Source organism: Lynx rufus, unplaced genomic scaffold, assembly GCF_022079265.1.
Source record: "Lynx rufus isolate CCGP_SWC_20201006 ecotype Redwood Valley unplaced genomic scaffold, mLynRuf1.p SCAF_14, whole genome shotgun sequence".
Taxonomy (NCBI): domain Eukaryota; kingdom Metazoa; phylum Chordata; class Mammalia; order Carnivora; family Felidae; genus Lynx; species Lynx rufus.
The window spans coordinates 29,986,244-30,058,332 of NW_025814828.1; the positions used below are offsets into that span (position 1 = coordinate 29,986,244).

At 37.4% G+C, this 72,089-nt stretch overlaps 1 protein-coding gene across 1 annotated transcript; it reads right to left on the reverse strand.

Moving 5' to 3' along the window:
- Window positions 1-5,309: 5,309 nt before the first annotated feature.
- TMEM47 (transmembrane protein 47) lies at window positions 5,310-35,850 on the reverse strand. The gene is made up of 3 exons (XM_047076058.1): window positions 35,449-35,850; window positions 19,358-19,498; window positions 5,310-8,685 (listed from the first exon to the last, which is right to left on the reverse strand). Exons 1-3 carry the CDS (start codon window positions 35,672-35,674, stop codon window positions 8,507-8,509), a joined length of 546 nt encoding a protein of 181 aa, XP_046932014.1. The 5' UTR covers window positions 35,675-35,850; the 3' UTR covers window positions 5,310-8,506.
- Window positions 35,851-72,089: the final 36,239 nt, after the last annotated feature.

Genomic DNA, 72,089 nt, shown 5'->3' on the forward strand with positions numbered 1-72,089 from the left:
ATTTCATCAGTGGATTTTCATGAACAAGAATATTCTTCTTCTTAAAATACACACACAGAGACAGGGATTTGCATTTAGGAGGACACAATAGCAAGAATGAGGGAGGTTTTACTCTCCATCCCTTGTTTAATCCTAGGTTGAGTTGGGAACACCAATGTGAGAGAGACTAGTCTTTGACCTTGGGTTTAGTTGTCTGTGTTTGTATATAACTACTTTTTCATGTGTGGAACCACTTTGTAGCCAAAGGGTGATCCAAGAATAACTGTAACCATTAAGATGACTTGCTTACGCAGCAATTAATGGGTTTGCTGCAACATGCTTGATTCTACTTGAGCTTGATTTACCTGAGCCCACAGCAGCACTATAGTGAAGGTAATGGAAACCTTGGTTGATGTTATTGTGTGTGCGGTATTACTCTGAAATCCTCAAGATAAGCCATAAGTGCAAAGAAATAGGCAAAGTCAGCAAGACTGACATTCATGGAGAACACATGTGAATCTGGAGTTGTGAGGTGCAACAGCCCTTATGGGCTAATGGTGATTACCAATGCATTCTGGATGTAAGATGGAGGAGAAATTACCATGAGTGGCTTCAGAGATTCCAGGGCAGCTTTCATGCCATCTGATAATTATCGGTCTTTCGCTCTCAGCATATGACTTTGATCCTGGAAAAAAAATATATACTGAGAAGAGAGAGTTCACATTAAAATATTTTTCCTGAGCTACATTGTACTGTGAATGAGACAACTGGAAGCAAATTTTGACAGGGAAATAGAGTGTTGGGCACCCTGGGTTGGGATGGGAAGTGTGTAAAGAAATCTTCATGTACTTCCCAATTCTTCTTTGGACATTTAGCACAACTCGAATATTGAACCCTCTAATAAAGGGTGCTTTGTCTAATAGAAGTTCTATTGTTTCCAACTAAAACTGATTTAATCAAAACAGGAAATTATTGGAAGGGCACAGGAGTATTTCATGGAACACAAGTCAGCTTGATCTCACTAGGAACTGGTACTCCTTCATATCTCTGTGTCTTACATGGTCCTTTTTGACTGTTTCTCTCTGAGTATCTACTTCGTTCCTTTATTCTCTGTAGTTTTTCTTTGCATCCCTGCACACACCCCAAAACCCCATGGTTTATGCATTTTATTACTAGCTACATGCAGAGACCAATTCCAAATTAATGGGCAAGAGAAACAGAGGAGTCTAGCTTAAGGCAGGAACCATCTCTGCTGTAATTACCTCTGACCAGGGGGGCAGGGTCATGTGGTGCAAATATGGCCGCCTCCCAAGTCCACTATTGTTCTCAGAAAAATCATTATGGGTGGAGCATAGATTCCAAAGCTAATCAATTACACCAACCTGTCAGGCTTCTACTCTCATATCTACACAGACTTATACCACACAGTTATGACTAAATGGTAAAACTTGGAAGATCAAACTGTTTGATCTCCTTTTCTTATAGATAATTTTCCCCAATACTTACTCTGACTATAACTTTGTATTTCCATTAAATTGTAAATCTAAAAATGTACCACTTCCCAAATAGATAATATGCAAACCATCCTAAGCATCTAAATGCATGAAATTTGTACATGTTTATACTAAGAAATCAAAACCAGGCTTAGTTTAGGAAAACAGCATGTTTTCCTAACATGTTACACATGTTTTCACCATCCAAATAGCACAATAGTCAAAGAAATCTGAGGCCAAACAGTGCTTTTGGTTTGAATGGGCATGAGAAGTCTTAATTGTTGCCTCAACTTCTAGAGCATTTCTAATTCAAAAATGTTATGCAATCACTGGCAGCAAGAGGTTGCTGTGTTTAGGATCATACTTGAGCTTCCTAAAGCTCAAATACCTGGCTAACTATATGCTAATGACTTTTGATACACATAGGGGAAAAAATAATTTTATACATGCCTGAAAAAAATGGGAGAAAGTAACTCACAGTATTCCATATCTTGAAAATTGGCTAGAAGGATATGTGCTAAATATTAAGGTTTGCACAGAAATATTCTGAGAATAGATTTCCCGAAATTCTGCTTCATTAAGCAGCATTTAAAAATATCAAGGTCTTCAGAAAATTTAACTGGAAATTTTATGTGAAATACATAAGGATTTCTATATTATGTCAAATTTATGCCAAAGTTGTTCCAACAGTGAACAGCATTCACAGTTGAATGAGAAACATAATTTTCATGATCATGAATGTTAAAAGTTTTATCATTTAGGGAAGCAAAATTTCCCACCCCAAAATGTGTCTTTTGGCATGTGGATTACTTTAGGCTCATTGTTTTTAAGAAATAGAACACTCAAGTTGTTTTCTTCTTTGACTCCCCCATAACTGCCTAAAAGGATTTAGAGGATATGCTTCAGGAGAGAGCTGTCCCCATACATAACTACAGTATAATATGAACTAGGGGTGGTGGACAGGGAGGAACCATAGCAAGTCCTGTTTGATCAGACTGTCCCATTGTTTCTGGATGGCTCAGCAAATATTTGTTTACCAAACATTTACTTTCTCATCTTCCTGTGAACTTCCTTCCTTCCCTTTGTATCCCCAGACCCCTACCCACTTTTCCTTAGCTCTCGAGGGCATATAAGCCTCAATTGCCTGACTGCCTCTGGTGTCATAGTCTTTTAGAGTCCCCATATGTACGTAATGAAATTTGATTTTCTCCTGTTTATCTGTCTCATGTCAATTTAATTCTTAAGACCAGGCGGGGCGGGGGACAAACCTTGAATGGTAGAGGAAAATTTTCCTTCCCAACAATTGCAATTTCTCACTTTGCTTCTTTCAGACACATCACTATGCAAATACTTAACATACTTGTAATAGCTAGATAATGTTTAAGAAGAATCACCTAAATATTAAAAACTGGAAAACTTGTTCTTGATGTCAGGAGTTGCCACACTACCAGTGAGCAGTGATATGGCCACAAAGGGGGACTTACTTTCCAAAAACACTTTGATATAGAAGTTTGTCTAGGAGAGGTTGCCAAGCATGAGCGCATTATGTCTTTTCAGTTAACATATGGTACCAAAGACCAGCAAAGTAGTGTTTCTTCTCCATTTAACCCTTAAAAATTTAACTCCCCATTGATAATAATCTTAAGTCTGTTCAGACTTGAAACAATATATTTGAACTCTTCTTGTGAACCACATTTTCATAAAAAAAATTAAATAGGCTGTGTGATATTTCTTATTTTACCTTTATAATGATAAATTCAAAGCAACCAAGGGGCACTCTTAAGTACCATCATCACATCTATGTAATGTGTAATTATATACGATATATAATTAGTATATATATGTTTAGATACTATTTTCTTCATTAATTCTTGCCACATGCAGAAATGGAAGTATTCAAGGTTTTTGCTGGTTTGATGACATGATTTTCCACGTACCTGTTCCAAGTTTCTTTTATAATCATTACTCCTATGAAGTCATTCAACTTGGAAATCATTGCTTGCCAAAACTGAGTTTCTCTGGTGAACCACTCAACACGGCTTTAGTTTTATAAAGAACACCATTCTTTGTGTGCTGTTAATCTTGGCTTAGAAACACCACATATTATTCTTCCCACTTGAACAGTTCAGCTCCTGTTCTCTTAGTTATACTTTGGAGCCATTAGACTTACTGCTGGAATATAAATGTATGAGTCACCCAGCTGGTGACTCTTTGAAAACAGATTTTCCAAGTATAGATATATGGACTCTCTCTTCATAGCAACATTCAGTTGTTCAAAATCTGAGGACTTCCCAGTCTGAAGACCTAACTCATGCAAGAAAAATTGTTGGCATTTTGTTACTTAGTGTGATTTTAACTTTGGCATTAAGTAGCTATGATACCATGTTCCAATAGTTGACATAGATGTTATTCAATAAGTTAGAGCTTCCTGTGAAAATGCTAAGCACATAATTCTAATTTTTATTTGCTCTTTTAATCTCATTTACGAATGCACTCCTGAAAAGCTGTTAGCAGAAGGTCATGAGAATTTGGTAAACCAGAAATCCAGGTATTTGGTGGATCATTCTACAGAATAGAAAGTAATTTCACTACCAATTTATTTTCTAACCTGAATGACTTGAAAACCTTCAAAATGGGACACCGTGTTGACATAGGATGGGCCTGATTTAATAAAAGAAACTGCTAACAGGCTGTATGGCCATTATGGCAAAGCAAATTGAAATTACTTTCCTGTTTCATGTACACAATGAAATCCCTGAAGGCAAAGGATATTCCCTTGTCAAATAAGAATGAAGTTATGTCTCCATGTCTTCCAAATTCAGAGAAAGTGGGTCATGGATAATTACCAGGCAGGACATGTTTGTAAACATGTTTTGCTCAGGAGAATTCTGTATACAAATGAAAATAATTTATATTGAAATTTTAACCCATCAAATGAATGATGCTACTCCATCAAATTAGAATAAGGCCATTGAAATGCAAATTTCCAAGATGATAGAAAATTTGTGAAAATGTTAGAATTTATAGTTGTTAAATATGTGTAGTTTTGGAAGTTTGATATTAAATATAGCATAGGCTCGCAGATGATTTACAATATTTTTTGGCAGGAAAAAATACTGAGAACCTTTCAAAATTTAAGGGTTCATATGACACATGAAAGGATATCCTAACAAATATATGTAATTCATGTTCAAACTGATTTTATCAACACAAGAAAGTTTATTCAATTATATGTGGTTCTATTTCTATCCTCAAGAAAAATTTCTGGCAATCATACAAGTGAATTTTATCACTTAATTTAAATTTCTTTCCAAGCACACTCACCATTTATATATAAAGCTGATGCAAAATTTTGACTTTATGAACTCCTTCACATACACATGAGCATGTGCACTGAAAATTCAAAGTGCTTCTCTAATTAAAAATTAGAAATAGTGCAGGAAAGGCTGTTTTAACATACATTGCAAATGCTGAAAATGAAACAAAACCCAAAATAGAATTATCAACCCCTTGCTACTCCTGTTTCTAACTGTGTCAGTAGAGGCGGAAAAAGGATAGCCTACTCTGTTATCTCCTCCCAGTGCATTTCAAAACAAAGTTTCAAGTCAACATTCTTTCTTTTATTGTTCATATAACTCACCTGCAGAGGACAGAAAAGAATCTTGGGAGAGAATATGAAAACAACTAGTTTTAAAAAGTCTTACATAAATAAACATGTCATATTATGTTCTGTTTTTGAAAAAGTATATATTATAAAGGAAAATGTGAACTGAAGACATGTAATTTAGGAACCTGTTAATGGGTCTACACAGTAGAGAAGACACAGGTCACACCACATCAGTGAAACCACTTTTATTTTTATTTTTTCCACATAGATAACTTCATGTCAGCTACAAAAACCATGAAATGAAGAACCATTCGTGAAACTGCAAACTCAAAACCACTGGAGTGATAAACAGGTTTCCCCCAGAGGACTGTTAGAAAAAATAACCAGAATACCATGGATTCATATTTAAGTAGTAAACATGTCATATATTTAAAAATAATAAATATAGAACAGCGGTAGAGAAACTATAGCATCAACAGCATGAAGTATAATTTTATTAAGACAGATGAAATTTCTAGGCACAGTTTTAGGCATTAAAGAGGACACAGAGGCATAGGTTAGTGTGCGCTGCTCTGTACAAAAATACAGTCTGAATAAATTACATTGCTAGCCATACAATTAGACGTCACTTACCAGTCAGTTCATTGCATGTTTAATAATATACAGGTACATGCTAATCCATATATATCATTTATATTTCAAACACATAGGTCTCTCTATATTTGTCTTTTAAAATTTACATGTTGAACTTACAAAAAGCTAAATAGTTGTGCAAGAAATCCAAATAACTAGCCCTGCTGAGTACTTTATGCTCTATGTGTGTATGTGTATATATCTAAGATAAACAATGGATTTGTAGTTAACAGTTTTGCTTGTAAGAAAACATCAAACAAACCTAAAGCTGCAACGACATAATGTAGGTGAAAATTCACTTGTGTTTATTCTGATAGACAAAACAGTATTTTGGATGATCAACACCTCTCATGTTGTACTGAGCCTGTTAGCAATGAAATACTTTTAAATATTAGTGACAGTAGAAATATACCATAGGGCTCTTCACTGGGAAGGGGGAAAAAGTCATATAAGAAATCTACTTTTCAGTGAACTGCAAATACGTGTGCCTTAAGCCTATAACGTATTCTGTCATTTTCCAGCCTGTCATATTGACAGACAATGAAAACTTGCTAAGACTGGAGATGTGATATTGGTCTAACAGCACACTGCATCCTCTACTAGAACCAAGAAAAGTGCCTCATTGATGTCAGCACCAAAGTACTGTTCTTCCATTATTCAGGAATAAAGAGACTCTCTCACAATAGAGAGGGTGTAGGAGATGAAATCCCCATTCGACAAATACCGTATTTCTCATGCTGCCCTGACAATACGCAATTAACTGCAAGACTGGCCCAGATTTTATTATTTCTCAAGAAAATTGCTTCAAAAGATTCTATAATACTAATATCTTTCTGCAAAATTTCTACCCATAGTTTCTCATGATTCTATAGAGAATCATATACTTTAATAAAGGTTTCTCTCTAGGATACATTTAATTCCTTTTGTCTGTCATTGCTAAAATAAGATTAAGCCTGGTTCTTGATATTTACTTTGTGATTCTATAGAAAAGTCACAAGATAAGGTTTTTTTTTAAGCATTTGAATAATAAAATAGTTTTTTTTTCTGTTGTTTTCGCAACAGTTCTTAAGACAAACTGAAGGCAGAACTCTGCTTTGGGAGGTAAAGCAAATTATTAAATACTATTGATGTGGTCCTGCTCTTAACGGATTTTGCAATACAATAGAACATAAGTACGTTTTAAATGATTTTTCCAATGCTTCCTTCTGCAAAAGGGCCAAAACCAGAACATACTGTTTTAGTGTTTTTGTTAACAAAAATAACTATTTATAACTTTCATATTAGAACTGTATATTTGATATAAAAATATGTTTATAATTAAACTATCCAAATTTGTATATTCAACAGGATTAACACAAGTTTGCAGGGTGAGATTAGTTGCAAACTCATTCCCTATTACTGATATTTCCTTCCATTTGAACAGCCAACAAATGATTCCTTTGACATAAATCCATCATAATTGTGTACACAAATCAGTTAGCCCATTAGTTAACTCCAGAGGACCAGGTGATAACCAGATGAATTCTACTCCTCTACTGAGACAGTTAGACATTTATAGAAATCTATCGCTATTCTTTTATTTTTTTAATAAAGACATTTAAAGTACTTGAAAAAAGCAGCCTTCTATTTTACTGAATTTTTAACAAACGATCATTCTAATTGCTACTCTCTTTTGAACTACAGTGCTTACAGAAGAATCATGAATTTTCAGAGTAACACCATTTCAGTTTTTCTTCTTATACAATTCTATTAAAACTTTCCAGTGAAACAGTAGAGAACATAGAGCAAAAGCTTTAAGGTATATGTACTTTTGTACAGTAAGTAAGTGTGAATACCAATCTAAGCCTCTTAACGTGTACAAGGTTAGTGTTCAAATCACTTCACTAGAGCAAATATTACTTTTACGTGTAATAGGCAAATGCATGTATAGGGCCAGGGAACAACTTATTACCATTTATACTAATGGTTCACCTTTATAAAAATATTTAAGCTTGTTACATACGCACAATTATTTGCTGTCATGTTTGGTAAATGACATAAAGGGTACTTAGGACAAAAGCAACTCATGCATATTTCTTTCTAGTTGCCCCAGGGAAAGTAAAGACTCCCAATTTTCCTCATTCTAGATATGGATGAGGCACAATTTCTAACCACATAATGAAAAGCACGTGTCTCCAAGTCTTGACTCCCTTCACAGGGAGCTGCTGATTGCCAAAGCATTGCCTCGCATTAAAATAGAGTATTCTTAAAGGTGGAAGTTGTACCATTAACCAATTACATTCAGAACTCCCATTAAGTGCTGAAGGGCAGTTCACTTTTCAAAAGCTCATTCAAGCAAATAACCAATGGCCAATGTAGTCATTGGGCGGGGTAAGCAGGTGATAAAGGACTCCAACAGAGGAATCCTTGTCAGAGCAAAGGAACTTCTAAATGTTGCTTATGCCAGCTGTTCCCCTGCAGGCAATAGGAGATTCAGGCATTTCTCATTCCAACTAGCTTCTCACAATGGTTGCTGTCATACAGACCCTTCACTTGTCAAGAAAAATGACATGAACATATTGCAAGTTTGCAGCATTTGCCTATGTCTAATCAGCTCTCTTAATTTGTGCAGGTCCCTAAAATGAATGTAAAAGCTGGTTACAGTGTTGATAGCCAAAAGGCAAAAGATATTAAATCAAATGAGCAAACTGTTTGATGCTCCACAAGTGTTTTAGAAAACAGTGAGTTAGAAAAGATACAGACGTAATCCTTTTGTTGGATAGTTGGTTGTTTTGAAAATCTGAGACTGCTGGTTCTAGTAGTAGTCTTCATAGTTCTTAGGGTTCAGGCAATAAAGGATGGCACCCCCAAACGAAAATATAGTTGCACCCCATGCCAGGCCATAACCCCAATTGAACTCATGGTAAATTTTCAAGCTCACAGTTTCAATGAACTTGATTGGGTAAAGGACCAGGCTGCAAACCTGTAAAACAACTGAAAGGAAAGCAAATCAAAATTAGAAAAATGTTATTTGTAGAAAATAAAATGATATAACATATAAATATATATATGAGAATTACTTTCTAATCAAACATAAAAGCCAAAAAATTTGAAACACTGCTTATTTCCAGATGGCACACCTCAAAACATTAACAATTTTTTAACACTCTTTCACAATATAGTAGCAATTACTCTTAATAATTAGTACCTCAGTATAATAGTATTTGATGAAATAATTAGTGCAATATAATTATTTGAGCATACAAAGTAGTGATTCGCACTTTACAAACATACATGTATAATTATCACTGTTATGGCATACAGTAGTCCCATACACTAAACTGTTCCACTATACAAAACCTGTAAATAGCTCCCCAAGAACAGTGACCCCAAATGCCAGCTAAAATGCCTGTGATTTATTTAAGCTCTTGAGGAGTTGAGGAATTTGAACTCATTTGTACGATGAAACTGGTCAACCTGTGATTCAAGACATGCTATTTCTTGCTGCTGATTCTCAATACCATGTAACTCAGCTGACCATTCCAGCAACTCCTACTGTGGATGTCTTTACTTATATTCCTCTGTTCAAAAACTATTTCCATCCTTTTCCTCTCATCTTTAAAAAGGGGCTCAAAAGTCATCTTTTTTCAAGAAGTGACATTTAATAATACCTTTGCATGAGATGTAACAGATGACATCTATATATTCATTCTTCACCTACTTTCAAAACAGAATGAAATCAATGAAGGCCTGGGAGATGATGGTACTGAAAACATAAACTAATGATGGCTACTACAGTAGAGCACAAAACTTAGCTCTTAGTTCTTAGCTAAATCTTAATTTAGTTGGCTGTCAGTCAAACTGACTAAAGAGAAACTGTGATGAGTCATACCTAATAAAATAAAACAAACCAAATAATCCGGAAAGGCAAGGGTGTTTTTTAATATATCTAAAATTAAAGTGATATTTATCCTGTGGCTATTTCTATATGGGAGACATGGGATTACACAAGAGATGATGTCTTCCACTCAAAATCATAACTTCATGTGGGATCAAAGATTATATAATTTCTATTGTATTTATTTTTTTTAATTTTTTTTCAACGTTTTTTATTTATTTTGGGACAGAGAGAGACAGAGCATGAACGGGGGAGGGGCAGAGAGACAGGGAGACACAGAATCGGAAACAGGCTCCAGGCTCCGAGCCATCAGCCCAGAGCCCGACGCGGGGCTCGAACTCACGGACCGCGAGATCGTGACCTGGCTGAAGTCGGACGCTTAACCGACTGCGCCACCCAGGCGCCCCAATTTCTATTGTATTTAAATCAACTTAACTATCATTTATGGGATGTGTCTGCCTCATTCTCTACCATATGACAGCTTCCACCCTCAAGTTACAATCTTTAAAAATATCTGGGGTACTATGTAATATGTGACAGGGCTTGGCAAACTACCAAATCTGGTTTGCTGTTTCTGAAAAAAACTTTTACCGGAACACAGCCAGGCTCATTCATTTATGTATTGTCCGCACTACAATAGCAGAGTTGAGTGGCTGCAATAGAAACCATGTGGCTCACAAAGCCCAAAGTACTTACTATCTTGCCCTTTATAAAACAAAGTTTGCCACCCTGCTACATAAAATAAATGTTTGGTTAAAATGATTATTATTTAAGTCACCTTAAAGATGCTGTAAATTCCAAAAGTACAACAAAAATGTGAACAACTGAGACAAGAATAAAATTTGATATAGTAAAAAAGATACACTATTAAATTTTTTAAAAAGCAATAGGATGGATAGTGTGTTTAATTAAGTTGGACTTTTGCGTTTTAAAGTCTATGCTCATCAATTCTCAGAACCTATAAAAGATCTTTATTACCAATATGATTAATGTTCCTAGCAAGTCTACATTAATGGTCCTCTATTTCTAGTATAAAGCTGATGAACTCCAGAAAACCCCTGAGAGCATCATTCCACACAATCATTACTTTCTCTAAGGCTCTGACTAGGGGGTCAAGTAACCTTTCTGGAGCTGGGTATAAGAATTTGAAACATTTTTGCCATGTAACTCAACACTGCTCCAGATCGGCAGTGGCCTACCACACTTCCACACCATGGAGAGTGGATGGACAAGTAGGTCCGTATAAAAGGAGAATCTCTTGACATCCAAAATGGAAACCACACCTTGTTTATAGTTTAAAAATCTCAGAAAAGATTTTAAGTCCATGTTAGGACAACTGACAACCCATTATATAACCCACACTTCCTCTACTTACAGCCAGTAAGTGCTAAATATGTGTAAATATGTGCTAATTTTAAAAAATTCAGCAGGCTCTGTGTCTTTGTGAGGGAAAGAGTGCTTTCATGTTTTAAATGTCTTAAAAAGAACAAGAAGTCAATTCCTATCAACCATGAACTACAGAAAACAAATTCCAAAGTTACTAAGTTTTTTAAAAAAGGCATTTCTCCTCAGGTTTCTCTACTCTGGTTGCTAGTCAAAGGATGCCTGATCCTGCCAGGATGTGACTGAAATATAAGTGAATTAGGAATAGTAATTCATTTACTCATTCAACAAATTCATTCATTCAATAAGAATGTTTGAATGTTTCTAAAGTGATTCAGTTTAAGGCACTTAAAACAAAAGTTGCTACCCCCATTAGTTAAATAAGTACAGGATATGGGAGACATGATAATACAAGAAAGCAAAAAAACAAGATCGAGGGATACAGGCTGCTCTTTCAGATCAAAAGCTGAAGAAAGCCTCTTTAGGGAGGAGTCATTTGAACACAGTCCTGAATGAAGTTAGGGGTGCAGGCCACTATAGTGAGGAGTGAGCAATCCGGGTAGATGGCACAGGTAGCGTAAAACCTGTGACGCAGGTGCATGCTGGTTGCAGTGGAGCATCAGTAAGGATGCTGTGGTCACAGGACAGAGAACACGGTGGCGACTGGTAGGAGAGGAGACAGAAAAGAGAGCCAGAGGCCCATTCAGGAATGGCCCTGTGAACTGTGGGCAGGGGTCTAGATTTTATTCTAAGTGTGATGGACAGCTGCTAAAGGAGTTTGAACACAGAAGCAATAACTGATCTGAATTCTATTCTAGAAGGGCTCTATGGGTTCTTTTGTGAGACAGCCAGTCTCTAGGGTGAGTTGTTTACCTAGACTGCTTTTAATATTCATTTCAATGTGTTTTATTTAGCAAGTATTTGGCCTCCATGGTATAATACAATGATATAATTTCCCTCCAGTGGAAAAGTGGAAATACAACTGCATTAGGCTCCACTGGCATATTCTCCTGAGCAGCTTTCTTAGAGATAAAACTTTATTGTGTTGTAGCCAGATGAAAATTACCCTAAAATGTTTTATGCCTCTGAATTATTTTTCTCTCTTTAGAATCACTGAAATGCATGTAATAGCAAAACTGAGGGAAAAAAACCATACATAAGCCTGCATTTGTAAATAACTTTCTCCATCTAATAAAAATACACATACACAGGTAAAAATGCCTCCTTGCCTTCTGTAGATGCTGTGGAAAAAAAAAAAAGAATACAAAAACAAAAAACAAACCTGAAGAGTTCAGGACTCAAGAAAATATCATCATACTGATATTTCTACTTTACCACCAATCAATGAAACATAATAGGCATTGTATGTGGTATTCTCTATGCTCTATGTCAGACGCAACATGAGTGAAGTTGTGGAGCATTTCAGAATTTGAAGGGAATGTGAAGTTCATTTTATACCTCTCTCCACTTGTTTGAAAAGAGGCAACAAAATTACTAAGCATGAAATTGGTGGCTAGAAGCATGACAAGAACTTAGAGGTACTAATTTTGTCTTATGTCTAGTTTTCTTTAAGGGGATATTTTTTAGTGTTTCAATATTGAAACAGAAAACATTCCGTATTGAAATATTCAACATTTTCTTTTAATGGGATATTTCAACAAACATTTATTGGATGTTCACTGTGTAGTAGGTGAAAGGGGTAAGACAGATAGAACATGGCCCTTGACCAGTCATATTTCATGCTCTATGGTGGAAACAGACACACAGGTAATTACAAACGAATGTATTCAACACTAATAGTAGAGGCATGTTCACTTATCCATTCATTCCACGTTTACTGAACTCAATATTCCAGACACCATTTTTGCCTGGAGAAAGAAGGGAAAGCTTCTGAGAGGAAGCACCATTTGAACTGGATGGGACTTGGTCAGCAGACAAAGATGAAAAGACCTCTAGGAAAAAGCAGCAGCTTGTAAAAAGCTTAGCAGTATAAGAGGATGTACCTATAGAAACGTCACAGGGTTGGAATAAAGGCTACATTCACATAGAAATGTTTGGTTCAGACTCTAAAAGGCTTAGTGTGTCATAAAAATAACAGATTGGATTCTATAGGGAGACATCTCAGAGATTATTTTTATTTTTTTCTAGTAAAGTATTTTTAAATTTTTTTTCAATGTTTATTTTTGAGAGAGAGAGAGAGAGAGAGAGCGAGCATGAGTGGGGGAGGGGCAGAGAGAGAGAGGGAGACACAGAATGGGAAACAGGCTCCAGAATGAACTGTCAGCACAGAGCCTGATGTGGGGCTCGAACTCACGAACTGTGAGATCATGACCTGGGCTGAAGTCGGATGCTTAACCAACTGAGCCACCCAGGCACCCCTCTAATAAAGTATTTTTTAAATGTTTGTTTATTTCTGAGAAAGAGAGTAGGGGAGGGGCAGAGTGGGAAGAGGACAACAGAGAGCCCATGACAGGCTTGAACTCAAGAACCATGAGATCCTGACCTAAGCCTAAGTCATACACTTAAATGACTGAGCCATCCAGGCGCCCCTCAGAGGTTAATTGTAGATGCTGTCAGCACCCTACCCATAGACTTTCATCTTCATCACCCGGGTGCATGTCAGCCCGACTTCCAGCTGTGAGCACCACCTGCCCTTCTTGGCCTCACTTTTCCTCTGGCCACTAAAGCTACTTTGCCTGATTGTAGCCTGATGCTCTGAGAAATTAACACTGCTGTCTCCCCAGCATCACCTTAGCCCTTACCAATGACTCTCAGAATTTGGTTTCTAAATACCCCAGTTCCCTAGTCCTTCCAATGAAATAACTCTGAGGTGTCTGTTGTAAAATTGGTTTCCAGAATTTTTCCAAGAGAAGCTCCAGCTGTGTACAGCAACAACTGGTTTGATAATGTACTCTTTACTGGCTCCCTTCCCTTCGCTGTCTCACCTTCTGTTCCCTTCTTTTACCTCCCAGATTAAGTGTTTGCACTGTCTTCTTGTCTTAGGTTCTGCCTCTGGGGAAGCCAAAGGGAGAAGCGACAAGGCCAGATTTGTATTTGAGAACTACACCTCATGCGTTTGTGTGCAAGATAGACTATAAACTGAAGAAGACTGGAGAAGGAAGGCACTTAGGAGGCTGGTCAATGCATGGACACAGGTCAGAGAATGGGAAGAAAAGACGATAAAAGATAAACTCAATAACTGGATTCTAGGAAAGGGAAATGAAGGAAAGTCATGTACACATTTTAAGTCGGATATTAAAATTTGAAAAATAGGGGCGCCTGGGTGGCGCAGTCGGTTAAGCGTCCGACTTCAGCCAGGTCACGATCTCGCGGTCCGTGAGTTCGAGCCCCGCGTCGGGCTCTGGGCTGATGGCTCAGAGCCTGGAGCCTGTTTCCGATTCTGTGTCTCCCTCTCTCTCTGCCCCTCGCCCGTTCATGCTCTGTCTCTCTCTGTCCCAAAAATAAATAAACGTTAAAAAAAATAAATAAAAAAAAATAAAATTTGAAAAATAAAGTAGGGTAAGTTCAAATTTGGGAACTGAGATGTTCTACATGAGGAAGAGTTATACCCTCAACTAAGGCAGCAATTGTGGTACATAAAAGAAACTATAGAATTAGAAGATAATTTAGAGACAGAATTGATAGGACTTACCAGCCAAGTCCCTAAATACCGAACTTACAAAAAGAAAATGGCATTTTGGAGAATGAAACATTTGCCCATTAAGGGTTAATATGAAGTCGTCTCCTTTTCCTTTTGAAATTTCATCTGTAACTACTGAGAGTTGTAGTACATATGAAATTAATTACTGCACTGATACTATAAAATGTTCTAGCCAGAGAGTAGTTTCATACTGATAAAGATCTGTGAGTAGAATTCGTTTTTAGTTTGAAATATAAACTGGACACTGATTTTTCTGCCAAAATCTAGACTGAAAATACTTTCAGCCACCTCATACGTGTGACAGGATGGTGAGGAGGGCTGCAAAACACAAGCCTCTCATCAGATATAGCTCAGAGGTGGAAAGCAGTTACAGGACTCTGGGGAGGGGGGAAATCACTATTCTGTATAAACACTTAATTGCAGAAGGCTTTTTGCACATAAAACAGAAAGGAAATATCATTAATAAAATTAGTGGGGATTCCGTTATTTAAAATCTGAATTATAAGACTGAGAATTCTCAATTTGTACTAAAGGCCTTTGAAAAATGGAAACAATCTGGGGAATAAAAAAGATCTGCAAAACCAGACAATAAAAGAGGAGGACTCAGAATGATGCAACTCCTTTAATTTCACTAAATGTTTAGTGAGAACTAGATGCCAGTTATCATAATCCCATCATATCTCACTGATCATTGTCAGTTACACAATAAGAAGCGGCTACAGTCATCTGTATTGGAAACTTGCACACTTTCATGATGTGCTCTGATTGAGTCATGTTGCACTGATCAAGTTGTGGACTTTATGACATCTCCCATTGCTTACTCCCTTGGGTGTTGCCCCCCAAGAGATGGAGTAACAGGAATAACAGGATGGACTCCAACTGCAGTGCACAGTTGGCAGCTGCATTCAAAATTCAAGGCTGATTCTGCACTTCTTTTTCTATGTGTTATATGTAACCAAGTAAAGACGACTTGTGAACCCCCATGTGGACTTTCAACTGAGATAGATGCCCTGAACTGAAACCCTGGCTCTGCAACTTACCTATTGGATAACTCTGGGGAATTACTTGACCTTTCTGAACGTATTTCTTCATTGATAATATGGGGAAAAGAAATACCTCATCTTATAAGAGAGATAGTATATACTGAATGTCTAGCAGTGCAACACATGGTAGGTGCTCAATTCATTAGTATTGCCAGCATTGTTATTACAGATATCTTATTCTGAAGTCTAGACTTCTAGGACCAGTGAGGGAGTTGTGGAACATGGGACAACGTTTTATTTTATTTTTTAATGTTTATTTATTTTGAGAGCAGGGTGGAGGGGCAGAGAGAGAAAGAGAGGGAGAGAAATAATGCCAAGCAGGCTCTGAGAAGTCAGCACAGAGCCTGACAATGAGATCATGACCTGAGCAGAAATCAAGAGTCGGACACTTAACCAACTGAGCTACCCAGGCACCCCGGGACACTGTTTGAGATGGGCTCAGTGATGACTATCTCTCAGCAATTCTAGCAACTATTCAGGCAGGTAACAAGCCCACCCTAAATTAAGGACTTCAGAGAAAAAGGGAAGATGAAAAACCTTTATGAGATTTAATCATCAGCTTTTAGTAAATACCCTTGGAGTACATAATCTAACACGAAAGTAGTACAGTTACATACTATAGGTGCTCAACATATATTTATTAAATAAATGAATGAAAACATGAATAAAAGAAAAAATAATTTTTATAACTATTACTTTTTCGACCTCTTTTTGGTCTGAGCTTTGTGCTCACATGAATTTTACTGCTTCATAAACTGCAGAGAGAGAAATGGTTTAAGAAAAATTGGATTATAGTTAGCTTGTTTACATGCCTGTTTTCCCTGTCAAATTATAAGCCACACGCCTTAGTCATCTTTCCATCATTGATTCAACTATCTATTAACCACCTCGTTGTACCAGGCAGAGCACACAGTACTGAATGAATTATATACTCCTGTGTAGAAATGTTTCCAAGTGGTAGTGCTATGCTTGTTTTGACTTTATGTATTGCATGTTTCAGCAGAAGCAAAGATTATTTCTTTGCTGAGACAGATAACAAGATCTGTGTGTGGACACCAAGATAAGGCTTGGTATTATTTGGGGAAAAAAAAAACATTTTGAGAAAAGAGGAGAAACACAGACCATTTTCAAGCAAACCAAGATGAGCAAAAAGGTAAAAGGGCCCCAAATAAATATTTACAAAGAATCACTAAACGCAATTACAAGTGAGACAAGCCAACCAATAGAGTAAGTATGTTTACTATGAGGCAAGCAAAATCAACAGCCATGATTTTAACTAGCATTGTTTCAAGTAGTCAGAGTTCCCAAATTTGTTAATCTTCTACCCAAATCAATAATGGATTATTATGTGTAATGAGTATCTTTTCCAAAATCAGCTACTGGCAACTCTTTAATGGTTTCTCAGACAGCAGAGAGAAACCTTTTGTGACATGTTTCAAATCACCAGTAAGTTTTACCTTGCTTATGTCCAAAGTGAACACAAAACTAATGGTTATTTCAAAAAAGCTTCCATAAGCACAGTGTCAAAAGAGAATGAGTAAAATTATATCTTAGCACATGTACATTTTTAAAATGTAGCAGTATGATGCTCACTTGAGCTCTCAGTGGGTAGAATATGAATATATGAATATTGCTGTAGGGATTCCTTTCATTATTTTATAATTTACTACTACTTATAGTAGCTAGAGCTAAATAAAAATCTTTATTTTGACCAGGCCCAGTACCTAATAACTTATATTCATCTATAGTATACTTTCTGTTAAAACCAGTACTTATTTTCACATTTTCATAAATTTTGCTATACTTGGGAAACATACAGAGCTTCTTTAGAAAGAACTAGGAGGAAAAAGAAAGAAATAACTAGAAACTCCTAATTATTTTTCTAAGCATGTTTATAATAGGTGCTATAAACAACTGGATTTCTATGTAGATTCTGCATATGCTAGTAGGTGGTAACTTAAAGTCTAAATGAGACAGTAACTAGGTAGCACAATAATATTCCATATTTATAAGAGAATGTCTAAAGTACCTCTATACCTTCCTAAAATCAGAAATATCTGAGTATTCTAAGAATTATTCAAAACATAATTCCAGTTTTAAAGAATGGTATATCATTTCAGAACAATTTATCAAGAAATTCTATTATGATTAATTATCTAATCACTATGTTAATAAATCCTAGCTGCAAAGACAAACTTATACTAAAATTAAAATATCTAAAGTTATTTCATTCTAAAAATAGAAATAGCCACGAGAAATCCATGAACCAAGAAATAAACTAAAGAATAGTGATGGAATCTGAGAATTTTCAGGTTTACCAAATGATTCACAATACAGTTCTTTATTACACAGGAGATCAACAAAATAATCATAGTATGGTTACTGCCTATGACTTCAGAATATTTTTTTCAGAATATTTTTTGTAATAGTGTTTTCTACTCTTATTAGAAAGTATCTGTGGTGATACTTAGCTAGTTTTATGGGTCTCTTAATACAGTGTACACTCTGTAATAGTTACCTAATAAACAGGTGAATGAACAAATCATTAGCCAATGAGCCATGTCTAAAATTCAGTAGCCTCCCAGCCCCAGCTCTGCTGGTAACTACTATGTAATCTTGAGCAAGTCACTTAAGAGATTTGAATTAGCAGTTCTTCCAGATTGCTTTAGGCCTTTGGACCTTCATTTTTATGACACCTACATTATGATCGGTCTTTGTGGGTATAAAAAATGAACACAAACAGCAGGGGGCAGCAGAATACTTCTGATCTTACATTTTTAGATCAAACTACCCTTCAAATACTGAAATTTCATCTGTTCCCATCTTTAAACAGACTTAAAAAAAAAAAATCCATCTAATAGCCTAGATGGTTCTGTCAGTGTCTTCATTATTGACAGTCACGGGGGCTTATTTTGCAGTCTTCAAATCAGATGTGACTGACAGGGTAAACTGAAGGCACCACAGGAATATTTCAGTTTGAATCGAACAGAACAATATATTCAAAGTGATTCTTACAAATGAAAATTAAAACACATAATAATGTGCTGGACTTTTAATCTTGTAAACCTCCTTTCTAAATAGTTCCTTGATTTCAGCAAAACTTCCATCTTACCTTGGTTGATATTTTTATCCAAGCTGTGCTTCACAGAATGATGGTTGTTAAGTTAATGAATATGGCATTGACCTCATACAACTGAATTATCTGATGGTTCAAGTTCTACATTATCATTTTTCATTACAGCCATGTTTATTTCCAAACAGATTTATACCTTTAAGGCTATCCATATTGGAATGTTTTTCAGTTTCATGTCAGAAAACAATAATGTTGCCTTAAGATCACCAAGGGGGCAGTAAAAGGAGTGGAAAAAAAATGAATGTGAAGACTGTTCGTAAACACATCTGCTGCAATTCGTAAGGCAACAGCCCTGTCAAGAACTATTACTTATTCATGTTTTAGTTAGAAGTTTAGAAATTGCCACTATGCTCTGTGAAATGCTTATTTAACACACTGAAAACTAATAATATGATAAACCCTTAGCCAATTTACCTTAAAATATAACAAATGTCTCTCAATTTGTATGTAATGCAGCAACCACATACTGCTTTTGCATGAGAAGACAGGATGGTAGAAAGGTTCATGAAACTTTAATATTAGTTTGAAAGTAATAAATATATATTTACCTGCTGCAAAAAGCATGACAGCAACAGGTCTGTAGAAGCGCCTTCGAGATCCCACGCAGATAGAAATCAAACCCACCAGGAATGCAATAAGAATGATGGCAGCACCGCCTAAGAGTAAAGCCAGGGTAGCAATCTGCCAATCTGGAAAGAAAAGAAGAAAGATACTGCTTTTAAGCAGTCAGTCCTCAAAGAATCAACACAACTATGTTCACCTTGCTGCATCTAAATACATGTGATCTTACTGTGTGCTAAGCGTCCTTTGGGAATTGAAATTTTTTACAACAAAAATTATAAATGTCCTTCTTCAGAAAAGTCTATTATGCTAAGCTCAGCAGTGTTTTTAGAGCAGGGGTTTGCCATGCTTTCCAAGGACTCTATTAAGCCTTCATGGTAAATTTGGTATCCTTTCCATAACCTATTTTGATTACTGTTGTTTTCTATTGAGCTAAAGTTCACAAATCTTAAATATGAAAGTAGAGAATATGATGAAATTTTAGATATATTCATATACCCATATAACCACCATCCAGATTAAGGTCTAGAACATTTCCATCACCGTGGTTCCTTCATGCCTTTCCCTCCTCCCCACTCAGTATCACCCTCCCACCGAGGCTAGTAATGGACATCTATACCTCGGATTTATCTGTGCCTATTATGTAAACGGCATGAACTCTTTTGTGTCTGGCTTTTAAGTGTGTGATGCTTATTTTTTTAATGTTCATTTATTTATTTTGAGAGATAGCTGTGCTAGGGGCACAAGCGGGAGAGGGGCAGAGAGAAAGGGGGAGAGAATGAGAGAGAGAGAGAGAGAGAGAGAGAGAGAGAGAGAGAGAATCCCAAGCAGGCTCTGTGCTGTTAGCGGGGGAGCTAACCTCTGTAGGGCTCGATCTCAGGAACCATGCATGAGATCATGACCTGAACCGAAATCAAGAGTTGGATGCTCAACTGAATGAGCCACGCAAGTGTCCCTGGGATATTTATTTTGTTTCTGGCTTACATGTCTCTGATATCCACCCATGTTGTAATACATTCTTTCACTCTTTTTTTTCTGTCCTTTTTTGTAAAGCCTGCCCTTTCGGTACAAAAACAACAAAAAACAAAAACAAAAAACAAACAAAAATCCACACACACACCAAGTTTATATTTGCCTTCTCTTCCTCCCTTTCTCTAAAACAACTCCCCCAGCAAATTGGCAGCAGGAGAATTTGTCGGCTGTTTTTTTCTGCCTCTCTTTCATTTCATTCTAATCTTACTGTGGTATTTACTGCAAGAATGGTTTGTGAAATTAAGTATTCCCAGGGAGCCAGAAGGTACTCTAAATAGCTGACATGCCCTCTTCTTCACTCATGCATGGAAACAGCAAGCATATATTGACCACTTACTACGTACAGGTCTCTGTACATGGATACTTTGTCTCCCATGTGCTGAGTGAAAAGTAAACCTTACTTAAATGCATGTGTCATTGCTTATAAAGATGTAAAAATAGCCTGACAGAAAATTGGCCCATTTCCCCTTCCACAGAAGAGTAGAATGTTCTCTAAGAAGAAGCAAAGTGAATATATGAAAGCACTACCCAGCTTAGGAAGCATCACAAAAAAATGATACTGTCCATAACATTCTTCAGCAGGGGTCCTTTGGAAGTCCCAGGCTGCCTCTTCTGGCCTTCACTTTAATATATGTGCAGAAAATGAAAACAAACTTTAATCCATAGTTAAGTTGCAATGTAGTCTATCTAAAGTCAAGAATTCATGACATTTTGATGCTGCACTCTGAAATTATCCCTCAAGAAAGCTTCCAAAGTGCACACTTTACCACTGTAGGATAAGGGACGAGTGGAGGAACCTACAGTTCCCTAGGATTTTCTCCTTTTATTTATACTTGTATTTCTCCACCTCAAGAGTCCTCTTCCACATCCTTTCCTTTTAATAAATTTTGGATTTATAACCAGCACTGAACTAGAACTCACAATGTATTCAGGAAACAAACAAACAAGGGGAAAAGAGAAAAAAAATCCACATTAAAATATAAAGGTGAATCACAAGAAACTGGAGAGTATTTTTCAGCCATCTACTTGTAACAAAGGCATATAACTTCAAACAAAAGTATATCTGGCTTTCAACTAGAGTTTAAAAGGATAGCCATACTATGGCTTTTTTGTTCCATAACAGCATGTAGCTTTGAATTTAAAAAGCCAAAAGAATAAAAATTTTTTTTAAAAAAATTAAAAAGCCAAAAGAATAATCCTTACATTTGGAAGTCTCTAAATTTCTTTGAAAAAGTTTATACATAGGACAATTATTTTACACTTTAGCATAATAGAAATTGTTCTGAAAACGTTTAAGTTGAAACTTCTGAAAAAGTAAAATTTTCATTATATCAAAGTGTTTGGGGCACAAAAAAAAATCCATCTGTTCATCCATCAGATTCTTTAAAAGGGCCTATGCTGAATATTTTCTAGTTGGACCATTATTTTCATAAAATGATCATTACTTTTAGCAACTTTCTCCAAATTAAGAACTTTTAAAGAGTTAATTTTAAGTCAAGATACAACTATTCACTCATTTAAAAAGTACCTTAAAAGATTGCTTTTTTCTGATAAGCTCTTTCACACAGCCCAATACATATGTATAAAATACCATCCATTTGACTGCTTCCACTTTTCACTCAAGATAAAAAAGGAATTGATCTTGATCACTTTTCTCTACTTTAAATATCCTCAAAGAATAGCTAAAATACAGGCATTTGCATTTTGTGAAAACAAACTAAGACAGAAAAAAATAGGCAAACTTTCCCTATAAAGGGCCAGACAGTATTTTCAGCTTTGCAGGTCAGGGTCTCTTACAACTGTTCAACCTCTGCTGCGTGGTGTGAAAACAGCCAAAGATGATATGTAAATGGATGAGCATGGCTGTGTCCCAATAAAACTTTATCTACAAAAACAGGTGGTGGGCTTGCTTTGACCCTTCAGCTAAATTTTGCAGACCCGTGGTCTGTACTTGACATATCATTTATAAATGTTGAAGGTTTTTCTAGGTAAAGGTCTTTCAGACAATAATAATTTCATTATGAAGTCAATTTGATAAGTGACTAATACAGGAGTGCAAAGTGATGCCTATGCAATTTAGCAAGAGAAAAGTACAAAAAAATCCTAGTCACAAAATGTCGAATATCCTGAAAATGGTAATACTTTATTTCATATGGGAAACCAATAAAATGCACCAGAAGCCACCAAGAGAATAACACTTATTAAAAGGGACTAGGACCTAATTAGGAAGGGGGGTTCTTATAGCACAGGAAATAGTTCTAAAAAGTAAGTAAATACAACCAGTTCTGATTTTCCTCTATGTCCTATATTTATTTTTAGTACTGACATTTGTGGCTAATGAGGAAGTCATCCTAGACATAAAGTCAAAAAGGCATATTACCAATATCACACTGTAATATTGCTACCCTTCCCTTTGGCCCATAACCACAGATAATGCCTGTTCAAACAGAGAGGCCATTTTATTTTACAAAAGACTAGAATTGGGCCATGTCTGCCACCGCCCTGGCCAGAAAGCTGGGGCTTACACTGAAGTACTGAGGCTATATCTCTGGTACACAGTGCCAACTTTTGAGATTGTTGTCATTATATCCATTTGGAATGCTTCACTCAGGCAGGTTGCCCAGGACCAAAGCTTTAACTCGATGATCAGTTGAACATCAATCAGGAAGCTGAAAAATTGATTCAATATGGCTACCATAGTCAGTAAGACCTAGGGCACTTTTCACAGTTCATCACTAGGTACCCTGGAGCTGAGAACACTGTCTCTTTCCATCAACAGCTAGAATCCATTGTCCACATATTAGGACCGGCCTGCTTTACGGGTGAGCTATAGTCAGGGACTATGTAGATCGGCCTGATACCATTTCTTCTTTGTTGCTGAATAATACTAGAATATAGGGGATTATAAAAAACTGAAAAATAGTTTTAGAGATACCTACTAATGGCCATTAAAATAATATACGTTGGGCTTCATGTATACACATATATTTACTTATTTACCAAATGTAGATTTAACAAGATATATACTACAGAACTTGAACAATTTTATGGTAACAGTATAATAAGTGACCAGAAAACTTGTCTCTACACTAATGGTTTACCCATTAGAAGGTGTGCAGGACACAAATACTTGCTATCCCATATACAGTGTTTGCAAAACAAATTAAAATGTCATAAAATTGTCAATTTTCAGCCCCATTTCTTTAAAAAAATCATCTATTTTAAGTTCTCATAATTGGTTAATTTCTATATCAATCTTAGTTCCACAATTTTATAGCCCTCACAGCATTTAGTCAGGTGATGTGTTGAGACTACTTAGAGATTTCTTACTCTGCAATAGTTTTACACACTTTTATAAATGATGAACTGACACTGTCGTGGAGCAGTGAACACAAACCAGCTCCACAGAACCTCAATGGCCGTGGTGATATTTTACAAATTGCAGTGCTGTGCACAATTAAAACTGGTCATTGTTCACTGTCACGCCAGTTGATTTGAAATGTGAGTTTGGTTTCCAAGATCTCTGAGAACAAGTGGTAATGAGTTTTGATGACAAAATGTACCTCCTTGGTCTAGGAACCAGTGAGGACTCAAATGGGCTGAGATGTATCGAATCAAACCTAAAATGAGGCTGCCATGGTATACGGGGAGTATAGTAGTCCCCCTCATCTGCAGTTCTGCTTTCCATGGTTTCAGTTACCCCGGGGTCAAAGGCAGTCCAGTCTGGAAGCAGAGGCTCCTCCTCCTAAGGGATCATCAGAAGGTCAAAAGTAGCCTAAGGCTATGTTACAGTGCCTGTATCATTCACCTCACTTCATTTCATCATGTAGGCATTTTATCATCTCATATCATCACAAGGATGAGTACAGCACAATACAATATTCTGAGAGAGAGCTTGCATTTACGTAACTTTTATTATAGTATATTGTTATAACTCTTCAGTTTTATAATCTTAGTTATTGTTGCTAATCTCTTACTGTGTCTAACTTAAAAATTGAACTTTATCACAGGTATATGTAAATAAGAAAAAACATAGTATATCTAGGGTTCAGTACTACCCACAGTTTCAGGCATTCACTGGGGGTCTTGGAACATATCCCACACAGGTAAGGGTGGTGGGGAACTACTATATTTTGGCCAAACTGACACAATGACACACAGAAGGTATTGGAAGTGCACCTATGAAAGCCAATGCTCAAGATAAGCATGTGCTTCTCTACTAGTGCTTTTTCCACCAGAAAAAAAAAAGGAAAAATATAATAGGAATGAATATATATAATGTTATACTTTCCCCTACAGTTACAGAATAAAAACTGGGCAGTCCTTATGTCATAACATCAAGTCCAGCATTAATATGCAACTCAGGAACTAAATTCAAGTCCTCTTTCAAGGTATTTTTATTAGCTGGCACCAGAGTTTCCAATGTCTATAAATGCTTTAGTATTCTGCAGAATTGTGCTGACTTACTTTACAGTCTAATACAGGAGACTGGTCTGAAATTGCTGCTGCATTATGAAAATTCTGTGGGCCACATCATAATTGCCAAATTGGAGAATTCACATCCCTTTAGGGAATTTGTGGTCAAATCTACTTCCATTTTTCAGTAAAGGCAAAATCTTTTTTTTTTTTTAAATTTTTTTTTTCAACGTTTATTTATTTTTGGGACAGAGAGAGACAGAGCATGAACGGGGGAGGGGCAGAGAGAGAGGGAGACACAGAATCGGAAACAGGCTCCAGGCTCTGAGCCATCAGCCCAGAGCCTGACGCGGGGCTCGAACTCACGGACCGCGAGATCGTGACCTGGCTGAAGTCGGACGCTTAACCGACTGCGCCACCCAGGCGCCCCTATAAAGGCAAAATCTTAATGACAATACACCTTCCATACTTTTGAACCAAGGTCAAAGGCACTACACCAGTGCCTAAAGCTTTCCTCCACCCACCTTATTTCAAAACCTTTAACTTGTCAAACACTGACTAATTTATTTACCTCTGCAGGTATTTCTTATACGCTGAAATTAGTTCTACCTTCTGTAAATCCCTGAGCACACAATTGTCACTTCTTCTAGGAAATTAGGTAAAATTTAAAAAGCAACGAAGAAACAGATTTTTAACCTTATAAATTCAACTCCCACTGTTCCCGTGGGTAGTATTTTCCTAAATGTATTTTAATGTTTTAATATAGGGGTATCACTATTCAACAGTTCTCATCCCAAATTAAAATACTGATTGTTAAAAAAAATAACTTTTATAATCACATTCAAATTCGCCAGTCACTTTTATTTTCACCTTTGAGTTTTCCAAAAAGAGTTACATTAATCAAAATGATATCCATTCGTACAATCAAAATCATTACCGTTCAACCTCAAAGAGAGAATGATCTTTCCCTATCATCTTGATACCACCTCACAGCTCATCCCTAAATCCTCCCTAATTCACCCACATTAGCTGTATTATTCAACTCAAACCTTTGGTTCATCCAGATAGTTTTTATTCACTTGTAGGACATATTTATAGCCAAACATTTAAAGTTCTTTTCATTACATTGGTGAGAGCTCAGAAAGCAAACTCACTATTGCCAATTCCATTTTATTATCAGGAACTGGAAATAATGGGATGGTTTATACTTATTTAAGAGGAAAAAAAGCTCCCATTACAGAATAACATGTCAAAGCCAAATTCTCCAACATCTCCATTTCTTCACAGAAGGCCGTGTCTTTTTCCCGAATAGCTCATCTCATTAGAAATTATGGCATTTAATTATTTCCATCAATTGTACTTTAAGAATTTATTTTGAGATTAATGCTATATACTTCCGAGTTGGACAATAAGTCCATATCCTCATATATGAAAAATTGAATTGAAATGGTGCTGTTATTTTGTGGAAAAGGAAAATAACTATTGACTTAACAGCCAAAATATTTCCAGAAGTATCAAATGATATACTTGAGTTTTTTAGTCTGCATGTGGCAAATGAAGTGGAAAACCAAAACCATTACTGAGGGAGTTGAAACTTTGTTTTCTTGGCTAAATTGCATTCTGACCTAAATCCATCAGTGTTGCATTAATTTCCCGCTACTCCATGAGACGTAGACACAAACAAAGGCCGGAAAAGAAGAATTCCGATTCTCATTTCAATAATTAAAATGACAATGTCTCTTCAAGTAAGTAATAGCAAATCTAACATTCTTCACGTGCAAACAGAGGTTTAAAGCAAACAACTATGTGTCTTTTACAAAATGACAGTATAGACACTGCCATGTGCTGTGCAAAGTGAAATGGAATTTTAGAAAAGGACCTACTTGAGGTACAGTGTCAATCAAGTTGCAATGATACAAATTAGAGTCCTACTCTTCAGGACAATTTATAAATTAAAAAATGTGTCAAACTGCAGGGCGAACCTGATTTTAAGCACATAAATGACCCTGGGTAACTGCGCAAATAAGTGATGCAACAACTTTAATGACCAAAGTGCAGGTCAGTTTTGCCAAAATTCTGGAAAACTCTGGTTGTCCAAAAATGCCAGACAAGTTACAAATTTTCAATTTATGACAGCTTCGTTCAAGTCTCTTGAATTATTTTGTGTTGATGTTAGAAAAATACACATCTCCTTTTCTTTAACAAATAAAGGGTCGTTTTAGCTGCTTCACAGAATTCTCTTAGAAAATTTGGTGAAAATGCAATTTATCATCTAAATACCATAACATATGGGGTCTTTTCCCCAAAATAAGACCATTATATACAGTGCTTAGCAAAAAGCCCTTCTTTTAAAGCATGTTTCAGAATTTAGATAAAAAAGAAAACAAAAAACAAAACTACACCATCACCACTAAGGACTGTTGTTTCTTACCATGTTAGAAAGCTTTCATTAACATTTGATGGTAACTAATATTATCTAACAGGTACTGGTATTTCTCAATAGTAATTCCTAATCATGGTATTTCCAGAGTTGTGATGAGCCTTCCCTACTCTTAGGAAAAAACCTACGAAGGTTGCAATTTTGCGATTTAGAAAACTTGGATAATTATATGGAAAAGCAGGAAGACCCGCACACGGACGAGGACACGCAGGAAGAGAGAGAGGAGAGAGAAAGGGAGAGCGAGAGAGAGAAAGAAGGAGAGCGAGAGAAAGAGAGAGAAAGAGAGAGAGAGAGAAAGAGAGAGACTCTCTCTCTCTCTTTCTCTCTCTCTCTCTTTCCCTCCCCCACCCCCTCCCCAACTCAAACTCCTGAACTGTGAGATCATGACCTGCGCTGCAGTGGGACAGTAAATTGCTCGCTGCCCGCCAATCAGTACTCGATCTTCCTCTAAGCAACTAAAAATCTTCTGTGATGGGTTTAGAGTAGCTATTAATAGTCAAAAGGTAGATGGAAGACAACTAGACAGTCACCCATGATCAGTATTAAGATACCTTCTTAGTAAATATGGGAGAGATAAAACTAGTAAGTTAGTGGTTTCCTGTTACCAAACTTCTTTAGAGGAGATCTCTTCTATCCCTCTGCAGAAGTTGAACTTATATTTCCTCCTTTACATTAGTTTGTACATTTATATGATTTTGTTAATTTGTTTGAAGGAAAGTGTTTCATTCATCACTTTACCATTACCACCTGGTACAGCGCTAGCTAACTGGCTAACTGTACCAGGATAATGCCTACTCCCTGCTATTAAGTCAATGACTATATTTTAACAAAGTTAACTTTGGGTACGTGTGAGACGTTAGGAAAGAGGAAAGATCATTTCTCTCCTTAAGTCACCTAATGGTGCTAGGAACAGACACCAGGTTGTATTCACAAAGTATTATGGCAACATTGATCAACTTTTGGTTTAGGGACCTTAAAACATGAGAGCAATAAAACACCTTTTGATGGAAATTTGAGTTGTTTGTGGGTGTGCTTTTATACACATTTAAGGATATGTCATGTCACTCAGGGACCCCAACTTCTGTGTTTAAACATCTTCTTGCTAATAAACATATATTTTGAAAACAGAATTGATAGGTGACATGTTGAAACATGCCTCATTAAACTATCATTTAAAATCTCCCAGTTAATAAGCTAGCAGAGACAAAAATAATCTCCTAGGTATTTTTTCTTGGTGCTCTGGGAGCCATGGAGGCCTCATTTTTATAGGTTTTCTGTTTTGTTTTCTTTTTTAATGGGAGTCTTTGGTGCCAAAAGAACGAAGACTACAACAGAATAGAAAAGTGATGGTGTACTAGTGTCTTAAAATCCCATACAAATATAGAAGCCAAAAAGGGTAAGGAATGGTGTCCTTGTCTAATTTTCAAGGGAGATGATCCAATACTTTGAAAAGACCGGTAAGATTTAGCTGTCAGTGCCTTTCACATATAAGGATGAAATTCTAAGGAAAAATCCATCTCTTTTGATAAGTAAATGTATCTTTTTAAAAATAAGGTCAGAATGCAGTAAAAACTTGATCTAGTGAAATTTATATTCATTTAATCAATTTAAGAAACTTACATGACTGCCTTCCACATATTTTTCAATTGTGATTCAAAGTAGAATTAAACAGATGTTTTAAAGTATTCTATCACAGGGGCGCCTGGGTGGCTCAGTTGGTTGAGCATCTGACCTCAGCTCAGGTCATGATCTCACAGTGGTGAATTCAAGCCCCATGTCAGGCTCTGTGCTGACAGTTCAGAGCCTGGAATCTGCTTCAGATTCTGTGTATCTCTCTCTCTCTGTCCGCACCCCCTGCCCCCGACTCATGCTCTGTCTCTCTCAAAATAAAAAAAAATAATAAAAAATGAATAAATAAAGTATCCTATCATGGAGAAATTTAAAGAAAAACAAGTTTTGTTGATTTTTAAGGACTAGTCATGACAACAATGTAAATTTAATGATAATAAACATCTAAAACTTAACAGACTTATCAACATATGAGTCTATTTGAAGACCTTAAATTCTTTGTGAAATCAAATCTTGGATGATAAATAACCTTATAAAAAAAGTAGACATCTAGGGGTGTCTGGGTAGCTCAGTCGGTTGAGCGACCAACTCTTGATTTCGGCTCAGGTCATGATCTCACAGTTGGTGAGTTATAACCCCGTGTCAAGCTCTGTGCTGACAACTCAGAGCCTGGAGCCTGCTTCGGATTCTGTGTCTTCCTCTCTCTTTGTCCTTCCCCTGCTCACACTCTTGTCTCTCTGTCTCTCTCTCTCAAAAATAAACATCAAAAAAATTTTAAGAATTTTGAAATATTTTCTACCCCAAATGTGCTATGATTCTGCAATTCAGTATATGGGCAATTATCAGGAAAAGAATTATGTTATTAAAACAAGGGAAAAACAAGCAAACAAAAAACAATGCTGCAACTCCAATACCTTTCTAGCACTACAAAACATGGCTCCTGTCTTAAATTTTAACATTTTAGGGTCCACGTACAAAGCACCTATCTCATCAGACTCATACAAAACTTTCTTTAAAAAAACTAAAATTTTATCAACAATATGAAGTAGCAGATTAGGTCCAGATTCTTAATCGGTTTGGGGCTCGGTCATTTGAGACTATAAACCAAAGACTATAAACCACCTAGAGAGGGTAGAAGTTTTCTATTTGTAGACAGAAGGCTAGTCCCCGGGGAATCCAGTCTCCCAGCCATTTCCACCAAGGCGCCAAACCCAGTGAAACCATTTGGAAGAGGATCCTGCAGTTCCAGATGTTCCAGTCCCCAGCCATTCAAGTCACCCTCAGCTATGCCCCCAGATATCCCAGAGCCCAGATAAACCATCCTCATTATGCCCTATCTGAATTCTTGGCCCACAGAAGTCATGAGCATAATAAAATGATTGTTGTTGTATACTACTAACTTTGGGGGTGGTTTGTTTCCCAGCATTAATAACTGGTACTCTTTTGGAAAAAAATCTGTCTCTACCACTGATTGAAAAGTTGGTAAATTTATAAAAACCCAGAAAAAAACCTGTCTTTACCACTGACTGAAAACTTGGTAAACTTATAAAAACACCTGATCTCTTCAATAACATATAGGGATAACATTAGCTACCTTGCAAGTTTACAGTGACACTGGGAATAATTGAGATGTCTGCTGTGTAACACTACTGACAAAATAGGTAGCTATTAGAAAAGAGTTGTGTGATCATGATCTACCAAGATCAATGTTAAATGCTTGGTAATCCATAGCAAAATTTAAAATCAAAACTAACAGCACACTTCATTATTCAATGCAAAGATAGTTTACCTTTTAAGTAGGGGGGGGGGATTCCTCAATTATCCAAAAAAAATCTGCAATATTTGGGTTTGTTTTTCTGAATACATAATAAGAAGGAAACACAACCCTAATAAGCAGGTACTTTTACCTATATAATCTTAATGACAAACCATTTGAGGACATTAAATTGTATGAATTCACCTGACTGGTCAAGTGGCCAAGTTCAGGGCAGTTTGAATCCAAAGTTTTATGTATTGTCCAAAACACTACTCTGCCCACCCACAGGATTAAGTTATAATTTAGCATTGTTCATAGACAAGTTTACAGTGGTATTTAGGTGACGTATTCCAGGGAGTTATTTTGAAGCATCTACAATCCTTTTCACTAATATATCTAGTAGTACTGGATGTATCTATGGTCTTGCTAAGTGGTCTTACTATTAACAGAAACTTGAAAGAAATTCCTAAAATATATTTCTGACAGCAGGAAAAATCTATTGCTTGAGATATGCCTTTGTTTGTTTTGGTTTTATTGTGAAATGGTTTATGAAAGGCAAGGCTTCTCACACACTCATCAAATCCCTTTGCTGACAAAGACTGATCTAAATGGTTCCCTGGAGATTACAATCATTCTATAAATGTGAGCAAAAGAGGAACTATATCTGCCCACAAATTAAAACGTCCTTTGTAAAAGTCAATCTTGGGAGCTTGAAAATCTTAGGAGACGTTAAAAGAAAATCATCATGAAGATCGTGAAAGAAGTAATACCTGGTTTTCTTCAGTTTATTGAGAAAGTTTTGGTGCTAGGTGCTACTCTTCATGTACTTTTCCACCCATCTATCCTGTGCAGGTTAAATAAAACTGCATTTGTTTTACTTAAGTACTTTTTCGGAAAGCCAGAAGAATATCTAACCATCCTGACCTCCAGGCTTGAGGAGCTATTTGTAAACACTCATCAATATCAACTCATACCAAGTAACAAGCTGAACCTTTCCTGGAGTACATCACATTGTAAGGTTTCCCAATAAAATTCTCTTTCCCAATGAACGTATGGATTCAAAATATGCACGGATGATATACAACTGAATTCAGGATCACTATACCTCTGATTTTCTAAGATTTGCAGGTGTTTAGGTAGTTTGGTTTATTGTAAACTACGACCTAAGACGGGTTTTCTTATATTGCCTTTTAAAGTAGAATTTTATACTACAGTTTTAAGAAAATGAGCTACATATATAGCACTCTTAAGAAAACTTCTTGTCAACTAAAAATAATAGTATTCACCTGTTATTAGCACACAGTGCACTGCCATTTCAAAACTGCCAGTGACTCATGCTACAAATGTAGCTATTTTTAGGACAGTGCACAATGATGTTAACAATATTCCTTGAAAAAGGCACTATTTGATCAAGTATTTCATGGACGAAAAAGCTGGATAGATTTTGTAGATGGAAAGATGGATAAATGCACTTGTTATATCCTAAAATCACTCTCAGTAAAACGTGTTCATTTGGCCATCTGCATGTCCTTGCTTTTTGCTTAGTCAATAAATCACACAGACATCAAAAAAAGCAATCTGCTTTATATGAAATAGCTATACATATTTATAAATTTTCAAGAAGAAACATAAAACCACCCTAGAGGTTACATAGTATGTGTGATGTGGAGTTTACGGATCAGCACTCTGCAACCACTTGGATTTGCACTAAGGATTCTTTTGTAATGGCTGTGGCTGTGAAACCCTAACAACTGTATTCTAAACCAAAGTTATCAAAACTAAATGTGACTAAGCAAAAGCCACAAATATGAGACTGCCATTTAAAAAACACAGGATTAAAGATTTATTAAAAGGCTGCCAAAATCAGTAGTGGGGAAAACTATCTTTAGAAATTCTGTGGCTGGCATGTGAGTACTACCTATTCTAAACTTCCTAACAAGCATACTTTATTATTATTTGTTTCCACAGCGAATGACAGTCTATTAGCCTGTCCTCTCATCTGTCCTTTTGCAAAACTTATAGCTTTGGATGAACGCCTGGACTGTCCCCCATACACTGAACTGGGACACCAGAGAAAAGCATTACAGTTGACTGACACCGGATTACTGGTTCCTACTAGAAATGCTGACGCAGCCTTCAACAGACCAGCACACAAAAGGCATGTTTCTGCTTTCGCTTAAAACCATAAAACGGGTATAAGCAGCAAACAATGCATATTTGGTACCAAAATTAAAACGCAGCTTTAAAAATAACGGCTGAGGGAAAGTTTCCCTAGGAACTGGGCCTAAGTAGGACATATTGTCGTCAGTAGAAACATTCCTGAAATTTCCCTTCTGTAAATACAAGCTTGCCTCTTCATAGCAGTTTTAATTCTAATTAAGACAAAGGTTTTTAATTAAGCCCTGAAGATGCTGGTGAAGGGCCTTCGGTAAAATTGTCCTTGGTGGTTCCTGTCGAGGTAATTCATTTCAAGAGACAATGAAGTGGATCTCTTAAAATCTTCAGAGAAGACATTTCCCTCCCTGCTTTCTGCTACTCCACACAGCAAACAGACTAAGCTGCCTGCCCTTTGGAACAGGCAAGAAAATTGCTCCTTTCAATTCAAGCTTCCCTCTTCATTTCAAAACATTTGTGGATAGAACGTTCAAGTTCACAGAACATTTTAAGAAAGCACATTTTGTAAAGTGGGGAGATGGAGCAATTTTCCATATTTTGTTTCCTTTCCTCCTGCACCCCCCACCCACCACCTTGGAGAGGAAAAATGAACTGCTACTACATAAAGAAAGTCAAGAACTTGTTCCAGTTAGCTTCAGACAAAACCATCTCTATGCCTCCCACCTCATTTGCTCACCAACTATACTTTTTCTGGGATGAAAACTATTTTAAGCAAAATAAAACTGAAGCTGATTTTCAGGAACCCAGATAGAAATAAATGCTGTGGTGTGAGTTTCAGCAAGAGGGTAGAATAACGGGGGGGGGGGGGGGACAGCAACGGTACCTGCCTCCAATTTCTACCTTGTAGACAGACCTCTTATCACTACATTGCCATTAAGCTTGGGTCTCCCTATTTCCTTGCCCAGAGAGGAGAAAAAGCTGAGATAAGGGGTATGGAGGCAATTAAGCGAAGATTAGCAAACACTGCATACCGTTCAACAAACTAGAGCTGGCTTCTCCCCATTCCCTACATTCCTGGTCAAGAGAAATGCGTACAGGTCTGAAAAGAAAATAGGAGTAGAAGCTGGTTTCTCTAACCTATCTGAAAAGTCTTTATGCAATCAGGGGGCTATTATTTCAGGAGACAGGAGAAAGGGGCAAAAGATTCACGTTGCTAAGGAGACAAACTGAAGCTGGCATTCCTACATAAATTTCCATTTCTATTGGAGAGGGCAAAGAAAAGATATTCTCTCCAAAGTTTATTTGGATCCCCTGGTTACTGGAGAAAGGCATTTTACCAATTTATTTTATCTTTAGTTGTAAACAACCAACCCTGAAAGAATTAAAAGACCTAAATGTTGACCTCCTGCTGCCAACCAGTCCCCTCCACAGTGAATTAAACAACAAAGACGAAACCCGTCAATGGAAATTTTGAAGTAAAATCAAAGAAAAAGCCTTTTGTAAACAGAAAATTAAATTTATGGAAGAAACTTAACCAAGTGAACTAATCTTTCTTAAAACAAGAAACCAAAGACAAAAGTAAAACGGATTTGTGTGGCATTTGTGCTATTTCAACTTTCTTGGAACTTGAAACGTTTCCAGGAAAGCTTCATAAATAGTCCCAGAGAAGACAAACTGTCACGAAGGAATTTAATCCGTTTCTTGGGGGGTGCCTGTGGGTAAGTGGGTAAAATCACGGGCAGGTCCTCTGCCTTTATTACTCTTTCTCAGCACTGACCCCAGCAGCTGAAGAATCAAGATTAGCAAGGAAAAGGGGTTTGCTGCAAGAAATCCGAAGTTGGAAGATTTCTGCTAACGGCATAACCGGGACTCAGGGGAAGGCAAGTGGGGGTCAAGGAGAGTAAATTCCCCCTGAGGCTGCGTAACCCCAGTGACTATCCTTTTTTCCACCCTGCACCTCATCCATTTGCAGTTTCCAGTACTAGCTCAATACGCCACAACTTTCCAGGCATCTGGGAGTAAGTAGCTCATGGAGAAGAGAAAGAAAGGTCTGGAGGAGAGAGGAGGTATTCGGAGAGGAAGAGAAAGAAGGGCAACTCACAACCAACGACGTGTCACCAAAAAAGGAAAGGAAATTACGCCTGTCTTCCAACTTTCCACATCCCTCAAAAATTTAAGGAAATAAAACCCAAACCGCAACTCCTTGGGGAAAACCCAGACAAAGTGGAGTAGAGCTGGCAGAAACGTGGGCACGAAGAGGTAAACTCGGGCCAATTCCTCCTTGAGAGTGGAGGGAGAATAGAGTGGGGAAGAGCGAGCAGAGAACCCACAGCGTCTCGGCCGAGTTGGGGCGTTTATGCTGGTCTTTTTTTTTTTTTTTTTTTTTTTTTAAAGAGAGTGTTGAAGGCGTTGCGTTTTTAACACAGCCACACGGTTCTCGCCTTAAATGATAACAATGACCCCAAATAGCATACGTGTTACTCCAGAGCCCAAGGAATGGCCACGGGAGGACGGAGAGGGCGTGGGACGTCGCATTGGGTCTGGCGGCCCGGACGGAGGAGAGGCGAGGGGTGGCCATCAGGGAGGCGGCTGCAGCCCCAGGGTCCCCGAAGGGGCAGGCTGGAGCGGGGCGGACAAGGGTAGGGGACCCAGAAGGTTGGGGAGGGGCGGAGAGGCGGTGGCCGTCCGGGCAGTGGGGCGCGGGGAGGTGCGGGGCGGGAGGCAGGGGTCGCGGCGCGCCGGGCCCTCACCGCTGCTGAGCGTGGACTCGCAGTGCCAGATGTCCAAGCTGGCGGGTTTCCGGCAGGACTCCCACAGGGACAGGTAGTACTGGTGGTCGGCCGTGACCCAGGCCGGGCTCAGCACGGCCCCCAGGTCCAGACACAGCGCCAGGAAGATGCACACCAGCCCGACCAGCTTCAGCGGGGTCAGCACCGACACGCGCACCTCCTCCATGCCGCTGCCCGCCGAAGCCATGCCCCGGGCGCCGCGGCCGCCCGCCCCGCCGGAGGCGAGGTCGCCAGGCGGGTCCGGAGAGCGGGGAGCCCGACCTCCTCTGGAGGGAAGCAGCGGAGCCGCCGCGCACCGGGAAGGTGGGTCTGCGGGGGCTGCCGGCCCGGGTGGGGGTCTTCGGCAGCGGCAGCTACGGCGATTTCGCCGCGGACCTTCGCCGCCAGCCCCGCGCCGCGCTCTGCCGGCGCCCGCTCCGCCCCGGCGCGGTTCGGCTCGCTCCGCCCCGGCCCCGCCCCAGGCTGCGGGAGGCGGTGACGAGCGAGGAGGGGCGGTGAGTCCGCACCCGGGCGGTGTCAAGCTCCGGCTCCCGGCTCCGGGCTCCAGGCGCCAGAGGCTCGCGAGCGCCCCGGCCCTTGCCAGTGCACGAAGCCGGTCCCACTTCTAAGAACCCCCTTGCGTGGCGCGCGCGGAACGAGTTGTCTCCTCCACGGTGTCCGGCACTCGCCGAGCCTGGTGCGAACCCTTCACCTACGACCGGCTACGCGGGACGATTCCTTGTAGCAGCTTGGTCTCCGGCCCCGCCCCGGGCCGTTCTGGCTCCAGGGTCGCCTCACTTCCCCCCACCCCCCTGCGGTCACGTGGGTTTCCTTTTCTCAGGGAGCCTGGGTGGGTCCTTTTCTGGAAGGCGTCAGCTGTGAATCCATACGTTTCTCGGGCTGTGGCTGTTACAACAAAGAACGGTACTCTGTGTCTCTCTGATGTGAACTTCGTCCTCCCCCCCAGCCGATTTCTCCTCCCGGGGGATTTGGAGGAAGGAGGAGAAAAGTGACAAAAGACATTTTAGTTCTCTTTTCAAGCCCAGGACGAACTCAGTCTCGGACCCAGGAACCCCGCAGTTTTTCCTATTTCCTAACTTTCCCACAGTCCTGCTGCCGCTTCTATTCTCTGGGCTCACGTCCTTTTGCGCCCCCTATGAAGGGCAATTGCTCTGGGAGCGCAGGCGCTAAAACGGGGATGAGAGCTGCAAATTGTGAAGTAAACCTTACTTGCTTTTCTGGTGCTCTGTTCTTTGATTGCGTGTTGACTAAAACCTTTTTTCATTCTGCTTTGCACTGTGCCAAGTTGGATCTGAATCCCTCCCAGGTCATTAACCTGTTCCTGTGCTCCGCAGTACCCACCCCAGGGCCTGACATAGGAAAAGTGGCATATCCTTAGGCAATCAATCTACATATATTTATTGAACACGTACTGTTCGAACTGAGGATTCAAGCCAATAAGACCTAGCCCCTGTTCTTAATGAGATTCACTCACTCGTTTGTTTGTTTTTCTATATGTGAGGAATAAACACCCCTACAAATTGACTTTCCAGTTCTGTAATTGACTAGTTCAGCTTGTGCTTGTGCTTGTGTGTGTTTATTGTATCTCTTTGACTACTTTCCATTTTTCCTATAAAAGAAGCAATTTATTGAATAGACCATTGGGGATGGGGATGTTCCCAGATCTTTCACCATCTGGAAAATTTGGTAGAAACCCAAAATAGTGGTTTACATCTAAACTAAAGAATGAAAGAAATGTCTTCTCTCTTTTACTGAAACACTGTCCTTGGCACTGAGGGATTTCATACTTATCTGTTGCTAACAATTTCTTTCCACATCTTTGTTGTAACCACATCTTTCCATAGGGCTGACTACATTTTGACCAAAGCAACATTTTGAATGTAAGAAACAATCGAGTTAGCGTCAAATGATTTGAGAATAAGAATCAACGCAATGTAAAATAAAAACCCATGTTTTTTTTACATCAGGAAATTAGAAAACTGGCAACTTTCCCTTACCTCTCATTTATGATATATAGTGCTCTTACAAAAGAATGCCTAGACCCCTCTGAGGTTCCTAACCTCTAACACCCAATAAGCTCCTCAGTCTCCCAACCTCCCAAGCAGAAAGAAGCCTACATGCTTTTCTATGAAAATTGATGGAACACTGAAAAATTAAAAACCAGAATAATTAATAGGGATGACCAGTATTGTGATATTTTTCTTTTAGCTGGATTTATGTTCATAGGTTTATAATGTACATTTGAAAATAATACTTAAGAAAATCTCTTGACCATGCCTCAGAGTTATAAAGAAATCTCTTTTCTCCAAGTTCTATCACCTGCCCTTTAATAACTTTTGTTTCCAGCCAACCAATATTTTTCTTTATCTTTGTTTCCTCTAATTAGAGCTCCCTTCCTTCTCCACCTCTACCCTAGGTGCTCCACCTCTGCCCACCCCAACACACACTCCTGTTGCTTCATTTTTCTGGCTTGTGCTCAATTGCTTACTGAATGAATCTCTTTCTTTGTACTACCTACAAAATTGTCTCTGTACTCCAAAATTAGAAAAATAAGACATTTTTAACCACAAAAACCCAAATTCTCCTAAAATACTCCATTCCTCTGTTAATCATTTTTACAATTTGCACAACATAATACAGATCTACCATCCTTAATTCTTACTTTTGAAATATGAAAAGCTTTCAGAGGCACCTGGATGGCTCAGTCAGTTAACTGGCATGATCTTGCAGTTTGTGAGTTCCAGCCCCACATCAGGCTCTGTGCTGACAGCTCAGAGCCTGGAGCCTGCTTCAGATTGTGTCTCCCTCTCTCTCTGTCCCTCCCCTGCTCACACTCTGACTCTCTCTCTCTGAGGAATAAATAAACATTAAAAAAATAAATAAAATAAAATATGAAAAGCTCTCAAGACAAAGTATTTTCTTGTCGTTGTTCTCGTAAGTTTGTAGCATACTCATTTGGTGTAAAAAAACAGTTCCAGACTAATGTGAGGCTATTCATGGTTTTGGTTTATCCACATCTAGCATGAATAAATATGCAGCCATAGACCCTGTTGGGTATTGTGTAAATTTACAATATATGTATCATACCATCCTTTAAAGATCTGAAAAAGTCTGAATTCCTCAACACAGCTAGCCCCAAAAGTTTTATATAAAGGATGGTGGACTTACATTTACCCTAAAGATGGAAAAACTAGTGTGGAGGATTCCAACAATTAGTAAACACTGAATGAAAACTACAAAAAAAAATAGGTAGGGGTGCCTGGGTGGCTCAGTTGGTTAAGGTCTGAATCTTGATATTGGCTCAGGTCATGATCTCACGGTTCATGGGTTTGTGACCCACATGGGGCTCCATGCTGACAATTGACAGCACACAGCCTGCTTGGAGTTCTCTTTCCTCTCTTTCTGCTCCTCTCCTGCATTCTCTCTCTCTCTCTCTCTCTCTCTCTCTCTCTCCTTCAAAATAAATAAACTTTAAAAAATTTTAAACTTATAAAAAATAGTTAATTAACTGGAAGTGGGCTGGGAAGTGTGTATGGGGGGCAGAAAGGGAGGTAGAAATGAAGATTGAAATAGACTTCTATCTGAGAAATGATGTGGGTCAACCTTGAACTGTGAAGAAAGAGTTCCTAGCTTTAAAGAATGGACTTGGAATCTCTTAGAAGCAAAGCCTTTGTTGGCCTTGTACTAGATAGTGCCACATAAAGGCCAGAGACCTCCTCTTTTAGGACACCATGTCACTGTGGTCCCCCTCTCCCTAGATCTCAGGCAGGGCAAAGGCTAGAGGCGCTAACTCCATCCCATGGTATAGGAGCTCCATGAAAATTGGTGCCACGGAACTCTGATATGTGACTCTGTGTGAGTTGTATAGCCAAAGAAACACAGGGAGGAGTCATTCTCTATACCCCGAAGTAAAAGAAAAGAGAAGCCCCATGCTTTTCAGGCCAGAAAAATGGGGCAGCAAAGTGAAGGGTAAAGTCTGATGGAAGAGATTGGGAAGTTCATCAGAAAAGTAAAAAAGAGTCATGGTGGGAGTAGAGTAGAGAGTATGGAAGAGATGGAGAAGAAGAGCACATTCTAGACTTTGAACATATATTAGACTTTGAACATGAGTAAATGTCATGTCTGCTCACAGTCTGTCAGCAAAGGTACCATCTCTGCATTTGCTTAGCATGTGAAATGTACCACTATTGATGTACAGCTACTAATGTTCTTTCAGCCCTGGGATGGCATCCAGATGCATACCGGTTAGACCTGTCTGCTCTAAGGCACAGGAAGAGATAGAAAGCAGGGGAAAAGGGGTGCCTGGGTGGCTCAGTTAAACATCCAGACTTCAGTTCAGGTCATGACCTCATGGTTTGTGGGTTTGAGCCTAGTAGGGCTCTGCCCTGACAGTGCGGAACTTGCTTGGGATTCTCTCTCTCTCTCTCTCTCTCGCTCTCGCTCTCGCTCTCGCTCTCTCAAAATAAATAAATAAATAAACTTAAAAAAAAGAAAAGGGAAAATTATGAAGCAATTATTAAAAGATTAGAAATATGCACCAACTGTTTTTCCAATGTCACACATAATAATGTTGGCAAAATATTCTAAAAATCAGAAACAAAGGATACTAGTGGGTTATTCTATTTACTATAGTTCCATTCTCGACTTCCATGCTAGAAGGGTTCTGATGTGAGTGAAACCATGATATAATGAGGCCTGCCTGCTATTTATGATAATTAATAAAGTAAAAGAGAGTTCCAGGTTATGGCATATTCAGTATTGCGTTATTGAGATTTCTTGTTGCATTGTGGCAATGTTCTTGGTTTAGAGTTATCACAAAAAACTGTGACTAATAATTGCTCTTTCTGCTTTTATGAAAAAAGGAACATTGATGAAAATAAAGAATTCCACATCCAAACAAACTAAATTCTATCATTTGCTAATGTCTTTTCTGATTTAAAAATGTATGATATTGTTGAATCAGTTAGATTTAAGTCAATAATAGAATATTCACCATTCACATTATGTGTTGACGTTTTGATTTCAAGTTAATCGTTGTTTCATAATAGTACCTATGACCATAATAATTTACTCACTCCCAAATAAAGGAAATAAATCTTGGAAGTAAAAACACAACAGGCAACTGGAATTGAAGGATGATTAGCTTTAAAATAAATGTTTGTTGTAATGAGAGAAGCATGAGTCAGATGCTCAGGAGGTAGAAATACGCGGAAAGTTACAATGTTCCCAGTGGGACTAATTCTAAATGCCTTTTCCATCTTTTTCAAGAGTCTATTTCCTTAATAGTAATCACTTATAGGCACAAAACTTCCTCCACATTTATATTTTATTTGTATTCACTTATAGCTTTGTGATTAAATGAACAGGTATAAGCATTTCAAGCCCCTCATGACTGCATTTTTATATTTTTTGTTTCTTCCATTGTTTCTACAAGTTGAAGCTTTTGCTTTCCCTGAAGCAAGTACATGACTACCAACATATTCTCGTCCTGGTGGAATTTCACTTATCCTTGGCCACCACCAGCATGATACATCATTTCTACATCTCTCCTGGTGTGCCACATGCTTGAGGACTAAATTGAAAATGGAACCCTGGAAACCTCAGAAGTAGGGAATACTGTGGTAGGATGATCAAGTTTAGCTTGTGCTTGGTGGAACTTCAAGGGAATGAGTGTTGAAATATGATTTAGATGTTAGCTTAAACACAAGCCAAGCGAAGTTAGAGTAGAGAAGAAATCATTGTCATCAGGAATCACCCTGGGAAATCGCTCACCCTTTCCGTTGCTCTCTTTGGAGCTTGTTAGCTAAGCTTCCTCTGTAATTTTAGATTTTAATCTAAAGCCATCTTGGCATATTTCTTGGTGAGTTTTCATGGACACCTTTTACCCTTGGACATTTGAATGAAGACACTTGAGACTAGATGGAAAAATTCTAAGAAATGCCTACTTAGGAACCCCCCATCTTCCCAAATTGCACTGCAACAGTGTCAGTTTTTCATCTCAAATGATGATTTGCACTGTTGTATGATTTCTCATGTGTTTATTTTTTATAGTATAAATAATATCAAAATTGTTATTGCTGGGAGCCCTTCCAAAGTGTTCTCCTGATAGAGACTACATCTACACTGTAAGAAAGTTCTTTTTCATTAGAAAGTGTGGATCCCTCCTCCTCTCTGTGGCCTGAAGGACTCACATTCGCAACTGGGGAAAAAAATGGACCCCAGATTCATAAATCTCAAGTACAGTGTTGCTCAAAGTGAATTGAAGGTAAGTCTGAAATTTAAAAAAAAAAAAGATTAGGTAGAAAGAGTACCTGGGGCAATTTATACTCATACTTCCAAGGAGAAGAATGCAGCTAAGCTATTTCTCTCTGGAATTTCCAAAAGGTGGTCTTAAATGTCAGCAATACGAGGGGATTGAGGCTGGTGGAAAACAGATCCTCTTAGGAATTATATTTCACTGTAGCTCTCACCTCTAGATTTCACCTTTTAAAATGTGTCTCTGAAATGACTGAGTAGTACTGCATGATTCGTCAGCAGTCTGTCAAAATTCAAAATGTCAGCTCATTCAGGTTCAAACAAATATGGGTGGAAATATCAGAACAATATGAAGATCATTGCTTTTTGTCATTCTGTGCTTCATTTTTTTTCAACTTTTCCTTAGCCTACCTGTTTCACTCCCGCCCCCCACATACACACACATACACTCCTTTTAAACTTTTTAGTCTTTAGTAAACAAGAATGGGAATTGCTTTTGATTTACCTAGGCCAAGGTTAAGATACTCACTCAGGAACCTAGTGACTCTATGGATTTGGGCATGCCATTTACTTCAACTACCTCTTTTATAAAATGGGGTGATACCTACATCATTGAGTTGTAATAATTAATGAGGTAATTTATATAACATACAATGTCTGCCATATGGTAAGTACTAATCATAATTATTATATTATTCTAATCCAGATGTCAGCTAGGGCCTTCTGGTCCCTGGGAGATTTAGATAAACTTTGTTTGACTCTCCATTTTATGATCTTTTAGAGCCCCAAATCCTCTCCTAATTCCTTGCTTCTGTTCTCTGTATCTAGTTCTGCATCTAGTCGAAAGCACGATTCTACCCCTAACCAAGCTCAGTGCAAGTGTCAACTTATTAACCAATTTCCAGGAAAAAGACAACAAATAGTACCACTGTATATAGTTTTGAGTTATTAAACTGTGGACTCCCTGAGAAGTCACAAGTAAGTGGTGCTCCACTATGAAGAGTAAAGCCTTCCACGTCTCGCTTGCCTCATCAGCTCCGCATCTGTCCCACATATCTGTCGGTCCCATCCCTTACTCTTCTCCCTATCTGCTCATTCACTATAGTCCATCCCTAGTGCCTTCCATCCTTGCTATTCCGAGTGTGAGCCAAGGACGCCAGCAGTACTGGAATCACCGGGGAGTTCAGAAGAAACGCACAGCTCAGGCCTCTCCCCAGACCTAAATCAGAATCTGTACTTTAACGGCATCTGTAGTGATTGTGTACAAATTAAAGTTCGAGAAACATCTTATCTATATCATCTCAGTCCTCTCAGGGCTCAACTTCTATTACAAGTAGTGGTACCAAAGCAGCTGGTAAGCAAATAAAAATGCACCGCTTTATGCCCTACCCTCCAACACGTTGCTGCCCAGGAGATGGTGTTTCTTTCATGGGCACTTCTCAGCAGGCTCTAATTGTCACTGAGTTTTGTGCCACTGGTAATGATTAGTCAGTGTTGTCAACATTAACTGGCATCAGTGTATTCTAGACTCGCTGGTTCTAAACCATGTTGTCTCACTTCTGAAAGCTGTAATTCTCAGTTCAGTCCCAAGATTCTTATCATGTGATAATTGACTGATGAAGATTAATGTTGACCCCTCTTCAAGTACACCTTAAAAAACAAGTTCAAAGATTGAGGAACACTGAGAGTGACCCCTGGCTTCTTGTGAATTCACTCTAAGATATTTATGCAGCTGCACAATATGTAAATAAACTCCTAGGAATCTAGAAGTAAAAGGCAAAAGTTCAATTATCCAAGTCATCTGAAAGTACATCAACGAACAAAGTACAAAAGGGCAGCTAATCCCCACTGATAAAGACCATCAAATACAGATAGTCACAGGTCTGGAAATGATATCTGTAGGTAAAGTAAGAGGATGAAGCGGCATTGTTGTGGTTTTAAACTCTGGCCACTTTGACATTTGCTCTCCAACTCCTTTTAAATTCCTTTTCTTTAGCCAACCCAGTTATTAGATTTTATATAGCCTTCTTAATTGACAAATCGACAAACAAGAAAATGGTGTGCCAGTGAACAGTGTTGAGCAAAGAAACTGCCTGTAGAAGCAAAATTAAGCTAAAGATGGCATTTGAGGAACTTGACCCAGGGACATGATGTAGAGAGAGAGTGGATACAGGATTTTCAGTTTGGTTGAAAGAACTAAGGTGGCAGGCAAGTAAAATTTACTTAAGAAATTATAGAAGCTCAGTTACATATGGATAGTTGGCAGTTCAAGAGAAAAACAAAACCCGAAAACAAATGAAATTTATTGATTACTAGAGTTGCCAATTAAGACTGAAGGACAGGCTGGTAACCCTCATAGGGACCCATGTTTCATAGCTGGCGTAGACTCAGGGTGATTGACACCACCATTCCATGTTTTGACACCATTGCCCGCCAGTGAACTAAGTGAAGCTGTGATTTCTGATAACCCTTTATTATTATTTCTGGACAAGGTATCACCAATTTTGGTAAAGCAGATTCCTAAGCACATTCAAAGAAGCACATGTTTCCAATATATTCCATTCTTCAATATCTATTGCAAGTTTTCTCAAAATGTTTTGAATCTTTTTACCAATTCGCTATCACTTTCATTTCAATCTCTGGACACATCTTTGGTCATACATTTTAATACTTTGTCTGCGCCCAGGAGGGAGAGTACATATTTTGTGTCTGTTGTACGTGCTTTGGTGTTTCAATTTTTTTAACATGTTTTTCATTGACTGAATTGATGTGTGCTGCTGTTGTTGTTCATACTTTTTCTGGAGTGCATTTCTCTCTCAGAGAAACAAGGTTCCTTTCAGGAGAAAAACCAAATCTGGTTTTCATTCTTTGCTCGAGTTTCTGAGGGCAGAATTAAGTAATATAAGAGAAAATAAATATATTAAAGTTGTGCTTTGGAGTCAGCAAAACTAAAATGGAAATTATTTTAAAAGATTTGGTTTTAATTATTGATAGACCTGCTTCAAAATACTTTCAGTTATTCCATGCTTCTTAATTTCTTTTCAATTAGCATATCCTTTTGTATTCATGGTGTTTTCCTAATGATTTTCAAATTTTACTTTCATTCTCTAAGTCCAATGAAAGAAAAAGAAAAAGAGAGAAATAAAAACAATCAAAAGATATTTCTTGGGACGTCTGGGTGGCTCAGTCAGTTAACATTCCAACTTCAGCTCAGGTCATGAGCTCACAGTTCGTGGGTTCAAGCCCTGCATTGGGCTCTGTGCTGATGGCTGAGAGCCTGGAGCCTGCTTCAGATTCTGTGTCTCCCTCTCTGTCTGCCCCTCCCCTGCTCATACTCTGTCTCTTTCTCTCTCAAAAATAAACATTAAAAAAAAAAGACATTTCTAAAGTATGCTTGCATGACTTGCTTTTTCCCATTTTAAAAATCTTACTCCTCTTTATTCCTTTTTCTGCTGTTGTCATATTTAGTCTCTCACATGATCCACTTTCTGACTTTTTTTTAGAATAAGCAAGCAGTGAATCACATTGTCTGAAAACATACACACACGCACACACAGCATGCACAGCCCATACTGTATTATTTGTATGACATCCAATCCTCGTTAATATCTTTGTCTCTCCCCAGGAAATATGTAGAACCATCTTTCCCTGAAGTATAGTCAAATTTCACTTGGATATGAGCAATTTCACCAAACTGAAAACTCTGCATGTTTGGGGATAATGTTCCTACTGCTGTTTTATGAATGTGGGGCTGTTTTTGCCATTACCAAGCCAAAATCATGCTATCCAACAAGTCATCAAAACCAAATTTAGGACACAAGGTCTGACCAACTAACTGTTTTAAAGGAATGACTAAGCAAAACATTAAAAATCAGGGGTGTCCTGCAAAACCCAAACTTGGGATTGCTGAATCTGTAGTGCAAAACATTCATTCTGTCCTTGATCTCTGTTCTCGGTCAGACTTCATTGTTTAAGCCAAGCATTTGAGTGGTTTTCTCACCACTTCATTTTTCCTTCACTCTTCCAAATGGTTTTCCAACCATGCCCAAGCTTCTCATCCTATCAGCTAATGCTGTAGTGTTTAGTCTTGTAAGGTGCGTCTTGCGTTCCTATCATCCCTTCTGGGAGCTATCAGAAGTGTAAGATAGTAGATCACGTGCATAAATGATAATAATTATGGTGGCAATCATTAATAGTGCTTTAAACCAAAAGATATCAGAAGTTGAGAAATTAGTCTAGATTGAGTTCGAATTGAGTATACTCTGAATAATTTATTTGACAATGACTCCTTGAGAAGAAAAAGTATGGAAAATATATATAGGGGAAAAATGCAAAGCCAAGATATGTGGATACTGAAGAGTGAGGAGTTGGAAATGATTCCACCATGTATGGGTAACAGGTCTGTTTGAAAAAACCTGATTCAAAAGGCAATTTACAGAAAGTAGAATGGTGGTTGCCAGGGGCTAGGGGGAAGGGAGGAATAGGGAGTTATTGTTTAATGGGTTTGGAGTGTCAGTTTTACAAAATGAAAAGAGTTTTGGAGATCAATAGTAGTGACGGCAAGCACAATATTATGAATGCATTTAATTCCACTGAACTGTACACTTAAAAATGGTATATGTATTTCACAATAAAAAATTGGAAGAAAAAAGCAACAATTTTTTTCTTCCTCCAAGGTCTCTTTAAACATTTTTAGTGCGAGGTAATCTTCCTCCACTCGTTGAGATCTCCTACAGAGCTCATGGGTGTCTGGTCACTCTCAGGTAAAAAGGAGTCCCTTGGTCACATTAGGTGGCAAATACGATCTTGGTTCAGCAGTTATAATGTCCAACCTCAATATAATAACCCAAACTCCAAACTTTAGTTAGCACTAAAACCTCTTTGCAGCTCAGGCTTAATTCAGGTTAGATACGTAAGGCTACTCTTTTTTGTTTTTCTGTAAGGAATGCTGCTTCTATTATAGGTCTGTTTTTATGCTGTTGATCAAGTTGAAGGGTTTAAGAGATAGGGAATGGGTCTTACTTTATATTCTTTGTAAATTCAGGAATTGGAAGAGGGAGTCTCTGTCACCCGCACTCTGGCATCCCAATATCTGTTCTGTTTGGTACCTTATTTATATATGAGGCAAATTCCATTATAAGACCCTGTCACAATGTACTGTCATGTTTGGCCAGAAGGTTGGGAAAGAGAAAGGATACTGTGGCTATCATTCAGATGGCTGGTCCAGGACAGTCAGAGATTTAAATGTTGTGACACATGTGTACTAATGGCCCAGTGTGTAAGAGATCTAAGTCTCTCCAAATCAGATTTCATTGCACATCATTTTGCTAATATTACTATTAGCTAGGATTTATTGAGTGCCTACCAACTGCTAGCATTTTTGAGGTGTTTTGCACATGCTTTTTTACTTACTAAGTGAATACGACCACACAAAGAGATAGGTGCCAGCATGGCTTTTCAGGTGAGTTGACCGAATTGCACAAAGTTTGAGTCACCTACCTAAGGCCACACAATTAAGTAGTAAAGCTGATATTTCTATTTTATGTCATCTGAAATTTATAGAACATCAAGATTGCTTCATTATTCCCAACTAATGTTTCCATTTTGTTTTGTTTTTGTTTTTGTTTTTGTTTTTGTTTTTTACAAAGAGGCCTAAAGCTATGTTATGCCCAGGGAACAAGAATTGAAAAGCACTACTGATTGCCTTCTGTTTTATTCCCGCTAGTAGAATTCAGTTCAGAACTGACCCTCCCTTCTCCCCTTTCCTTCCCCTGGCATTACTAACTGCCTTTCTTTCCACCTTGAGACTTAGTCTTTCAGACTAAGCAGTAATTATAAAAAACACCCGCCTAGCTCACTTTGTGTAAAGCATTATCTGAATACAAATACAAACCAAAAATTTGTGAGACTACTATATTAACCAAAGATGAATGAAAGCATCTTAAGTGAAAGATAATAAATGGAGGGAAACCTGTGTCTCCTAGTTCAGATATTTTTTATAGTGTCATACTTTATATATCATTTAACATATCATGATCTCATGTAAGAAATCTGTTTCTGCTAAACCAACCAATCAAATTAACTAACACTCTCTACTATCTTTGTAAAGCAAGCCAACTGATGCCCAAGGCATACTCAAGACTCAGGGCAAGTGGGCTACTCTATTGTAGTCCTACTCACCATGGAGATGAAAGTTTACCAAGAACTATTTGTGCTTATTATGAGACCAGTTTATAGTGCTTGTGCATGTTGTGGTAATTGTTGAATTAACTGTAGAAGAAGCAATGATAAAAATGGAAAATAATGAGACAAAAATCTAGATGCAGTCCAAATCCAGAATGACTCTAAGTTCTAAGGTCCCTTCATACTTAAAAAAACAAAACAAAACAAAACAAAACAAAAAAAACACCCAAACAACAAGATAGTTATTTATTCATGAAAGATATTAGGAGAGGTTCATCAGTGCATTCTTATTCAAAGGAAATATCTTGGGCCTATATCACAAAATTGGTAAGTAGGTGCTCAGTCTTTGAGGAGGTCCCATTTTACTTTGAAGAACAAGGACTGAGATTGTGAATGTGACATTAAGAACCACCACCACCCCAGACACGCACACACAGTGGTAAAGTTGGATCCCTAGACCAGAGTATCCCTGTGTCCCATTAAGGATCCAAACCACCAAGGGCTTCATTTCAGCAGTGGACGAGCCACCATCAGAGAACCAGAGTCCAGCTGTGACTCCACAGGGCAACAATACAATGATGGTAGAACCAGATTCTGTGGTTCTCTCTATGGCTAGATTTGGGGAGAATAATAGATTCTTTGGACCAAGTAAATTCTTTTTTTCTTGGTTAATGCTAGCTAAAGCCCTCAAAAGGGAGAAGCTGGACATACTGCTAATAAGGACATGTGAAATTTTAAGCAATTTGAAAATTAAAAGAGGGATGACCTTGTTTACATCCCAACCTGTTGAAAAAGGTCATAAACATTAAGTTCCATCTTGGGAAATGTTGTTAGATTGAATATAAAATGATCTAGTTACCTTTCCAAGACAAGAAATAAACTGATTTACTATTCATTTATTTGCAAGTGTAAAAAACTACACATTTAGAGAAACTATGACTTGTATAAAAAGGCATTATAATATCTGTATTTAATTTAAGGTTATTTTCTCGCTTTTGATTCATCCAACAATTTCACTTACAGGTAAATGTGCTGGAAAAATGCTTTGCAGTTTTTGATATTAACTTTACTGTTTTGATGTTGCACTGGAACCAGTATCTGCACTCCGCTCCATCCAGGTTAGTTGCTTTTTGCATCCCAGAAATCGTGTGAATTTGCCATTAAAAGAAGCAAGCCAAAGCTGGTAGATGGACTCTTTCCTCACTCATGAGAGAGCAGGGCAGATTTTGGCTTTGGACCAGAGCATTACTTGTTCCTGGGTAGTGCAGCAAGTACAGATAATGAAAGAATGTAAGAAGCTGTATCCTGAGGCGAAGCTACAAGAAACCACGTAAACAGATTTTCAACCCTACGGTGCCAGACCAAGAAGTAAAATTTAGGGATATGGCAGCCAGATGGAACCTGAGGGAATGACAGGACATGTAGGAGTTTGCAAACACTGAAAAATTCTCTGAGAAGAAGCAATATCTGCCACACATCTTTACAAGACATCCAGGGTCTTACACTGTTTAACAGGGAGCATTCACAAGTTTTCACGTGGCCTGAAGTGCAGTGGGGAATTTATCAGCTAAAGACATATTTTTCAGTTTTCACTGGGTTTGTGTACACTTTTTCTAACTTGTTGAAAACACCACCGGACATGCACGAGGTGAGGATGGGTATTGTAGTGTCATGTAATTAGGTCCTTAGAGGAGGTTATGTCCTAATCACCATAAATATTGTAAATAAGTTCCTCTACTCTAGAGAAACAAGTCTAGGGAAGCATCTGACAGATTCTGCCTCTGAGCAAATTGTCAACCCTAATGCCATTTTTCTTCACAGTCATGTTTTTTTCACGTCCAACTATTATTTTTATTATACTAACAAGCCAATAATGAGTCCATTAGAATATGGCAGTATGTGTCAATAAGACACTGCAGACGATACCATGTACAGAATACTTTTAATCACTTCTTGTGACTTAGAATGTGCAGAGAGGAAGAGAAACATAACGTTAATTTATTTTAAGGGTAATTTTTGGAAATAGAACGATAAGTGGTAAAAAGATGTATTTGTATTTCAGGTCCTAATATAACAACAATTTTTAAGAAATGCCTCTGTAAATATTTGTATTTAGCCAAATACTATGAGAACTTTGAAATTTTTCATTCATTATTCAGTTTTATATATAACTGTTTATGTTAATTTTTAACTGAAGTATAATTGACATAATGTTATATTAGTTTCAGGTGTACAACAGAGTGACTTGGCAATTATATACGTTACTCATTGCTCACCACGGTAAGTGTAGCCACCATCTGTCCCTATACAACATTATTACAATATAATTGACTATATTCCCTATGCTGTACTTTTCATCTCTTTGCCTTATTTATTTTATAACTGTAAGTTTGTACCTATGATCAGATTTTTTATTATGCATATATACAAAAGGGAGGCATATCAGTTTAACCACTAACATTTAAATGAGTGGTCATGTATCAATACCTAATTTAAAACAGATTATTAACACCTGAGAGTCCCCTGTATGTTCCTCCTTGATCTCCCTTTCCTTTCTTCAATCTAGGTGTACTCACAGTCCAAAAATTTATATTATTTTTTCTTACTTTTATTTTATATTTTTACCACATAATGTAGTATTTAGGTTTATCTGTTTTAGTGTGATATGAATAAAATCTTACAGCATGGCTGAATTTCTTTTCTGAATTTCACAAATGCTGATGCATGTGGTTGCTGGTTTTTTTTCCCATTGTTTCTGCTGTATAATATTCCAGTGCCTATTCATACAATGAAAGAATATTTGTTGATTCTCCTGTGGAAGCCCATAACAACTGATTCCATTTTTGCCTCTAAGAGCAATGCTGTTCAGAACATTCTGGTAAACATTGCTTAGTGCATATATGCAAGTATTATGCACTAATGAGTGAAATTGTGGGTTATCAAGTATGCTTTTGTTTACTTTTCTTGGATAATACCAAGCTGTTTTCCAGTTTGAATTTCCAGCAGCAGTACATGAATGTTGGAGATCATCTGGGGACATGACCATAGGTTGACTTGTGATCTGGATTAGGGCAGAGACTCCTCATCTTCCCTTTCCCTGCTTTTGGAATGTATATTCTACCCACCGTTCCCACACTACGAGCTGTTCTAAGGATGTAGCCTTGAGAGAGTAAGGTGTTGTTAAGAACTTCTGGATGGTATATATGACCAAACCCTGTTTGTGTAAACTTTAAGATTCTCTCAGGCAGTTGTGAAGATCTACTTGTCTTGCAGCCGCCCAAGGCAAGTTTTATAAGTTCCCTTGCTTATTAAACCTGCTGCCTACCATTCTGGAGTGGCCTGCCTTTCTCTGGTCTCTCCTCACCCTTTGTGCACAAGGGCCAGTTTGTGAACCAACAAATGTAATTTCTATTGCTCCTCTTTATGAACTTTTGGGATTTCTGAAGAGCCTTAGGAGAAACATCTCAGAACTGTGTACCTGGAAGAAGAAGGAGGGAAACACTGATTAAAATGTGGGCTCTTTTATCCTGTGGGCTGAGATGGACTCATGGGGTATTAACTACACTGTATTTTTAGGTTTCACATGCATAAATACAAATAGGTTCATGCAGGTGACTCTTGCCAGTATGGTCCCAGGAGGGGAGAGGTGTGGGATGCAGCCCCAGGGGAAGAAGCTCCTGAAGGTAACTTTTTTTTTAAGTATATTTATTTGTTTTGAGAGAGAGAGAGAGAGAGAGAGAGAGGATAGAGAGAGAGAATATGAGCAGGGGAGGGGCAGAGAGAGAGGGTGAGAGAGAATCTCAAGCAGTCTCCCAGAGTGCTGAGCTGGAGGCAGGGCCTGATCTCATGAGCCCTGAGATCATGACCTGAGCTGATCATGAGTCAGATGCTTAACCAATGAGCCACCTAGGCACCGTCCTGAAGGTAACTCTTGAACAAAGTTATTAAAGGCAGCATGGAAATGGTTGCTGTAGCAGGAAATGAAGTCAGAGTTTATATATGAGAGTGGCGCAAGAGGTTTTATAGTTTTTGTAGTTTTTTGGTTTTGTAGGTGTCCTTTATCAAGTTAATAGCTCCTTTTTTATTTTTGTCAGCTTTAACGAAGTAAAATAAAGTAAACTTCACCAATTTTAATTATGCAATTCAATGAGTTTTGACTAATGTGTATAGTTGTATAATCTCTACTGTCATCATGATATATAACACTTCCATCATGCCGGTAAGTTCCCTCATGTTCGTTTGCAGCCACTCCCCCCTCACCCCACCCCACTCCCATCCCACCATCTAGGTCTTGGCAACTGATGATCTGCCTTCCATAATTAATGATAGAGGTTAATAATTCCCTTTTATTTCTAGTTCTCTAAAAATTCTTATTAGGAAAAAATGTTGAATTGTATCAAATGTGTTATATTGATGTATTTAATGATCATGTATCTTTCCCTCCTGTAGTCTCCAAATGTATGAATTTTATTGATACTTTTATTTATTTTACTTTATTTGTATTTATTAATTTTATTTATTGTTTAATATTATTTATTGTCAAGCTGGCTAACATACAGTGTATACAGTGTGCTCTTGGTTTTTGGGGTAGATTTCCATGATTCATTGCTTACACACAACACCCAGTGCTCATCCCAATAAATGTTCTCCTCATTGCGCATCACCCATTTTCCCCTCTCCCCCATCCCCCATCAACCCTTAGTTTGTTCTCTGTATTTAAGAGTCTCTTATGGTTTGCCTTCCTCCCTCCTGTTTGTAACTATTTTTTCCCCTTCCCTTCCCCCATGATCTTCTGTTAACTTTCAAAATAATTCCTGGGATAATACCAATTTGGCAATGATGATTTTATTTTACAACAAGACTACATTGAAGTGGTTGGTAGTTTGTTTGTTAGTAGTGCATCTGTATTCATGAAATGTTTCTAAAACTTTCCAAACTATAGTCTTTGAAAGGAAATCATTATATAGTTCACAAATAAGGAGAGGAGACTTACGCCCTTTCTTCTTGAAGAAGTATTTACATAAATTATTTAGAATTCTTCTGCACGGGAGACTTGTTTCTTATCCCTTAATTATTTTTTTATTTAATCATTTATTTATATCACTATGGACTCATGGATATTTATTATACTTCAGGTTACAATTCAATACTATGTGATTTATTTTGTTACTCAGATGTTGGCTCTTATGTTCCTTTGACATATGCAAATCATTGTGCTATTTTGTTTTGTTTTGTTTTTTCAAATTCTTCCTTTCGGTCACTGCAGGATGCTCCAAGTTCTTTGTGTGTGTTTGCAGCCCCAGTCCTAGAATCAATCAGCCATTTCTCCAAGGAGTCCAGTCCTATAACTTTTTTTTAATTTTTTTAACGTTTATTCATTTTTGAGAGACAGAGAGAGGTAGAGCATGAGCAGGGAAGAGGCAGAGGGAGGGAAACACAGAATCTGAAGCAGGCTCCAGGCTCTGAGCTGTCAGCACAGAGTCTGACGCGGGGCTTGAATCCACCAACTGTGGATCATGGGCTTAACCAACTAAGCCACCCAGGCACCCCGCCCATTATATTTAGATATAATAATACTCTATATGTCCATTTCTTTTGGTGTTTGTCCTAGCTATTTATATATGCGTACTTTATTTAGTTTTTTTTCACATTTTCCAATGCTTTTTCTCCCTGAATTTCTTTCTGAAGAGTTCTTTTGCATACATCTTTAATTTACTTCTCTCTTCAGCTAATTTGCTATTTAGTCCACTCTCAAAATTCTAACTTTAATTATTACGGTTTTTATTTCTAAAAATTGTTTTGATTTCATTTCAGAAATGCATTTTTATTTTTATTGTTTTTTTTATTTTCTTGTTAGGGAAGATTGTATTCCCTTGCATTCAAGGTGAATATCAAGACAGGTATGTTTTCTTGTTGTCCCCTTGGTGTGCCAGCTTTATTTCTCATTACCATACATGGAAGGTCTATCCCTTCTGGACCCTAGCTTTAATCTGGGAGTTGTATTAGACTTGGGCAAGTCTTAGGCTCCTGCTCCTGTCCCTGTACCCTTCATAGCAGCAGAGAATGCTCTGCTCAAGGTCACCAAGATTTATACATGCCCTAAAGATATATATATATATATATATATACACACACACATATATATATGTATACATATACATATGTATACATATATATGTATATACACATGTATACATATACATATATATATGTATATGTATATATATATATATATATATATATATACACACACATTTATTTCTCTTTTACATTCTGGAATTTTTGTTTTCATTTTATTTTTTGTAATTTGTCCATTCTTTATTTCTTGCCAGATCAGTGGTAACATTTAAAAACAAGTTTACATTTAATGTAACTTTTTATTATTTTCCTTAGAGGGGATGTCCAATGTCTCAAGTAACTGCATTCTGCTTGAAATAGAAACCACTACACACACTCTCTCCCTCCCTTCATATGTATTATTTTCCTCTTTTTTGTGTTTTATCTATGTAAATATGAAGTATATTGTTTCACTTTGACCCTTTCCAAAACCATTATGTCCTGTGAAGAAAGAGGTAACTGTGATAGTAAATTAATTTTGATAATTTGATCATTGTTGGTAAAAATTGGTGACAAACCATATTTTAGTATGTCACAGGGACATATCCAATTATATTATCACCCAAGTCTACTAGAAATCAGTAAAACATAAACCATAGTTACTAGTATAAAATGGGGACAACCATTTTCCAAATGGGTAGTCCGAAAGCTAGAGGTAAAAAACACTCAATTTAATCTCTATTTTAATGTTGTATTTCTTCACACCTTCTCCAGTAATACTAGAAACTTGTACAGGTGCTATCATATGACAGAGAGATGAATGAAACGCAATCTTTGAACTTCTTTCTGATTTATCCCTAGTCATTGATTTCCATTCTGACATCCATGGAATGTATACCTAAAAGCTTATGGAGATTTGATCATAAATAATCATAATCTTTTATAAAATACTGATAACATAAGCTCCTTCACAAGAGAAATGTATTTGCTCTTAAGAGCTTGGATCAAAAAAGCAAGACATCATCTCTATATTCAAGAAGCTCACTGGGTGGTATTTGAGCCTGACCTGCAAAAATATAAATTATGTTGGTACAATTAATAGAGTTTTATAAAAAGCATTATGAGATCACACAGGAAGACCTCCGATCCAGGGCTGAGGTGTTGAACCATAATGGACTTTGTAAAATGGAAGATTTGGTAGGGGAGAAACAGCTCATGCTCACCAATTATTTCATCTATATTTTACAACTTGCTGTGCAGTTAAGTTAGGTCATGTGATGAGTTCTGGCCAGTGAACAATGAGCAAAAGTGGCACAAGTCACTTAGCCAAGGCAGTTGAGAGTGGGAGTGCATCCTCCATTCTGTTGTGCCTGCTGACATGAATTAGGATACTACTGTGTGTTCTAGATGCTATGGCAACAATATGGAGAAGAGCTGACCAGTCTTCATTAGACTTCACAAAAATGAGAAAACACATCGTTTGTGTTTAGTTATGAGATGTTCTGGCTATAGCTTCAGGTAACATTAATTACCTAGATTAGTATAGTAAACTCTTAGCTTGAGATCCACCCAAAACAGACCCCAAGGGTGGGATTTGAAAACAGGTAGTTTATTTGGGAGATGACACCAGTAAACACCAGTGAGGAAATTAGATGGTGAAGAGATGATGGTGAATAAAAAGATTATTTTCAAGCAGTTGCTGTGGGGAACTTGAGCTTAATTGTGCTGGCGAATTCTGAGGGACAGTGTAGAATATAGACTTCAGAGTTATTCCTAAGTGATTCCTGAGGGATGAGGGAGTGGCAGTTTTTATACACCAGCTCCTGTTGGTCATTGATGGGTTTTTTTTCCTGGGAAGTGTTGATTCTCCAGCACTTTTTGCCTGACAGACAGGTGAGAAAATGGGTCTTTGTGGCTAGAGAATGCTACCCATCAAAGAAATGCAGATGGGCACAGCATGGTTTCACTTGTATAAAGGCACAATACAACATGACATATCCTGGGAACTATAAATAGTTGATGGCTATTGAAGTGTAATGTGAAAGACTGTATGAGTATAAGATGGGGCTGAAGAGATAATATGACATCTGGTTATGGGGGCTCTTGTTGGCCATATTAGGACCTTTTCTCTTTTGTCAGTGGCAGGAAGCTGTGGATGGGTAATAGGTGTAGGAGTGATGTGGTCAGATTTGTGCTCTAGAGGTTATTTGGAGGATGGAATTGAAGTGGACCAATTCAGTGATTGTTATAGCTCTCCAGTGATGAGACCACAGGATCCGAAATATGACAGTGATGATAGAAACAATACTGAAAAAAGCTCATATTTAGCAGGCAGTATATTCCACACACATTATTGGTTTTTTACATACTAAGTCATTTAATACAACAACCGTATCAATATGAAGTATTATTTTACACATTTTAGGAAGTTGTGGCCAAAAAAGTTTAAGAACATACTTTGCTGAATATCAGAGTTAAGAAGCAGATGAACTTGGACACAAATCCAGGATATGTTGTTCCAGAGTCTACACTCTTAACAAGTTCCACACCAGCTCTTGGTCAAAAAGAATGGATTCATTAACATTATTTGGTAAAATGAGCAAACCATCGTGATTTCTAAGGGAGAAGAAAGTGTGAAGGATAACTCCAACATTTTTACCATGGGTAAAAGGTAAGATGTACCTTTATAAGAAATATTTTTAAAACAAGAGAAAATTCTTTATTGCCTAAAATGCTACTAACAGGCATTTATTTTAATAATAGCACAAAAAAGTGTCTGAAGTTTAGTTTATCCTTACAGTTATAATAGAAGAAATGAACCCTGAATTGCACTAATTTCTTCCAAGAAACTGGCAGACAAATTTGCGGTCAAAAAGCTAAAATATGAAATAGCTCAATAGGAATGAATATCATATTTTGTTTACTGGCAGTTTGGCATAGGGTCTTCTGGTGTAGGAATACTGGGCCCTTCCAGCAGGAGAGGCTTATTTTTGTCATGATGTGAAAAGCAAACCTATGCATGAATAAATAGTACCCTTATTTATGGTGGTCATATTACATAGACTTACAGTTTTTTTTTTAATTTTTTTTCAACGTTTTTTATTTATTTTTGGGACAGAGAGAGACAGAGCATGAACGGGGGAGGGGCAGAGAGAGAGGGAGACACAGAATCGGAAACAGGCTCCAGGCTCCGAGCCATCAGCCCAGAGCCTGACGCGGGGCTCGAACTCACAGACTGAGAGATCGTGACCTGGCTGAAGTCGGACGCTTAACCGACTGCGCCACCCAGGCGCCCCTAGACTTAAAGTTTTAAACATTTCTCTTAGAGACAAAGATGTGCGATGCTTTAAGTGTTCTTTCTCTAACGATGGCTGAAATTATATGGAGAATGAGCTCAAATGTTCCTTTTGGTGGTACTGATGGCCAAATAATCACCATGAGTGTTGTTGTGGTTCTACTGTATACACTGAGGGTAATAGTCATTACCTCTTCATTTGAAAGTATATTTCCTGAGGGGTGCCTGGAGGTGGCTCAGTCTGTTAAGCATCAGACTTCGGCTCAGGTCATGATCTTGCGGTAGGTGAGATTTGAGCCCCGGGGTCAGGCTCTGTGCTGACAGCTAAGAGTCTGTAGTCTGCTTTGGATTCTGTGTCTCCCTCTCTCTCTGCCCCTCCCCTGCTTATACTCTGTCTCTCTCTTAAAAATACACATAAAATTTTTTTTAAAAGTGAAAGTACATTTCCTGAGATCAATGCTTTAAGAACATATTTCACAGACTATGTGAGTGCTATAGGTGAAACTTGTCTATTATTAGAAACTGTATTCTCTTTTAAGAGGATGGTTAGAATTGACAATATTCTTGTTGAGCTGATCTAGGTATACTGATTTTTTTAATTGTGATTTAAAAACACATAACATGAAATTTACCATCTTAACCAGCTTTTGAGTAGAACCTAGTAGTAGTAAGTATATTCACATTGTTGTGAATCAGATCTCCAGAACTTTTTCGTCTTGCAAATCTGAAACTCTGTACCAGTTAAATAATAATTCCTCCTTATTGTCCCCCTTCCTTCAGTTCCTGGTAACCACCCCTTTACTTTTTGTTTCTATGAATTTGACTACTTTAGATACTTCATATAAGTGAAATCATGCATTATTTATGTTTTTGTAGCTGAATTGATTCACCTAGTATTATGTCCTCAAAGTTATCCATGTTGTAGCAATGTGACAAGATTTTCTTCCTTTTTAAGACTGAATAATATTTCAGTGTATGTGTATACTGCATTTTACTTATTTATTCATTTGTCCATGGACACTTAGGTTGCTCCCACCTCTCAGCTATTGTGAATAATGTTGCAATGACCATGCAGGTGCAAATATCTTTTCGATACCCTGCTACCAATTTTCTGGATATGGGATTGCTGGATCGTAGGGTATTTCTATTTTTTTTTTTTTTTGAGGAATCGCCATACTGTCTTTCATAGTAGCTGCACCATTTTAGGGTCCCACAACAATGCATAGGGGTTCCAATTTCTTCACTTCCTTGATAATAATTGTTATTTTCTATTTTTTTGATAGAAATGAGTGTGAGGTGATACCTCATTGTGGTTTCAAATTGCATTTCTTTGATGATTAGTGATGTTCGACAACTCTTCATATGCTTGTTAGTCATTTATATATCATCTTAGGAGAAATGTCTGTTAAAGTCCTTTGTCCATTTATTAATTGGCTTATTTTATTTTTTTTGTCAGGTAGTGGGAGTTTTTTAAGATATATATTCTGGGCATCAATCCCTTATCAGATATATGGTTTGTAATTATTTTCTCCCATTTTGGTAGGTTCCCTACTTACTGTTGAGTGTTTCTTTTGAGGTACAAACGTTTTTAAGTTTGATGTGGTCCTATATGTCTGTTTTTTTGCTTTTGTGGTTTGTGTTCTTGGTGCCATATCCAAGAAATCGTTGCAAATCTAACCTCATGAAGCTTTTCTCCTGCATTTTCTCCTAGGAGTTTTATAGCTGTAAGTCTTACATCCAGTTCTTTAGTCCATTTTGATTCACTTTTTGTATATGGTGTAAGATAAAGATCAATTTTCCCTTTTTTTTCTCTTGTGGATATCCAGTTTTGCCACCACCATTTGTTGAAGAGTGTCTTTTCCCCATTGTGTGGTCTTGGCACCCTTGCTGAAGATCAGATGATCATGTAGATTAGGGGTTATTTCTGGGATCCCTGTTCTATTCCACTGGTGTATTTGTCTGCCTTTTTTTTTTTTGCCAGTACCACACTTGTTTTTTTTTTATTACTATAGCTTTGTAATATGTTTTGAAATCAGGAAGTGTGTTGCTTCTATTTTTTTCTTCTTCCTTAATATTGTTTTGACTGTCTAGGGTCCTTTGAGATTACATATGAATTTTAGGATTTTTTTTATATCTGCAAAAAATTCTGTTGAGATTTTAATATTGTATTGAATCTATAAATAGTTTTGGATAATATGGACATCTTAACAATATTATAGCTTTCACTCCATGAACACAGGATATCTTTCCATTTATTTTTGTCTTCTTTAACTCCTTTTAGCAGTGTTTTATAGTTTTTAGTGTGCAAGCTTTTCATCTCCTTGGTTAAGTTTGTTCCCAAGTATCTTATTATTTTACATGCTATTGTAAATTAAATTGTTTTCTTAATTTCCTTTTCAAACTGCTCTCTGCTAGTGTATAGAAAAGCAACTCATTTGTTTGTGTTGATTTTGTATCCTGCAACCTTGCTGGATTCATTTATTAGTTCTAATAGTTGTTTTGCTAGAAACTTTACAGTTTTCATGGAATCATACGGTTTTCATATCATCTGTGAAAAAGAGATATAATAGTTTTGAAATGCGTGTTGAGGACCTGACACCACAGCATTGGCTGTAAGATTTTATCTTGATCAATTGACAATGGATTTTTTTCTATTGTTCTTTCCAGCGAAAGAAGTACATTGAGCTTCAATTTCAATGAGTCAGAAGAACTTACATCAGACTGTATCCAAATAGATATGATGTGTCGTTTTTATGCACTGATTCTAATTACTGACATTTCTATTTACGGATGCTTTTGCATCAATAAATAGAAGTGAAGTTTAAGTTCTGTATCCCCCAAAGATTATTTTTTATAGCACTATACGTAGACAAGTGTGTAGTATGAAGAGAAATGTCATCACTGCTTCAGAAAGGTATCTTTTAAGGACTTTACAAATGAGATTAATAGTCAATCAAGAGCTATGTCATCTCATATTTGAAAGAAAAGCTTTGTCAATACCAATTCTTTCATCCCCACAATACTGTCACAGAAATGGCTATTGCCATTTCCTTTTACTAAGTTAATTTAAAATATTTATTAAATTTTAATTATTCATTTAAGATTATTTTATATTTCCTATTCTTTTTACTTATAAAACAATTAGAACCTTTCCCAGCTTGTGAACCTTTTTGAAACTTCCACCAATAGGAATTTGAGTCACTGGTTTCATGGAAGTCTTAGGAAACCATTATTATCTATCTGGAAAAGGAACTACTGACTACAGAAATAACTACATAAGTAACAATTTACAGATTGTGAGCCAACCATCCATTGAATTCCACAAAGATCCAGCAAAGAAACACCCGGTTGAGACACACATCAGGGAAATAGGAAGCAGGTGCCACACTCTCGGGATTCATTTGGAGTAAAGCAATCTCTGGTTCCATCGAGGCAGAAAGAGGGTGTTCATTCTTGTAGCCATTATTGTTCTGTCCCCTAAACATGCAGAGTTCCATTTATAATTTATTTATAAATGGATTAAAAATATCTCCACATTTCTGAACTGACACATTTTGAATACCTATCAGCCTTTCAAATTTGCTAAAATTGTTGCCTATTTACTTACTGGCTCACTGATTGCTTGTGAAACTTTACTTTTTTTCAGTCATTTAAGCTAGTTTAGTTTGGAAACTCATAACAAAAATTAGGGAATATTCACTGAATTATAGGATTTGAATTAAAAATAACGATTTCAAGCTATGACTCTTCCACTAATTACCTGTAAAATGTTTTGTTAGAGAGTTAACCTCACAGTTTTGTTTCTTACCTGCAAAGTAAGGTTGCTCTGATTACTAAGTGCACGTGATCCAAGGTATAATTGCTGGATATATGTTAGCTGCTATTTTATGCTAAAATACCTGAGAAATACCAAGTTATAATAACTGAATTTGAAGGGTTCCTTACTGATCACCTATCCCAATTCTACATGTATCTGGTGAGGAAATTGAGTGAGTTGTTGGTGATTACAAAATTAGTGGCAGAATGAAGGTTTGGATCTAGATTTCTTAATTGATGCTCTAATTTCCATGAAGATTTCTTAGTTTTAGTTCTTAAAAAGAATAAAAGGAAAAGAAACAGTTAAAAGCAGTTTCTGACTACTCATGGCAATTTCTAGTCATAATAGCACTTTTGTGAATAAATAATCCAATAGATAAATATTATAGTAACTCTGGATGTTAGATTTAGAGCAAGTGGCCAGATAGTTCATTTCAATGTAAATATATTTTTCTTGTCTATTTCAAGACTTTACAAAGTCTAAAAGAAATCACTTTCTTCTCTGATTTAGGAGGAGAAAACTCAAAACAGCAAAATTGCAACTGTTGAGGGTGGGAAGGGCTGGGTTGCAATAAGGCTGAAATCACCACCTCACAAAATTTTATCTAGTAACCAAGAGGAAATTATTAAGATCCATCCTAAGTTTTGTATGGAGAAAGTAAACTCAAACAGAATAAAGAGGGAATTTCAAATTATTTTGAAAAGTATGCTTTTCAATGCTTTGTGTATTGCTTTGTGTATTGCTATAGCAAGTATACACTTGCTATGTTGATTAAAAATTCAATCTTAGCTAGTTGTCATTCACAACAGTGAGCATATTACACATGCTGAGTTCATTTACCTTTAGCATTATGCTATGAGGGATGTGCCATCCCACTTTTGGTTGAGGAAATGGGAGCTCAAAGTAGTTGTTTATTTAAATTACAGAAGCAAAGTATTATTCTGGTTTCCTTTAAAAAATATATAGGGTTATAATTCCACGAGGTCACATGCCTCATTTAGGCCACAGGACCGTCCAGCAGAAGTGTTACGCTCACTCCCACTGGCTGAGCCATGGATTAGTGCAAAACTAGGGTTGATGTACAGCCAGTAAGAACCGATTCAGCTGAAATGATTGTTAACATTTGGCAATACTTCTGCACCACTCGGTGAATGCTGCTGCCACGAACTTCCATGTGCATCCTCCACCTGCTTTGTAGCAGTCTGCCCGACACCTCCTTACATGAGAAGTTTTAGATTTCCCTACAGTCCAGTAGGCAGGAAGTATCGCTGGAACAGCATAAGGTTACTGCAGACTGCCCAGGGCTTTGCCCAGCAGCAAAGTGAGGGACACTGAACTAACTGCCTCCTGCTTTCTCAGTCCCTTGGCCCAAACCCTCCTGGAAGCCAGAGAATGAGGGAGTCTGGGATATGCAGTCTGTAGAGGCCAGCCTCCTGGGAACACAGAAGCAAGTAGAATACAGGTGAGAATGGACCTGGTGGGACAAATGGAATATAAGCAGCACAGTCGGGGAATGGGAGGTCATTACAGAAATCAAAATGAGCTCTAAAGCAGTAAATAAATCTGCAGTTTTGGCACAGCTGAGTTTATGGCCCTATGTTCATGGCTGATATAGGAACCCTAAATTAAGAGAAAGAAAGCAGAGGATTGGGTTTCAGCTCATTCAAGGGCTAGTAGGTTTATGCTGCAGTTGTTTCCTCTTCTGATCTACAGGATTCTGAAATAACCCCTCTAGAATCTATGTGGATGCAGGGCCCTTAATTTGCCTATCATTCTCCAGCTGTTGGAAAACATCAGCTCTTACCTCAAATTTACTAATAGTCTCATTGTTGAAGTGGGCATATCTGATGAAGAGTTTGACTTATGATAATAATCCTTGGAGTTAGATTGTGGGACTGCTGGCTTTCCAGAACCCTGGAAGGCTAAGGCATGGATATTTTTTTTTTAGGAAGACCTTACTTTCTCCTGATGAATAAGTAATAAGAATATGCTCTTACTCAGTTTTGTTCAAGAGACAAAACATCTAGTATTTACAGACATCTGTTAAATAGAAACATATAGATTCTTAGGTTAAGTCTTCTAGGAGGATGATGTAAGCGTGATTATAAAAGAGCAATAATATAAAAGCCTGAGTGAAAAGGGGCAGGAATTTGAATGTTTTGCAATTCTGATAGAAATTTACTTGTATGAGAGTTATTACAGGAAACTGTGTGTGATGGAGGAACCCACACTCTAATGAAAAGCCATGTAAATGTGTAATTTACATAGCCTAAATGAACTCTGTTATCACTGTACTTCCATTAAATTCTATATAGTTGGTTAATGAATTGGGAAATTACGTTATTTCCATGTATGAGTTTTCTGGGCTGCTATAACAAAATCCCACAGATTGGGTGGCTGAAACAACAGAAATATATTTTTTTTCACAGTTCTGGGGCGTAGAACGATTTAAGGTGTAGATACATCTGGTTTCTTCTGAGACGTCTCTCCTTTGTTTGCAGATGGCCGTCTTCTTGCTGTGCCCTCACATGGTTGTCCCTCTGTCTATGTTGTTTGTGCCCTAATTTCCTTTTCTTTTAGTGATGCCGGTTATATTGGATTAGGGCCCACCCTAACAACCACACTTTAACTTAATTACCTTTTAAAGACCCTGTCTCCAAATATAGTCACATTCTGAGTTACTGGGGTTAGGGCCTCAACATAGGAATTTGGGAGGGACACAATTTAGTCCTCAACACTCTATGAGGTCTCCTATCACTGACCTGTAACCTACTTGATGTGCTGTATTTAAATATGTACTGCATTCAATATGTGTTGACACATTTTAGTTAGGTGTCTATTCAATATCCATTTGTCTCTTCCCTTTCTTCAGACTACCAAGATATTCCGTTAGGTATCCACCTGTTTATGGTGGTAAGTTAGCACATTCCATTCTCTTTGGCCAGTCACTGGTGCAGTGCTGGACATATGATATATGCTAGCCCATTTACAATAAATCTGTAGGTTTCTTTCTTTTACTGTGGCAGGTATTTTTTCCTCTGAATACAGACAAGAAATCATGTAACCTTTGGAGTTGTTGGCAGCCATCTTGTGACCATGGAGGGGAAACAGGTCTAAGATGATGATATAGAAGGAGAGAGATGAAAAGGATCAAGACTCTTGCAGACCCCATTGATCTACTGAATCAAACCATTCTTGAAATTCACCCCACACCTGGACTTTCTTGTGACGTAAACCAATAAGTTACCTTTATTGTTCATGCCATATTCAGCTTGTCTTTTTGCAGCTGAATGCATTCTGATGCAAGGCAGTGATGTTTTGTGTTTTTCTACCTTTCAGAGATAACTTCCATCAAATCAGTAAATATTTATTGTTCATCTACTATGTATGTGCCAGTTACTTTACTATGTGCAGGAGAGATATTGTTATTCGCACTAGATAACTCTTGCTTTCTTAGCTTACACTCTACAGGAGACAGCTTTTCATTAAATAATCACACAAATAAATGTACAAATGTAACCTTTGATGAACGCAATAAAAGACATATACCCAAGGTTATAAAAGACTATAAAAGGAGGGGCTCACTTAGTATTTGCTCCAGTTAAGGCTTCCCTAAGGAGGGGAAATTTACCCCAGAATTTGGAAGAAAATTACCAGTTAATTAGGTGACAGAAAGTAACAACATGGAGGAAGTATCTGAATAGAAAGGAAGATGGTACAGCATTTAAGGAACGAAATGAATGCTAGTGTAGGTGGCCCACACAGATGAAGGGGAAGGGTATGGCATGGTGTTCTTTTAAAACAATACTTGCCACAGGATCTGAGGTCTGGGGCTTCTCTCATGCCATTTCACAACAAATTAGGTGCCATTAGTTCATGGTGTTCCTTACCTCCATGGTGAGATAACAGAAACTCCTCATTGTAAATTTTATGTGGAAAACAACTTGCATATTTCTTTCTCCATTTCACCTGGAAGATCTGGCATAGTCAATATATGTAGGGTATCTGTGTGTGCATGCATGTTTGTGTGTATGTGTATTATATGTATTTATAGATGTGTGTGTTCATGAATGTGTCTATTTTTGAATGTGTGTGCATGTGTCTCTTTATGAATGCCTGTGTGTCTATATGCATATTTATGAAGGTATGTGTATGTGTTGGATATGTGTATATATTTATGAATGTGTGTATGTGTGTGTATGTATAGCAAAGGCACTAAGTAGAGGCTTGGCTCTGTCCATGCCATGGGGCCAGGTCTAGGCAAACATATATAGTTACTTTCAGAATCCATTATTATAAAGGGATTTTCCTCTAAGAGTGTCAAAAGGTTATCTTAGGACAAATGGAACATTTACCAAATTCTTTCAAGTTTATTGCAAACATCAGCATCACTTCTTTCTGGCTCCTTTTCTCTGGAGTCCCAAAGGAACATTTTAGGACTGTCTATCTTTCTGCCAAGAGTCCATTTCCAAGAGCAGAGAGAAGTCATGGTTGAACAAAAAACAAACTCTGAACTGACCCTTTGAGTATGACACTTAATTTCTTAATTTCTTCTCTCAAAGAAATCGATTTATAAACTAAGTTGTCCTTATAGAACACACCTGCAATATTTGCCTCCAGGTTCACTACGCAGTAGGATGTCAGGAGCACAGTCTGATGGATGTAGTGGAAGATTCAGTGAAAAGAACTACCAGAGAGGACAATATTAGGCAACACCTTTACAGATACTTTATGAACCCAAAATTTAATAATGTAGTGGATATGTTTTGATAAAATATTTTCAGCTATTCTATGTTATGAAGTAGAAGGAAATACAAGAAGCTCTACCTTCTGTTAAGTATATTTATGAATCATCTAATACAACTATGTTATGTTTAGTTACATAGGTAAATATGAAAATAGTGAAGGTACACAAAATATTGCAATATTGAGAACAGACAGAAATTGAACTTAACAAATGGAAGGGGTTATTTTTACTTTTTATCATGTTTTATTTTTTGATTCATATTATATATATATATTTTTAAATATGAAATTTATTGTCCTATTGGTTTCCGTACAACACCCAGTGCTCCTCCTAACAGGTGCCCTCCTCAGTACCCATCACCCCACCTCCCCCCCACACTCCCCATAAATGGAACAGATTTATTAATCAGGATTATACTTGGCTGCTAAAGAAAACCCCCCAACAGTGGCTTTCACACACACAAAGTCTAGGAATAGGCAATCCATGGTATTGGAAGGCTCCATATTGTTTTCAAGCACCCATGCTCCTTTGATCTTCCTGTCTTACCACATGTGGTGTGAATGGTTTTCACCCTTATGGTCACAAGGTGGCTGTTGGACTTCCACTTGTCAGGTCTCCCCATTTTCCAGGTGGGAAGAAAGGAAAAATATAAAAGAAAAAGGAAAAGGTTTTTCTCCTCATGATCATTTGCGCTTTTATTTTTTGATGATAATCTTCCTCAAGGACTTTTGTGTGGAACTTGTCATATGGCCTCCCCTAGCTGCAAGAGTGGCTGAGGAATCAAGTATTTTCTTTTCTAGATTTAACAGTAGAGGAAAGTGAAGAATAGGTAGTTGATATAATTGTTGAGTGAGCGAACATATAGTATCTGCCTCAAGGGTAACTGAGCCTAGCACATAGTCTGTAAGTCTGAACTGCAGAGGAAGAAAGCATAGAGTATATTGTAGGGGACAGTAACTAAACCTTATTGGTTGAAATATAGGAAACACGAAAAGAGTAGTGAGGGAAAATACTACAGAGATGTCCCCTCAAAATTCATGACCATCTAGAACCTCAGAATGTGACATCAGAGCATGGCCCTGCTGACACTTTAATTTTGGACTTTGAGCATTTAGAACTGTGAGAGAATAAATTTTCTGTTTTTTTGTTAAAGCATTTGGTTTATGGTACTTTGTTTTGGTAGCCCTAGGAAACTAATACAGGGTCTTACTGTGAAGTTGATGGAATATCAGGTTTAGAATGGAGTCATTATACTGTAGACCAGTACCCCAAAATTGTTTTTAAGTGTCTTAGAAGATGTTGGAAGACATTCTGCAACAAATGATTTTGATGGACCAATACATTTGAGAAGTACTTCATATCTTAGCTCTAACTTGGAAATTCACATTGCGTTTTTGGAACATCAAGGCTTATAAGAAGTAGAGAAATTGACTTTGTTCATCCTGTATTTTCCATGTACATTTGACCACAGATTACTTTTCTTTCCCCATCAAACAGCTTGTAATGTGTCCAGAAACATGGTGTTCTGAGGATCTTGGCTGAGAAATGCTAATTTAAAGAATGACAAGTCCCCAAAGGAGTGTTATGGCCAGTTTTATATTTAGGAAAAAGGAATCCTGCAGAAGTGTATAAGATACAGTGGAGAAGAAAGGAGCAGGAGGAGACTGGGAGAGCAAATCTGAGCAGGGAGGATGGTGGTGATGAGAAAAAGATTAATAGTACAGAGAAAACCAAGTGAGAACACACAGGTGTGAAGACATTATCTAGACACCTCTTTCCTATTTACAAAACAACTACAGCATTAAATAGACCTTTTTACATGTGAAATTTCTTTTGTGCAGTTTTGTGCTAGTGTTCACTATAGCCCTGTAGGAGTTTCATTATTTTATTTATTTATTTATTTATTTATTTATTTAGGTTTGTTTATTTTACCTGGATATTTGTAAAATATATTTTCCTATTTTACCTGAATGTGATATTTCTGATTGCACATGCTCAAGAATTTGGCCAATGGTTTGGTCCCAAAAAGTAGATGAAGGGCATGAAAAAAAAAATCATGCAAGAGCAGATGAAAGAAAAGAAGATCTACAGTGAAAATGTATTCTTAAATTCCTCAGATGGAATTTCTGACTATGGAAAAGAAGGTATCTTTTCCAAGCTACATCTGCTTGACTCCTTAGCTTCAGGAGAAGCCACTGAGAATTTTTGTATTCATTGCAGTTTCCGGAAGTGATTATTATGTACCATCGATCTGCAATTGCGGAATTTAGCTGAAATGTCCATCAAGAGGCCAGGGGGGCAAAAACGCCACATAGGGTTGGAAATGTCCAGTTTTCCAATGAGAGGTGGCATTCATTTCTAAGCAAGGTCTGGTATCAGTATATTAATTTAAAAGGTTTATTTAAAAACATCTCTTGTAAACTCATCTGTACTGTCTCCCTTACTTAGCATCAGTCTAAAATTAATATCAGAGTGGTGCCTGGGTGGCTCAGTCGGTTAAGTGTCCAACTTCAGCTCAGGTCATGATTACGCAGTCAGTGAGTTCAAGCCCTGCATTGGGCTTTGTGCTGACAGCTCAGAGCCTGGAACCTGCTTCCAAGTCTGTGTCTCCCTCTCTCTGCTCCTTCCCTGCTGACACTCTCTCCCTCTGTCTCTCAAAAATGAATAAACCTTAAAAATTAAAAAAATAATAATAAAAAAATAAAATTAATATCAGAATATTCTAGGCTTTGATGACAGGTAATTCTCTACCACTTTGTGCTGCCACTGCACCCAACAATTCTATGCCCATGTGCTTACCTCAGGTTGAGTGCTATATATTTGTTTTATTTCTAGTTGAGGGCAAAACTGAATAAGAAATGGCAGGCAGTTGCATTTTAAATTGAGGTAATATATAGAAATGATTTAAGAAACTTGATTAATGACAACACAGACTTTTAAGATTCAGTCATTAGGAGGCTTGTTTTTACTTTTTTCATGTTTCAAACAGGTTCTAAATAATGTTCCATCAACCTGTTATAAAGCATTTATAAATGACATTGCTTAGAGTTATTTACATGTCTCTTGAACATGATAAAACACTTCTTATAATAAATTATTATGGAAAAGGCAGGGCTATTAATCATTTATTAAATGTTTATAACATTTATCAATGTTTATTTCCCTTAAAGTGGCAAGAAAAATAGATATTTCATATTGAAAAATATCAGCTGAAACAAGGATTTTATTTTTTCTCCAGATTTGACTTTAGACTGAAACAGATTTTCACCTTTTAAAAATTCTAGTTACTGACATTAGTGTAAATGAAAAGAACATGTTTGCATTTTTTATTACACCCAGTCTCTACAGTAAAGAACTCTGTGAGAACATAAATAAATAAAAAAATTAAATTTGGATCATGCACTATAATTTTATCTATCTATCTATCTATTTATTCATTGTCATGCACTATAATTTTAAAACATCCTTTGCATTCCTTAACAAGAAAAGGGTCTCTAAATACTTGTTCACATTCTTACTTAGTGTATTTATGCCATCTTCTGGTGACCATCAGTTAAATTGGAAATATTCAAATTAATTTCAAAATTAATTATTCAAAATAATTCGGTATTTTCACACAGAATCACTGGCTGACATGGAGCCACCATAGTGTCTCTCCTTAGTAAATGGAGACAGGGTGGGGTTTTTAAAAAAATTTTATCAATGTTTATTATTTATTTTTGAGAGAGACACACACACAGAGACAGAGAGACAGAGAGAGACAGAGTACAAGCAGGGGAGGGACAGAGAGAGAGGGACACACAGAATCCGAAGCAGGCTCCAGGCTCTGAGCTGTCCACACAGAGCCCCAGGCGGGGCTCCAACTCACAAACCGGGAGATCATGACCTGAGCGGAAGTAGGTCATTTAACTGACCGAGCCACCCAGGCGCCCGAAGAAAGGGTGGTTTTTTATATAGTCACCACTCCGATAGTTGGCTGGTCCCAATATACCAGAATGTGTGGTAAATAAAATTAGGACTTCGACTTTCGAGGGGATGGGGAATATTGTATTATGAAACCATATCTGATATGGCAGTGGATCTATTGTATGCTATGTTGGAGTATGACAGTGTATTCTGACAAGGTTTCCTGCACAGTCCTCCTTCAAGAAAGCGGACTTACTTGTATCAATGCTTGAGAAGAGTTAAGGTCTTAGACTAGAAAGTAGAACCTGGGAGAAAAGTCAAATTTGGGCCAGACTGAACAAAAGAGCCTCATTTTGAACTTTGTTGAGTTTAGACCTTCAGGAATCTAGAATTATGTATGGGCCCCTTGTCATGACAGGAATTAGAGTTTTTATTTCATGGAAATATGCTATGAGTTTCACAGAGAGGCTTTTCTGTGGAAATGCTCAAACTGAAAACAGACAAAGTGCACCTTATAAATCAAATGATCAAAGTTCCTATTTTCCTCTATATTTACTTCCCTTTGATTATCCTATAACACAGGTCTTTCAAAGCCCTGTTCAGTGGGAAAATCAAGGGGTTCCAACAACCCCCTTTGAGAAAGTACGCATTAGAATTCGTGATTTGGCTTCATCTGGAACAGCTCCATGTTAATTGCATTTTTTAAAAATGTCAAACTGAAACCACTACTTTAACCTTTAATAAAGTCAACAGAGCTGTAAGATACGGATGAGTTTTGTAGCTATTAGGGAGTTTCTCTCCCTCTCTTTCAACCTCCATTTCAACCCCAGCCAACATGGTGGTCTCTATAGTAAATAGCAAGAAACACAGAGAAAATAAATTTCAGGAAATATTTTGGGGCTTTAAGGTACAATGGTGATTGCCCTCTGGGAAATTCTCATTCCATTATTATTGGATGTTTTTTTTAATAGAAAGGCCGTACTTTTCTTCCTTAACCTAATTGTTTTTCTAAGAGTTGCAGACGTGGCTTGTAAAATAAGTTGGAAGTATAGAAAGGTGAAGTGAGGTTTATAGACCTTAATTTTGGATTAATGTAACTATAAATATAATTTATTTCCTTAAGGTAGATACCTGTGATTTGGAAAAGCTGTCATTTGAAATACCTTTTGATAGGCACAGAACCAACTGGTTGGTGAAATATGTATGAGATTTTAAAGTATCTATCTATAAGCACAAGATCTGTATGTTTCCTGTATGGTGTAATAAATTCCTCAGTTCATGGTTTAACATCTTTAAACTAATTTTGTCATATTTTTTATAAAGAAACATATTTTAGGATATGATTTTATTTGGTAAAAACATCCAAAATAACATATTTTTATTATGAAAAATTTAACCATTGTTATTGAGTGCTTACTAATTTCTAGGCAGTACGCTAGGTACTTTCCATACATTATTGCATTTAATTCTAAAGCAATCCTATTATTATACCCATTATAGGCAGGGATTACATAGATTTGTCAGATTAAGGATGTATCAATTCCATAGATGTGACCATTGATTTTTGACAATAACGAAAGCAATATAACAAAACATATTTGACTACTGTCATGCAATTCGCCATATCCTGGCCTATTAATAGTTTTTTTTAATCAATAGGCATAATGGAATATTTTTGTATTGCATTATAAATAAATCTTCCAGAAAATATGAATGCTCCATATTAGAAATAAAGAACAAAAACATAAAATGAACATACTAAAACACCAAAGTAATCCCATTTTAATTGATCAGACTAGTATTTTATAGTGTCATAGCTCATACCAATCACTGTTCTCATTTTACATTTGGATGTCTATCTTCTAAATATTAATATATGGATTGGTAGCTACATAGGATATGTATAGATTTTAACTAGGATCACTTTAGTTTTATCACATGATATGCTTTTAAAACCTTAAGAGGTTAACTTTTTATATAGACTGAGAAATTACTCAAAGCCATAATTTCTAATGGTTGTATTCCATCATGTTAATTAAATTATCTGTTTTTGAATATTTATTTTCTGATACAGTACTTGTTTTCTGCAACCTTAATTTATAAATCCTGTGCCCATAATAAATCTAAAATTTCATATCTGTATGTTGCTGTATATAATGCTGTATGTGTGTATGTTTTGCTAAGTAAATATGATTGAATCATAATATCTATATGACATAGGATGGTATAATTTTATTAGCAACAGAAATATGATAAACAGCTTATGTCATATGTCTTGTTGACTAATCTTAATGGCAAAGTGATCATGGCTTTCAGGTTAAAAATTGTCCTTAAGACTTCAG

What these genes read in the sequence shown, in the direction of transcription:
- TMEM47 (XM_047076058.1), bottom strand. Translation starts at nt 35,674, where the DNA reads ATGGCTTCGGCGGGCAGCGGCATGGAGGAGGTGCGCGTGTCGGTGCTG. An exon ending in CGAGTCCACGCTCAGCAGCG is followed by an intron (nt 19,499 to 35,448) that starts GTGAGGGCCCGG and finishes TTTTCTTTCCAG; the next exon opens with ATTGGCAGATTGCTACCCTG. An exon ending in TGTCATGCTTTTTGCAGCAG is followed by an intron (nt 8,686 to 19,357) that starts GTAAATATATAT and finishes CTTTCCTTTCAG; the next exon opens with TTGTTTTACAGGTTTGCAGC.